The following is a 72,089-nucleotide window of genomic DNA, read 5'->3' as shown; positions in this document are numbered from 1 at the left end:
ATAAGCAGTAATGCAAACTCAGTCAGAGACATAGATTTTCTCTTGCAACTTGCTTTAACATGTTTAAAAGTGCATGAAATGTTGTCTAAAACAAAAGAATGATGCATTTTTGGGGCTGGATCTGGTTTTATCACATTCTGAATTGAACGTTGAAAATGAGCTGTTCTCAGCCAGCAGAGGTCAAAATAAGCAGTAATGCAAACTCAGTCAGAGACATAGCTTTTCACTTGCAACTTGCTTTAACATGTTTAACGGTGCATGAAATGTTGTCTAAAACAAAAAGAATGATGCATTTTTGTGGCTGGATCTGGTTTTATCACATTCTAAAGTGAACGTTGATAATGAGCTGTTCTCAGCCAGCAGAGGTCAAAATAAGCAGTAATGCAAACTCAGTCAGAGACATAGATTTTCACTTGCAACTTGCTTTAACATGTTTAACAGTGCATGAAATGTTGTCTAAAACAAAAAGAATGATGCATTTTAGTAGCTGGATCTGGTTTTATCACATTCTGCATTGGACGTTGAAAATGAGCTTTACTCAGCCAGCAGAGATCAAAACAAGCAGTAATGCAAACTCAGTCAGAGACATAGATTTTCACTTGCAACTTTCTTAAACATATTTATCAGTGCATGAAATGTTGTCTAAAACAAAAAGAATGATGCATTTTTGTGGCTGGATCTGGTTTTATCACATTCTAAAGTGAACGTTGATAATGAGCTGTTCTCAGCCAGCAGAGGTCAAAATAAGCAGTAATGCAAACTCAGTCAGAGACATTGATTTTCACTTGCAACTTGCTTTAACATGTTTAACAGTGCATGAAATGTTGTCTAAAACAAAAAGAATGATGCATTTTTGTGGCTGGATCTGGTTTTATCACATTCTGAATTGAACGTTGAAAATGAGCTGTTCTCAGCCAGCAGAGGTCAAAATAAGCAGTAATGCAAACTCAGTCAGAGACATAGATTTTCACTTGCAACTTGCTTTGACATGTTTAACAGTGCATGAAATGTTGTCTAAAACAAAAAGAATGATGCATTTTAGTAGCTGGATCTGGTTTTATCACATTCTGCATTGGACGTTGAAAATGAGCTTTACTCAGCCAGCAGAGGTCAAAATAAGCAGTAATGCAAACTCAGTCAGAGACATAGATTTTCACTTGCAACTTTCTTAAACATATTTAACAGTGCATGAAATGTTGTCTAAAACAAAAAGAAAATGCTTTTTAGTGGCTGGATCTGGTTTTATCACATTCTGCATTGGACGTTGAAAATGAGCTTTACTCAGCCAGCAGAGGTCAAAACAAGCAGTAATGCAAACTCAGTCAGAGACATAGATTTTCACTTGCAACTTTCTTAAACATATTTAACAGTGCATGAAATGTTGTCTAAAACAAAAAGAAAATGCTTTTTAGTGGCTGGATCTGGTTTTATCACATTCTGAATTGAACGTTGAAAATTAGCTTTTCAGAGCCAGCAGAGGTCAAAATAAGCAGTAATGCAAACTCAGTCATAGACATAGATTTTCACTTGCAACTTGCTTTAACATGTTTAACAGTGCATGAAATGTTGTCTAAAACAAAAAGAATGATGCATTTTTGTGGCTGGATCTGGTTTTATCACATTCTGAATTGAACGTTGAAAATGAGCTGTTCTCAGCCAGCAGAGATCAAAATAAGCAGTAATGCAAACTCAGTCAGAGACATAGATTTTCACTTGCAACTTGCTTTAACATGTTTAACAGTGCATGAAATGTTGTCTAAAACAAAAAGAATGATGCATTTTAGTAGCTGGATCTGGTTTTATCACATTCTGCTTTGGACGTTGAAAATGAGCTTTACTCAGCCAGCAGAGGTCAAAATAAGCAGTAATGCAAACTCAGTCAGAGACATAGATTTTCACTTGCAACTTTCTTAAACATATTTTACAGTGCATGAAATGTTGACTAAAAAAAAAAGAAAATGCTTTTTAGTGGCTGGATCTGGTTTTATCACATTCTGAATTGAACGTTGAAAATGAGCTTTTCAGAGCCAGCAGTGGTCAAAATAAGCAGTAATGCAAACTCAGTCAGGGACATAGATTTTCACTTGCAACTTGCTTTAACATGTTTAACAGTGCATGAAATGTTGTCTAAAACAAAAAGAATGATGCATTTTAGTAGCTGGATCTGGTTTTATCACATTCTGCATTGGACGTTGAAAATGAGCTTTACTCAGCCAGCAGAGGTCAAAATAAGCAGTAATGCAAACTCAGTCAGAGACATAGATTTTCACTTGCAACTTTCTTAAACATATTTAACAGTGCATGAAATGTTGTCTAAAACAAAAAGAAAATGCTTTGTAGTGGCTGGATCTGGTTTTATCTCATTCTTTATTGGACGTTGAAAATGAGCTTTACTCAGCCAGCAGAGGTCAAAACAAGCAGTAATGCAAACTCAGTCAGAGACATTTATTTTCACTTGCAACTTTCTTAAACATATTTAACAGTGCATGAAATGTTGTCTAAAACAAAAAGAAAATGCTTTTTAGTGGCTGGATCTGGTTTTATCACATTCTGAATTGAACGTTGAAAATTAGCTTTTCAGAGCCAGCAGAGGTCAAAATAAGCAGTAATGCAAACTCAGTCATAGACATAGATTTTCACTTGCAACTTGCTTTAACATGTTTAACAGTGCATGGAATGTTGTCTAAAACAAAAAGAATGATGCATTTTAGTGGCTGGATCTGGTTTTATCACATTCTGAATTGAACGTTGAAAATTAGCTTTTCAGAGCCAGCAGAGGTCAAAATAAGCAGTAATGCAAACTCAGTCAGAGACATAGATTTTCACTTGCAACTTGCTTTAACATGTTCAACAGTGCATGAAATGTTGTCTAAAACAAAAAGAATGATGCATTTTTGTGGCTGGATCTGGTTTTATCACATTCTGAATTGAACGTTGAAAATGAGCTGTTCTCAGCCAGCAGAGGTCAAAATAAGCAGTAATGCAAACTCAGTCAGAGACATAGATTTTCACTTGCAACTTGCTTTAACATCTTTAACAGTGCATAAAATGTTGTCTAAAACAAAAAGAATGATGCATTTTAGTAGCTGGATCTGGTTTTATCACATTCTGCATTGGACGTTGAAAATGAGCTTTACTCAGCCAGCAGAGGTCAAAATAAGCAGTAATGCAAACTCAGTCAGAGACATAGATTTTCACTTGCAACTTTCTTAAACATATTTAACAGTGCATGAAATGTTGTCTAAAACAAAAAGAAAATGCTTTTTAGTAGCTGGATCTGGTTTTATCACATTCTGAATTGAACGTTGAAAATGAGCTTTTCAGAGCCAGCAGAGGTCAAAATAAGCAGTAATGCAAACTCAGTCAGAGACATAGATTTTCACTTGCAACTTGCTTTAACATGTTTAACAGTGCATGAAATGTTGTCTAAAACAAAAAGAATGATGCATTTTAGTAGCTGGATCTGGTTTTATCACATTCTGCATTGGACGTTGAAAATGAGCTTTACTCAGCCAGCAGAGGTCAAAATAAGCAGTAATGCAAACTCAGTCAGAGACATAGATTTTCACTTGCAACTTTCTTAAACATATTTAACAGTGCATGAAATGTTGTCTAAAACAAAAAGAAAATGCTTTTTAGTGGCTGGATCTGGTTTTATCACATTCTGAATTGAACGTTGAAAATGAGCTTTTCAGAGCCAGCAGAGGTCAAAATAAGCAGTAATGCAAACTCAGTCAGAGACATAGATTTTCACTTGCAACTTGCTTTAACATGTTTAACAGTGCATGAAATGTTGTCTAAAACAAAAAGAATGATGCATTTTTGTGGCTGGATCTGGTTTTATCACATTCTGAATTGAACGTTGAAAATGAGCTTTTCTCAGCCAGCAGAGGTCAAAATAAGCAGTAATGCAAACTCAGTCAGAGACATAGATTTTCACTTGCAACTTGCTTTAAAATATTTAACAGTGCATGAAATTTTGTCTAAAACAAAAAGAAAATGCTTTTTAGTGGCTGGATCTGGTTTTATCACATTCTGAATTGAACGTTGAAAATGAGCTTTTCAGAGCCAGCAGAGGTCAAAATAAGCAGTAATGCAAACTCAGTCAGAGACATAGATTTTCACTTGCAACTTGCTTTAACATGTTTAACAGTGCATGAAATGTTGTCTAAAACAAAAAGAATGATGCATTTTTGTGGCTGGATCTGGTTTTATCACATTTTGAATTGAACGTTGAAAATGAGCTGTTCTCAGCCAGCAGAGGTCAAAATAAGCAGTAATGCAAACTCAGTCAGAGACATAGATTTTCACTTGCAACTTGCTTTGACATGTTTAACAGTGCATGAAATGTTGTCTAAAACAAAAAGAATGATGCATTTTAGTAGCTGGATCTGGTTTTTATCACATTCTGCATTGGACGCTGAAAATGAGCTTTACTCAGCCAGCAGAGGTCAAAATAAGCAGTAATGCAAACTCAGTCAGAGACATAGATTTTCACTTGCAACTTTCTTAAACATATTTAACAGTGCATGAAATGTTGTCTAAAACAAAAAGAAAATGCTTTTTAGTGGCTGGATCTGGTTTTATCACATTCTGCATTGGACGTTGAAAATGAGCTTTACTCAGCCAGCAGAGGTCAAAACAAGCAGTAATGCAAACTCAGTCAGAGACATAGATTTTCACTTGCAACTTTCTTAAACATATTTAACAGTGCATGAAATGTTGTCTAAAACAAAAAGAAAATGCTTTTTAGTGGCTGGATCTGGTTTTATCACATTCTGAATTGAACGTTGAAAATTAGCTTTTCAGAGCCAGCAGAGGTCAAAATAAGCAGTAATGCAAACTCAGTCATAGACATAGATTTTCACTTGCAACTTGCTTTAACATGTTTAACAGTGCATGAAATGTTGTCTAAAACAAAAAGAATGATGCATTTTAGTGGCTGGATCTGGTTTTATCACATTCTGAATTGAACGTTGAAAATGAGCTTTTCAGAGCCAGCAGAGGTCAAAATAAGCAGTAATGCAAACTCAGTCAGAGACATAGATTTTCACTTGCAACTTGCTTTACCATGTTTAACCGTGCATGAAATGTTGTCTAAAACAAAAAGAATGATGCATTTTTGTGGCTGGATCTGGTTTTATCACATTCTGAATTGAACGTTGAAAATGAGCTGTTCTCAGCCAGCAGAGGTCAAAATAAGCAGTAATGCAAACTCAGTCAGAGACATAGATTTTCACTTGCAACTTGCTTTACCATGTTTAACAGTGCATGAAATGTTGTCTAAAACAAAAAGAATGATGCATTTTTGTGGCTGGATCTGGTTTTATCACATTCTGAATTGAACGTTGAAAATGAGCTGTTCTCAGCCAGCAGAGGTCAAAATAAGCAGTAATGCAAACTCAGTCAGAGACATAGATTTTCACTTGCAACTTTCTTAAACATATTTAACAGTGCATGAAATGTTGTCTAAAACAAAAAGAAAATGCTTTTTAGTGGCTGGATCTGGTTTTATCACATTCTGAATTGAACGTTGAAAATGAGCTTTTCAGAGCCAGCAGAGGTCAAAATAAGCAGTAATGCAAACTCAGTCAGGGACATAGATTTTCACTTGCAACTTGCTTTAACATGTTTAACAGTGCATGAAATGTTGTCTAAAACAAAAAGAATGATGCATTTTTGGGGCTGGATCTGGTTTTATCACATTCTGAATTGAACGTTAAAAATGAGCTGTTTTCAGCCAGCAGAGGTCAAAATAAGCAGTAATGCAAACTCAGTCAGAGACATAGATTTTCACTTGCAACTTGCTTTAACATCTTTAACAGTGCATAAAATGTTGTCTAAAACAAAAAGAATGATGCATTTTAGTAGCTGGATCTGGTTTTATCACATTCTGCATTGGACGTTGAAAATGAGCTTTACTCAGCCAGCAGAGGTCAAAATAAGCAGTAATGCAAACTCAGTCAGAGACATAGATTTTCACTTGCAACTTTCTTAAACATATTTAACAGTGCATGAAATGTTGTCTAAAACAAAAAGAAAATGCTTTTTAGTAGCTGGATCTGGTTTTATCACATTCTGAATTGAACGTTGAAAATGAGCTTTTCAGAGCCAGCAGAGGTCAAAATAAGCAGTAATGCAAACTCAGTCAGAGACATAGATTTTCACTTGCAACTTGCTTTAACATGTTTAACAGTGCATGAAATGTTGTCTAAAACAAAAAGAATGATGCATTTTAGTAGCTGGATCTGGTTTTATCACATTCTGCATTGGACGTTGAAAATGAGCTTTACTCAGCCAGCAGAGGTCAAAATAAGCAGTAATGCAAACTCAGTCAGAGACATAGATTTTCACTTGCAACTTTCTTAAACATATTTAACAGTGCATGAAATGTTGTCTAAAACAAAAAGAAAATGCTTTTTAGTGGCTGGATCTGGTTTTATCACATTCTGAATTGAACGTTGAAAATGAGCTTTTCAGAGCCAGCAGAGGTCAAAATAAGCAGTAATGCAAACTCAGTCAGAGACATAGATTTTCACTTGCAACTTGCTTTAACATGTTTAACAGTGCATGAAATGTTGTCTAAAACAAAAAGAATGATGCATTTTTGTGGCTGGATCTGGTTTTATCACATTCTGAATTGAACGTTGAAAATGAGCTTTTCTCAGCCAGCAGAGGTCAAAATAAGCAGTAATGCAAACTCAGTCAGAGACATAGATTTTCACTTGCAACTTGCTTTAAAATATTTAACAGTGCATGAAATTTTGTCTAAAACAAAAAGAAAATGCTTTTTAGTGGCTGGATCTGGTTTTATCACATTCTGAATTGAACGTTGAAAATGAGCTTTTCAGAGCCAGCAGAGGTCAAAATAAGCAGTAATGCAAACTCAGTCAGAGACATAGATTTTCACTTGCAACTTGCTTTAACATGTTTAACAGTGCATGAAATGTTGTCTAAAACAAAAAGAATGATGCATTTTTGTGGCTGGATCTGGTTTTATCACATTTTGAATTGAACGTTGAAAATGAGCTGTTCTCAGCCAGCAGAGGTCAAAATAAGCAGTAATGCAAACTCAGTCAGAGACATAGATTTTCACTTGCAACTTGCTTTGACATGTTTAACAGTGCATGAAATGTTGTCTAAAACAAAAAGAATGATGCATTTTAGTAGCTGGATCTGGTTTTTATCACATTCTGCATTGGACGCTGAAAATGAGCTTTACTCAGCCAGCAGAGGTCAAAATAAGCAGGAATGCAAACTCAGTCAGAGACATAGATTTTCACTTGCAACTTTCTTAAACATATTTAACAGTGCATGAAATGTTGTCTAAAACAAAAAGAAAATGCTTTTTAGTGGCTGGATCTGGTTTTATCACATTCTGCATTGGACGTTGAAAATGAGCTTTACTCAGCCAGCAGAGGTCAAAACAAGCAGTAATGCAAACTCAGTCAGAGACATAGATTTTCACTTGCAACTTTCTTAAACATATTTAACAGTGCATGAAATGTTGTCTAAAACAAAAAGAAAATGCTTTTTAGTGGCTGGATCTGGTTTTATCACATTCTGAATTGAACGTTGAAAATTAGCTTTTCAGAGCCAGCAGAGGTCAAAATAAGCAGTAATGCAAACTCAGTCATAGACATAGATTTTCACTTGCAACTTGCTTTAACATGTTTAACAGTGCATGAAATGTTGTCTAAAACAAAAAGAATGATGCATTTTAGTGGCTGGATCTGGTTTTATCACTTTCTGAATTGAACGTTGAAAATGAGCTTTTCAGAGCCAGCAGAGGTCAAAATAAGCAGTAATGCAAACTCAGTCAGAGACATAGATTTTCACTTGCAACTTGCTTTACCATGTTTAACAGTGCATGAAATGTTGTCTAAAACAAAAAGAAAATGCTTTGTAGTGGCTGGATCTGGTTTTATCTCATTCTTTATTGGACGTTGAAAATGAGCTTTACTCAGCCAGCAGAGGTCAAAACAAGCAGTAATGCAAACTCAGTCAGAGACATAGATTTTCACTTGCAACTTTCTTAAACATATTTAACAGTGCATGAAATGTTGTCTAAAACAAAAAGAAAATGCTTTTTAGTGGCTGGATCTGGTTTTATCACATTCTGAATTGAACGTTGAAAATTAGCTTTTCAGAGCCAGCAGAGGTCAAAATAAGCAGTAATGCAAACTCAGTCATAGACATAGATTTTCACTTGCAACTTGCTTTAACATGTTTAACAGTGCATGAAATGTTGTCTAAAACAAAAAGAATGATGCATTTTAGTGGCTGGATCTGGTTTTATCACATTCTGAATTGAACGTTGAAAATGAGCTTTTCAGAGCCAGCAGAGGTCAAAATAAGCAGTAATGCAAACTCAGTCAGAGACATAGATTTTCACTTGCAACTTGCTTTACCATGTTTAACAGTGCATGAAATGTTGTCTAAAACAAAAAGAAAATGCTTTGTAGTGGCTGGATCTGGTTTTATCTCATTCTTTATTGGACGTTGAAAATGAGCTTTACTCAGCCAGCAGAGGTCAAAATAAGCAGTAATGCAAACTCAGTCAGAGACATAGATTTTCACTTGCAACTTTCTTAAACATATTTAACAGTGCATGAAATGTTGTCTAAAACAAAAAGAAAATGCTTTTTAGTGGCTGGATCTGGTTTTATCACATTCTGAATTGAACGTTGAAAATGAGCTTTTCAGAGCCAGCAGAGGTCAAAATAAGCAGTAATGCAAACTCAGTCAGGGACATAGATTTTCACTTGCAACTTGCTTTAACATGTTTAACAGTGCATGAAATGTTGTCTAAAACAAAAAGAATGATGCATTTTTGGGGCTGGATCTGGTTTTATCACATTCTGAATTGAACGTTAAAAGAGAGCTGTTTTCAGCCAGCAGAGGTCAAAATAAGCAGTAATGCAAACTCAGTCAGAGACATAGATTTTCACTTGCAACTTGCTTTAACATCTTTAACAGTGCATAAAATGTTGTCTAAAACAAAAAGAATGATGCATTTTAGTAGCTGGATCTGGTTTTATCACATTCTGCATTGGACGTTGAAAATGAGCTTTACTCAGCCAGCAGAGGTCAAAATAAGCAGTAATGCAAACTCAGTCAGAGACATAGATTTTCACTTGCAACTTTCTTAAACATATTTAACAGTGCATGAAATGTTGTCTAAAACAAAAAGAAAATGCTTTTTAGTAGCTGGATCTGGTTTTATCACATTCTGAATTGAACGTTGAAAATGAGCTTTTCAGAGCCAGCAGAGGTCAAAATAAGCAGTAATGCAAACTCAGTCAGAGACATAGATTTTCACTTGCAACTTGCTTTAACATGTTTAACAGTGCATGAAATGTTGTCTAAAACAAAAAGAATGATGCATTTTAGTAGCTGGATCTGGTTTTATCACATTCTGCATTGGACGTTGAAAATGAGCTTTACTCAGCCAGCAGAGGTCAAAATAAGCAGTAATGCAAACTCAGTCAGAGACATAGATTTTCACTTGCAACTTTCTTAAACATATTTAACAGTGCATGAAATGTTGTCTAAAACAAAAAGAAAATGCTTTTTAGTGGCTGGATCTGGTTTTATCACATTCTGAATTGAACGTTGAAAATGAGCTTTTCAGAGCCAGCAGAGGTCAAAATAAGCAGTAATGCAAACTCAGTCAGAGACATAGATTTTCACTTGCAACTTGCTTTAACATGTTTAACAGTGCATGAAATGTTGTCTAAAACAAAAAGAATGATGCATTTTTGTGGCTGGATCTGGTTTTATCACATTTTGAATTGAACGTTGAAAATGAGCTGTTCTCAGCCAGCAGAGGTCAAAATAAGCAGTAATGCAAACTCAGTCAGAGACATAGATTTTCACTTGCAACTTGCTTTGACATGTTTAACAGTGCATGAAATGTTGTCTAAAACAAAAAGAATGATGCATTTTAGTAGCTGGATCTGGTTTTTATCACATTCTGCATTGGACGCTGAAAATGAGCTTTACTCAGCCAGCAGAGGTCAAAATAAGCAGTAATGCAAACTCAGTCAGAGACATAGATTTTCACTTGCAACTTTCTTAAACATATTTAACAGTGCATGAAATGTTGTCTAAAACAAAAAGAAAATGCTTTTTAGTGGCTGGATCTGGTTTTATCACATTCTGCATTGGACGTTGAAAATGAGCTTTACTCAGCCAGCAGAGGTCAAAACAAGCAGTAATGCAAACTCAGTCAGAGACATAGATTTTCACTTGCAACTTTCTTAAACATATTTAACAGTGCATGAAATGTTGTCTAAAACAAAAAGAAAATGCTTTTTAGTGGCTGGATCTGGTTTTATCACATTCTGAATTGAACGTTGAAAATTAGCTTTTCAGAGCCAGCAGAGGTCAAAATAAGCAGTAATGCAAACTCAGTCATAGACATAGATTTTCACTTGCAACTTGCTTTAACATGTTTAACAGTGCATGAAATGTTGTCTAAAACAAAAAGAATGATGCATTTTAGTGGCTGGATCTGGTTTTATCACATTCTGAATTGAACGTTGAAAATGAGCTTTTCAGAGCCAGCAGAGGTCAAAATAAGCAGTAATGCAAACTCAGTCAGAGACATAGATTTTCACTTGCAACTTGCTTTACCATGTTTAACAGTGCATGAAATGTTGTCTAAAACAAAAAGAATGATGCATTTTTGTGGCTGGATCTGGTTTTATCACATTCTGAATTGAATGTTGAAAATGAGCTGTTCTCAGCCAGCAGAGGTCAAAATAAGCAGTAATGCAAACTCAGTCAGAGACATGGATTTTCACTTGCAACTTGCTTTAACATGTTTAACAGTACATGAAATGTTGTCTAAAACAAAAAGAATGATGCATTTTTGTGGCTGGATCTGGTTTTATCACATTCTGAATTGAACGTTGAAAATGAGCTGTTCTCAGCCAGCAGAGGTCAAAATAAGCAGTAATGCAAACTCAGTCAGAGACATAGATTTTCTCTTGCAACTTGCTTTAACATGTTTAACAGTGCATGAAATGTTGTCTAAAACAAAAAGAATGATGCATTTTTGTGGCTGGATCTGGTTTTATCACATTCTGCATTGGACGTTGAAAATGAGCTTTACTCAGCCAGCAGAGGTCAAAATAAGCAGTAATGCAAACTCAGTCAGAGACATAGATTTTCACTTGCAACTTGCTTTAACATGTTTAACAGTGCATGAAATGTTGTCTAAAACAAAAAGAAAATGCTTTTTAGTGGCTGGATCTGGTTTTATCACATTCTGAATTGAACGTTGAAAATGAGCTTTGCAGAGCCAGCAGAGGTCAAAATAAGCAGTAATGCAAACTCAGTCAGAGACATAGATTTTCACTTGCAACTTGCTTTAACTTGTTTAACAGTGCATGAAATGTTGTCTAAAACAAAAAGAATGATGCATTTTTGTGGCTGGATCTGGTTTTATCACATTCTGAATTGAACGTTGAAAATGAGCTGTTCTCAGCCAGCAGAGGTCAAAATAAGCAGTAATGCAAACTCAGTCAGAGACATAGCTTTTCACTTGCAACTTGCTTTAACATGTTTAACGGTGCATGAAATGTTGTCTAAAACAAAAAGAATGATGCATTTTTGTGGCTGGATCTGGTTTTATCACATTCTAAAGTGAACGTTGATAATGAGCTGTTCTCAGCCAGCAGAGGTCAAAATAAGCAGTAATGCAAACTCAGTCAGAGACATAGATTTTCACTTGCAACTTGCTTTAACATGTTTAACAGTGCATGAAATGTTGTCTAAAACAAAAAGAATGATGCATTTTAGTAGCTGGATCTGGTTTTATCACATTCTGCATTGGACGTTGAAAATGAGCTTTACTCAGCCAGCAGAGGTCAAAACAAGCAGTAATGCAAACTCAGTCAGAGACATAGATTTTCACTTGCAACTTTCTTAAACATATTTAACAGTGCATGAAATGTTGTCTAAAACAAAAAGAATGATGCATTTTTGTGGGTGGATCTGGTTTTATCACATTCTAAAGTGAACGTTGATAATGAGCTGTTCTCAGCCAGCAGAGGTCAAAATAAGCACTAATGCAAACTCAGTCAGAGACATTGATTTTCACTTGCAACTTGCTTTAACATGTTTAACAGTGCATGAAATGTTGTCTAAAACAAAAAGAATGATGCATTTTTGTGGCTGGATCTGGTTTTATCACATTCTGAATTGAATGTTCAAAATGAGCTGTTCTCAGCCAGCAGAGGTCAAAATAAGCAATAATGCAAACTCAGTCAGAGACATAGATTTTCACTTGCAACTTGCTTTGACATGTTTAACAGTGCATGAAATGTTGTCTAAAGCAAAAAGAATGATGCATTTTAGTAGCTGGATCTGGTTTTATCACATTCTGCATTGGACGTTGAAAATGAGCTTTACTCAGCCAGCAGAGGTCAAAATAAGCAGTAATGCAAACTCAGTCAGAGACATAGATTTTCACTTGCAACTTTCTTAAACATATTTAACAGTGCATGAAATGTTGTCTAAAACAAAAAGAAAATGCTTTTTAGTGGCTGGATCTGGTTTTATCACATTCTGCATTGGACGTTGAAAATGAGCTTTACTCAGCCAGCAGAGGTCAAAACAAGCAGTAATGCAAACTCAGTCAGAGACATAGATTTTCACTTGCAACTTTCTTAAACATATTTAACAGTGCATGAAATGTTGTCTAAAACAAAAAGAAAATGCTTTTTAGTGGCTGGATCTGGTTTTATCACATTCTGAATTGAACGTTGAAAATTAGCTTTTCAGAGCCAGCAGAGGTCAAAATAAGCAGTAATGCAAACTCAGTCATAGACATAGATTTTCACTTGCAACTTGCTTTAACATGTTTAACAGTGCATGAAATGTTGTCTAAAACAAAAAGAATGATGCATTTTAGTGGCTGGATCTGGTTTTATCACATTCTGAATTGAACGTTGAAAATGAGCTTTTCAGAGCCAGCAGAGGTCAAAATAAGCAGTAATGCAAACTCAGTCAGAGACATAGATTTTCACTTGCAACTTGCTTTAACATGTTTAACAGTGCATGAAATGTTGTCTAAAACAAAAAGAATGATGCATTTTTGTGGCTGGATCTGGTTTTATCACATTCTGAATTGAACGTTGAAAATGAGCTGTTCTCAGCCAGCAGAGGTCAAAATAAGCAGTAATGCAAACTCAGTCAGAGACATAGATTTTCACTTGCAACTTGCTTTACCATGTTTAACAGTGCATGAAATGTTGTCTAAAACAAAAAGAATGATTTATTTTTGTGGCTGGATCTGGTTTTATCACATTCTGAATTGAACGTTGAAAATGAGCTGTTCTCAGCCAGCAGAGGTCAAAATAAGCAGTAATGCAAACTCAGTCAGAGACATAGATTTTCACTTGCAACTTGCTTTAACATGTTTAACAGTGCATGAAATGTTGTCTAAAACAAAAAGAATGATGCATTTTAGTAGCTGGATCTGGTTTCATCACATTCTGCTTAGGACGTTGAAAATGAGCTTTACTCAGCCAGCAGAGGTCAAAATAAGCAGTAATGCAAACTCAGTCAGAGACATAGATTTTCACTTGCAACTTTCTTAAACATATTTAACAGTGCATGAAATGTTGTCTAAAACAAAAAGAAAATGCTTTTTAGTGGCTGGATCTGGTTTTATCACATTCTGAATTGAACGTTGAAAATGAGCTTTTCAGAGCCAGCAGAGGTCAAAATAAGCAGTAATGCAAACTCAGTAAGGGACATAGATTTTCACTTGCAACTTGCTTTAACATGTTTAACAGTGCATGAAATGTTGTCTAAAACAAAAAGAATGATGCATTTTTGTGGCTGGATCTGGTTTTATCACATTCTGAATTGAACGTTGAAAATGAGCTGTTTTCAGCCAGCAGAGGTCAAAATAAGCAGTAATGCAAACTCAGTCAGAGACATAGATTTTCACTTGCAACTTGCTTTAACATGTTTAACAGTGCATGAAATGTTGTCTAAAACAAAAAGAATGATGCATTTTAGTAGCTGGATCTGGTTTTATCACATTCTGCATTGGACGTTGAAAATGAGCTTTACTCAGCCAGCAGAGGTCAAAACAAGCAGTAATGCAAACTCAGTCAGAGACATAGATTTTCACTTGCAACTTTCTTAAACATATTTAACAGTGCATGAAATGTTGTCTAAAACAAAAAGAAAATGCTTTTTAGTGGCTGGATCTGGTTTTATCACATTCTGAATTGAACGTTGAAAATTAGCTTTTCAGAGCCAGCAGAGGTCAAAATAAGCAGTAATGCAAACTCAGTCATAGACATAGATTTTCACTTGCAACTTGCTTTAACATGTTTAACAGTGCATGAAATGTTGTCTAAAACAAAAAGAATGATGCATTTTAGTGGCTGGATCTGGTTTTATCACATTCTGAATTGAACGTTGAAAATGAGCTTTTCAGAGCCAGCAGAGGTCAAAATAAGCAGTAATGCAAACTCAGTCAGAGACATAGATTTTCACTTGCAACTTGCTTTAACATGTTTAACAGTGCATGAAATGTTGTCTAAAACAAAAAGAATGATGCATTTTTGTGGCTGGATCTGGTTTTATCACATTCTGAATTGAACGTTGAAAATGAGCTGTTCTCAGCCAGCAGAGGTCAAAATAAGCAGTAATGCAAACTCAGTCAGAGACATAGATTTTCACTTGCAACTTGCTTTACCATGTTTAACAGTGCATGAAATGTTGTCTAAAACAAAAAGAATGATTTATTTTTGTGGCTGGATCTGGTTTTATCACATTCTGAATTGAACGTTGAAAATGAGCTGTTCTCAGCCAGCAGAGGTCAAAATAAGCAGTAATGCAAACTCAGTCAGAGACATAGATTTTCACTTGCAACTTGCTTTAACATGTTTAACAGTGCATGAAATGTTGTCTAAAACAAAAAGAATGATGCATTTTTGGGGCTGGATCTGGTTTTATCACATTCTGAATTGAACGTTGAAAATGAGCTGTTCTCAGCCAGCAGAGGTCAAAATAAGCAGTAATGCAAACTCAGTCAGAGACATAGATTTTCACTTGCAACTTGCTTTAACATGTTTAACAGTGCATGAAATGTTGTCTAAAACAAAAAGAATGATGCATTTTTGTGGCTGGATCTGGTTTTATCACATTCTGAATTGAACGTTGAAAATGAGCTGTTTTCAGCCAGCAGAGGTCAAAATAAGCAGTAATGCAAACTCAGTCAGAGACATAGATTTTCACTTGCAACTTGCTTTAACATGTTTAACAGTGCATGAAATGTTGTCTAAAACAAAAAGAATGATGCATTTTAGTAGCTGGATCTGGTTTTATCACATTCTGCATTGGACGTTGAAAATGAGCTTTACTCAGCCAGCAGAGGTCAAAATAAGCAGTAATGCAAACTCAGTCAGAGACATAGATTTTCACTTGCAACTTGCTTTAACATGTTTAACAGTGCATGAAATGTTGTCTAAAACAAAAAGAAAATGCTTTTTAGTGGCTGGATCTGGTTTTATCACATTCTGAATTGAACGTTGAAAATGAGCTTTTCAGAGCCAGCAGAGGTCAAAATAAGCAGTAATGCAAACTCAGTCAGAGACATAGATTTTCACTTGCAATTTGCTTTAACTTGTTTAACAGTGCATGAAATGTTGTCTAAAACAAAAAGAATGATGCATTTTTGTGGCTGGATCTGGTTTTATCACATTCTGAATTGAACGTTGAAAATGAGCTGTTCTCAGCCAGCAGAGGTCAAAATAAGCAGTAATGCAAACTCAGTCAGAGACATAGCTTTTCACTTGCAACTTGCTTTAACATGTTTAACGGTGCATGAAATGTTGTCTAAAACAAAAAGAATGATGCATTTTTGTGGCTGGATCTGGTTTTATCACATTCTAAAGTGAACGTTGATAATGAGCTGTTCTCAGCCAGCAGAGGTCAAAATAAGCAGTAATGCAAACTCAGTCAGAGACATAGATTTTCACTTGCAACTTGCTTTAACATGTTTAACAGTGCATGAAATGTTGTCTAAAACAAAAAGAATGATGCATTTTAGTAGCTGGATCTGGTTTTATCACATTCTGCATTGGACGTTGAAAATGAGCTTTACTCAGCCAGCAGAGGTCAAAACAAGCAGTAATGCAAACTCAGTCAGAGACATAGATTTTCACTTGCAACTTTCTTAAACATATTTAACAGTGCATGAAATGTTGTCTAAAACAAAAAGAATGATGCATTTTTGTGGCTGGATCTGGTTCTATCACATTCTAAAGTGAACGTTGATAATGAGCTGTTCTCAGCCAGCAGAGGTCAAAATAAGCACTAATGCAAACTCAGTCAGAGACATTGATTTTCACTTGCAACTTGCTTTAACATGTTTAACAGTGCATGAAATGTTGTCTAAAACAAAAAGAATGATGCATTTTTGTGGCTGGATCTGGTTTTATCACATTCTGAATTGAACGTTCAAAATGAGCTGTTCTCAGCCAGCAGAGGTCAAAATAAGCAGTAATGCAAACTCAGTCAGAGACATAGATTTTCACTTGCAACTTGCTTTGACATGTTTAACAGTGCATGAAATGTTGTCTAAAACAAAAAGAATGATGCATTTTATTAGCTGGATCTGGTTTTATCACATTCTGCATTGGACGTTGAAAATGAGCTTTACTCAGCCAGCAGAGGTCAAAATAAGCAGTAATGCAAACTCAGTCAGAGACATAGATTTTCACTTGCAACTTTCTTAAACATATTTAACAGTGCATGAAATGTTGTCTAAAACAAAAAGAAAATGCTTTTTAGTGGCTGGATCTGGTTTTATCACATTCTGCATTGGACGTTGAAAATGAGCTTTACTCAGCCAGCAGAGGTCAAAACAAGCAGTAATGCAAACTCAGTCAGAGACAGATTTTCACTTGCAACTTTCTTAAACATATTTAACAGTGCATGAAATGTTGTCTAAAACAAAAAGAAAATGCTTTTTAGTGGCTGGATCTGGTTTTATCACATTCTGAATTGAACGTTGAAAATTAGCTTTTCAGAGCCAGCAGAGGTCAAAATAAGCAGTAATGCAAACTCAGTCATAGACATAGATTTTCACTTGCAACTTGCTTTAACATGTTTAACAGTGCATGAAATGTTGTCTAAAACAAAAAGAATGATGCATTTTATTGGCTGGATCTGGTTTTATCACATTCTGAATTGAACGTTGAAAATGAGCTTTTCAGAGCCAGCAGAGGTCAAAATAAGCAGTAATGCAAACTCAGTCAGAGACATAGATTTTCACTTGCAACTTGCTTTAACATGTTTAACAGTGCATGAAATGTTGTCTAAAACAAAAAGAATGATGCATTTTAGTGGCTGGATCTGGTTTTATCACATTCTGAATTGAACGTTGAAAATGAGCTTTTCAGAGCCAGCAGAGGTCAAAATAAGCAGTAATGCAAACTCAGTCAGAGACATAGATTTTCACTTGCAACTTGCTTTAACATGTTTAACAGTGCATGAAATGTTGTCTAAAACAAAAAGAATGATGCATTTTTGTGGCTGGATCTGGTTTTATCACATTCTGAATTGAACGTTGAAAATGAGCTGTTCTCAGCCAGCAGAGGTCAAAATAAGCAGTAATGCAAACTCAGTCAGAGACATAGATTTTCACTTGCAACTTGCTTTACCATGTTTAACAGTGCATGAAATGTTGTCTAAAACAAAAAGAATGATTTATTTTTGTGGCTGGATCTGGTTTTATCACATTCTGAATTGAACGTTGAAAATGAGCTGTTCTCAGCCAGCAGAGGTCAAAATAAGCAGTAATGCAAACTCAGTCAGAGACATAGATTTTCACTTGCAACTTGCTTTAACATGTTTAACAGTGCATGAAATGTTGTCTAAAACAAAAAGAAAATGCTTTTTAGTGGCTGGATCTGGTTTTATCACATTCTGAATTGAATGTTGAAAATAAGCTTTACTCAGCCAGCAGAGGTCAAAACAAGCAGTAATGCAAACTCAGTCAGAGACATAGATTTTCACTTGCAACTTTCTTAAACATATTTAACAGTGCATGAAATGTTGTCTAAAACAAAAAGAAAATGCTTTTTAGTGGCTGGATCTGGTTTTATCACATTCTGAATTGAACGTTGAAAATTAGCTTTTCAGAGCCAGCAGAGGTCAAAATAAGCAGTAATGCAAACTCAGTCATAGACATAGATTTTCACTTGCAACTTGCTTTAACATGTTTAACAGTGCATGAAATGTTGTCTAAAACAAAAAGAATGATGCATTTTTGGGGCTGGATCTGGTTTTTTCACATTCTGAATTGAACGTTGAAAATGAGCTGTTCTCAGCCAGCAGAGGTCAAAATAAGCAGTAATGCAAACTCAGTCAGAGACATAGATTTTCACTTGCAACTTGCTTTAACATGTTTAACAGTGCATGAAATGTTGTCTAAAACAAAAAGAATGATGCATTTTTGTGGCTGGATCTGGTTTTATCACATTCTGAATTGAACGTTGAAAATGAGCTGTTTTCAGCCAGCAGAGGTCAAAATAAGCAGTAATGCAAACTCAGTCAGAGACATAGATTTTCACTTGCAACTTGCTTTAACATGTTTAACAGTGCATGAAATGTTGTCTAAAACAAAAAGAATGATGCATTTTAGTAGCTGGATCTGGTTTTATCACATTCTGCATTGGACGTTGAAAATGAGCTTTACTCAGCCAGCAGAGGTCAAAATAAGCAGTAATGCAAACTCAGTCAGAGACATAGATTTTCACTTGCAACTTTCTTAAACATATTTAACAGTGCATGAAATGTTGTCTAAAACAAAAAGAAAATGCTTTTTAGTGGCTGGATCTGGTTTTATCACATTCTGAATTGAACGTTGAAAATGAGCTGTTCTCAGCCAGCAGAGGTCAAAATAAGCAGTAATGCAAACTCAGTCAGAGACATAGATTTTCACTTGCAACTTGCTTTACCATGTTTAACAGTGCATGAAATGTTGTCTAAAACAAAAAGAAAATGCTTTGTAGTGGCTGGATCTGGTTTTATCTCATTCTTTATTGGACATTGAAAATGAGCTTTACTCAGCCAGCAGAGGTCAAAATAAGCAGTAATGCAAACTCAGTCAGAGACATAGATTTTCACTTGCAACTTTCTTAAACATATTTAACAGTGCATGAAATGTTGTCTAAAACAAAAAGAAAATGCTTTTTAGTGGCTGGATCTGGTTTTATCACATTCTGAATTGAACGTTGAAAATGAGCTTTTCAGAGCCAGCAGAGGTCAAAATAAGCAGTAATGCAAACTCAGTCAGGGACATAGATTTTCACTTGCAACTTGCTTTAACATGTTTAACAGTGCATGAAATGTTGTCTAAAACAAAAAGAATGATGCATTTTTGGGGCTGGATCTGGTTTTATCACATTCTGAATTGAACGTTGAAAATGAGCTGTTTTCAGCCAGCAGATGTCAAAATAAGCAGTAATGCAAACTCAGTCAGAGACATAGATTTTCACTTGCAACTTGCTTTAACATCTTTAACAGTGCATAAAATGTTGTCTAAAACAAAAAGAATGATGCATTTTAGTAGCTGGATCTGGTTTTATCACATTCTGCATTGGACGTTGAAAATGAGCTTTACTCAGCCAGCAGAGGTCAAAATAAGCAGTAATGCAAACTCAGTCAGAGACATAGATTTTCACTTGCAACTTTCTTAAACATATTTAACAGTGCATGAAATGTTGTCTAAAACAAAAAGAAAATGCTTTTTAGTAGCTGGATCTGGTTTTATCACATTCTGAATTGAACGTTGAAAATGAGCTTTTCAGAGCCAGCAGAGGTCAAAATAAGCAGTAATGCAAACTCAGTCAGAGACATAGATTTTCACTTGCAACTTGCTTTAACATGTTTAACAGTGCATGAAATGTTGTCTAAAACAAAAAGAATGATGCATTTTAGTAGCTGGATCTGGTTTTATCACATTCTGCATTGGACGTTGAAAATGAGCTTTACTCAGCCAGCAGAGGTCAAAATAAGCAGTAATGCAAACTCAGTCAGAGACATAGATTTTCACTTGCAACTTTCTTAAACATATTTAACAGTGCATGAAATGTTGTCTAAAACAAAAAGAAAATGCTTTTTAGTGGCTGGATCTGGTTTTATCACATTCTGAATTGAACGTTGAAAATGAGCTTTTCAGAGCCAGCAGAGGTCAAAATAAGCAGTAATGCAAACTCAGTCAGAGACATAGATTTTCACTTGCAACTTGCTTTAACATGTTTAACAGTGCATGAAATGTTGTCTAAAACAAAAAGAATGATGCATTTTTGTGGCTGGATCTGGTTTTATCACATTCTGAATTGAACGTTGAAAATGAGCTTTTCTCAGCCAGCAGAGGTCAAAATAAGCAGTAATGCAAACTCAGTCAGAGACATAGATTTTCACTTGCAACTTGCTTTAAAATATTTAACAGTGCATGAAATTTTGTCTAAAACAAAAAGAAAATGCTTTTTAGTGGCTGGATCTGGTTTTATCACATTCTGAATTGAACGTTGAAAATGAGCTTTTCAGAGCCAGCAGAGGTCAAAATAAGCAGTAATGCAAACTCAGTCAGAGACATAGATTTTCACTTGCAACTTGCTTTAACATGTTTAACAGTGCATGAAATGTTGTCTAAAACAAAAAGAATGATGCATTTTTGTGGCTGGATCTGGTTTTATCACATTTTGAATTGAACGTTGAAAATGAGCTGTTCTCAGCCAGCAGAGGTCAAAATAAGCAGTAATGCAAACTCAGTCAGAGACATAGATTTTCACTTGCAACTTGCTTTGACATGTTTAACAGTGCATGAAATGTTGTCTAAAACAAAAAGAATGATGCATTTTAGTAGCTGGATCTGGTTTTTATCACATTCTGCATTGGACGCTGAAAATGAGCTTTACTCAGCCAGCAGAGGTCAAAATAAGCAGTAATGCAAACTCAGTCAGAGACATAGATTTTCACTTGCAACTTTCTTAAACATATTTAACAGTGCATGAAATGTTGTCTAAAACAAAAAGAAAATGCTTTTTAGTGGCTGGATCTGGTTTTATCACATTCTGCATTGGACGTTGAAAATGAGCTTTACTCAGCCAGCAGAGGTCAAAACAAGCAGTAATGCAAACTCAGTCAGAGACATAGATTTTCACTTGCAACTTTCTTAAACATATTTAACAGTGCATGAAATGTTGTCTAAAACAAAAAGAAAATGCTTTTTAGTGGCTGGATCTGGTTTTATCACATTCTGAATTGAACGTTGAAAATTAGCTTTTCAGAGCCAGCAGAGGTCAAAATAAGCAGTAATGCAAACTCAGTCATAGACATAGATTTTCACTTGCAACTTGCTTTAACATGTTTAACAGTGCATGAAATGTTGTCTAAAACAAAAAGAATGATGCATTTTAGTGGCTGGATCTGGTTTTATCACATTCTGAATTGAACGTTGAAAATGAGCTTTTCAGAGCCAGCAGAGGTCAAAATAAGCAGTAATGCAAACTCAGTCAGAGACATAGATTTTCACTTGCAACTTGCTTTACCATGTTTAACAGTGCATGAAATGTTGTCTAAAACAAAAAGAATGATGCATTTTTGTGGCTGGATCTGGTTTTATCACATTCTGAATTGAATGTTGAAAATGAGCTGTTCTCAGCCAGCAGAGGTCAAAATAAGCAGTAATGCAAACTCAGTCAGAGACATGGATTTTCACTTGCAACTTGCTTTAACATGTTTAACAGTACATGAAATGTTGTCTAAAACAAAAAGAATGATGCATTTTTGTGGCTGGATCTGGTTTTATCACATTCTGAATTGAACGTTGAAAATGAGCTGTTCTCAGCCAGCAGAGGTCAAAATAAGCAGTAATGCAAACTCAGTCAGAGACATAGATTTTCTCTTGCAACTTGCTTTAACATGTTTAACAGTGCATGAAATGTTGTCTAAAACAAAAAGAATGATGCATTTTTGTGGCTGGATCTGGTTTTATCACATTCTGCATTGGACGTTGAAAATGAGCTTTACTCAGCCAGCAGAGGTCAAAACAAGCAGTAATGCAAACTCAGTCAGAGACATAGATTTTCACTTGCAACTTGCTTTAACATGTTTAACAGTGCATGAAATGTTGTCTAAAACAAAAAGAAAATGCTTTTTAGTGGCTGGATCTGGTTTTATCACATTCTGAATTGAACGTTGAAAATGAGCTTTGCAGAGCCAGCAGAGGTCAAAATAAGCAGTAATGCAAAGTCAGTCAGAGACATAGATTTTCACTTGCAACTTGCTTTAACTTGTTTAACAGTGCATGAAATGTTGTCTAAAACAAAAAGAATGATGCATTTTTGTGGCTGGATCTGGTTTTATCACATTCTGAATTGAACGTTGAAAATGAGCTGTTCTCAGCCAGCAGAGGTCAAAATAAGCAGTAATGCAAACTCAGTCAGAGACATAGCTTTTCACTTGCAACTTGCTTTAACATGTTTAACGGTGCATGAAATGTTGTCTAAAACAAAAAGAATGATGCATTTTTGTGGCTGGATCTGGTTTTATCACATTCTAAAGTGAACGTTGATAATGAGCTGTTCTCAGCCAGCAGAGGTCAAAATAAGCAGTAATGCAAACTCAGTCAGAGACATAGATTTTCACTTGCAACTTGCTTTAACATGTTTAACAGTGCATGAAATGTTGTCTAAAACAAAAAGAATGATGCATTTTAGTAGCTGGATCTGGTTTTATCACATTCTGCATTGGACGTTGAAAATGAGCTTTACTCAGCCAGCAGAGGTCAAAACAAGCAGTAATGCAAACTCAGTCAGAGACATAGATTTTCACTTGCAACTTTCTTAAACATATTTAACAGTGCATGAAATGTTGTCTAAAACAAAAAGAATGATGCATTTTTGTGGCTGGATCTGGTTTTATCACATTCTAAAGTGAACGTTGATAATGAGCTGTTCTCAGCCAGCAGAGGTCAAAATAAGCACTAATGCAAACTCAGTCAGAGACATTGATTTTCACTTGCAACTTGCTTTAACATGTTTAACAGTGCATGAAATGTTGTCTAAAACAAAAAGAATGATGCATTTTTGTGGCTGGATCTGGTTTTATCACATTCTGAATTGAATGTTCAAAATGAGCTGTTCTCAGCCAGCAGAGGTCAAAATAAGCAATAATGCAAACTCAGTCAGAGACATAGATTTTCACTTGCAACTTGCTTTGACATGTTTAACAGTGCATGAAATGTTGTCTAAAGCAAAAAGAATGATGCATTTTAGTAGCTGGATCTGGTTTTATCACATTCTGCATTGGACGTTGAAAATGAGCTTTACTCAGCCAGCAGAGGTCAAAATAAGCAGTAATGCAAACTCAGTCAGAGACATAGATTTTCACTTGCAACTTTCTTAAACATATTTAACAGTGCATGAAATGTTGTCTAAAACAAAAAGAAAATGCTTTTTAGTGGCTGGATCTGGTTTTATCACATTCTGCATTGGACGTTGAAAATGAGCTTTACTCAGCCAGCAGAGGTCAAAACAAGCAGTAATGCAAACTCAGTCAGAGACATAGATTTTCACTTGCAACTTTCTTAAACATATTTAACAGTGCATGAAATGTTGTCTAAAACAAAAAGAAAATGCTTTTTAGTGGCTGGATCTGGTTTTATCACATTCTGAATTGAACGTTGAAAATTAGCTTTTCAGAGCCAGCAGAGGTCAAAATAAGCAGTAATGCAAACTCAGTCATAGACATAGATTTTCACTTGCAACTTGCTTTAACATGTTTAACAGTGCATGAAATGTTGTCTAAAACAAAAAGAATGATGCATTTTAGTGGCTGGATCTGGTTTTATCACATTCTGAATTGAACGTTGAAAATGAGCTTTTCAGAGCCAGCAGAGGTCAAAATAAGCAGTAATGCAAACTCAGTCAGAGACATAGATTTTCACTTGCAACTTGCTTTAACATGTTTAACAGTGCATGAAATGTTGTCTAAAACAAAAAGAATGATGCATTTTTGTGGCTGGATCTGGTTTTATCACATTCTGAATTGAACGTTGAAAATGAGCTGTTCTCAGCCAGCAGAGGTCAAAATAAGCAGTAATGCAAACTCAGTCAGAGACATAGATTTTCACTTGCAACTTGCTTTACCATGTTTAACAGTGCATGAAATGTTGTCTAAAACAAAAAGAATGATTTATTTTTGTGGCTGGATCTGGTTTTATCACATTCTGAATTGAACGTTGAAAATGAGCTGTTCTCAGCCAGCAGAGGTCAAAATAAGCAGTAATGCAAACTCAGTCAGAGACATAGATTTTCACTTGCAACTTGCTTTAACATGTTTAACAGTGCATGAAATGTTGTCTAAAACAAAAAGAATGATGCATTTTAGTAGCTGGATCTGGTTTCATCACATTCTGCTTAGGACGTTGAAAATGAGCTTTACTCAGCCAGCAGAGGTCAAAATAAGCAGTAATGCAAACTCAGTCAGAGACATAGATTTTCACTTGCAACTTTCTTAAACATATTTAACAGTGCATGAAATGTTGTCTAAAACAAAAAGAAAATGCTTTTTAGTGGCTGGATCTGGTTTTATCACATTCTGAATTGAACGTTGAAAATGAGCTTTTCAGAGCCAGCAGAGGTCAAAATAAGCAGTAATGCAAACTCAGTAAGGGACATAGATTTTCACTTGCAACTTGCTTTAACATGTTTAACAGTGCATGAAATGTTGTCTAAAACAAAAAGAATGATGCATTTTTGTGGCTGGATCTGGTTTTATCACATTCTGAATTGAACGTTGAAAATGAGCTGTTTTCAGCCAGCAGAGGTCAAAATAAGCAGTAATGCAAACTCAGTCAGAGACATAGATTTTCACTTGCAACTTGCTTTAACATGTTTAACAGTGCATGAAATGTTGTCTAAAACAAAAAGAATGATGCATTTTAGTAGCTGGATCTGGTTTTATCACATTCTGCATTGGACGTTGAAAATGAGCTTTACTCAGCCAGCAGAGGTCAAAACAAGCAGTAATGCAAACTCAGTCAGAGACATAGATTTTCACTTGCAACTTTCTTAAACATATTTAACAGTGCATGAAATGTTGTCTAAAACAAAAAGAAAATGCTTTTTAGTGGCTGGATCTGGTTTTATCACATTCTGAATTGAACGTTGAAAATTAGCTTTTCAGAGCCAGCAGAGGTCAAAATAAGCAGTAATGCAAACTCAGTCATAGACATAGATTTTCACTTGCAACTTGCTTTAACATGTTTAACAGTGCATGAAATGTTGTCTAAAACAAAAAGAATGATGCATTTTAGTGGCTGGATCTGGTTTTATCACATTCTGAATTGAACGTTGAAAATGAGCTTTTCAGAGCCAGCAGAGGTCAAAATAAGCAGTAATGCAAACTCAGTCAGAGACATAGATTTTCACTTGCAACTTGCTTTAACATGTTTAACAGTGCATGAAATGTTGTCTAAAACAAAAAGAATGATGCATTTTTGTGGCTGGATCTGGTTTTATCACATTCTGAATTGAACGTTGAAAATGAGCTGTTCTCAGCCAGCAGAGGTCAAAATAAGCAGTAATGCAAACTCAGTCAGAGACATAGATTTTCACTTGCAACTTGCTTTACCATGTTTAACAGTGCATGAAATGTTGTCTAAAACAAAAAGAATGATTTATTTTTGTGGCTGGATCTGGTTTTATCACATTCTGAATTGAACGTTGAAAATGAGCTGTTCTCAGCCAGCAGAGGTCAAAATAAGCAGTAATGCAAACTCAGTCAGAGACATAGATTTTCACTTGCAACTTGCTTTAACATGTTTAACAGTGCATGAAATGTTGTCTAAAACAAAAAGAATGATGCATTTTTGGGGCTGGATCTGGTTTTATCACATTCTGAATTGAACGTTGAAAATGAGCTGTTCTCAGCCAGCAGAGGTCAAAATAAGCAGTAATGCAAACTCAGTCAGAGACATAGATTTTCACTTGCAACTTGCTTTAACATGTTTAACAGTGCATGAAATGTTGTCTAAAACAAAAAGAATGATGCATTTTTGTGGCTGGATCTGGTTTTATCACATTCTGAATTGAACGTTGAAAATGAGCTGTTTTCAGCCAGCAGAGGTCAAAATAAGCAGTAATGCAAACTCAGTCAGAGACATAGATTTTCACTTGCAACTTGCTTTAACATGTTTAACAGTGCATGAAATGTTGTCTAAAACAAAAAGAATGATGCATTTTAGTAGCTGGATCTGGTTTTATCACATTCTGCATTGGACGTTGAAAATGAGCTTTACTCAGCCAGCAGAGGTCAAAATAAGCAGTAATGCAAACTCAGTCAGAGACATAGATTTTCACTTGCAACTTGCTTTAACATGTTTAACAGTGCATGAAATGTTGTCTAAAACAAAAAGAAAATGCTTTTTAGTGGCTGGATCTGGTTTTATCACATTCTGAATTGAACGTTGAAAATGAGCTTTTCAGAGCCAGCAGAGGTCAAAATAAGCAGTAATGCAAACTCAGTCAGAGACATAGATTTTCACTTGCAATTTGCTTTAACTTGTTTAACAGTGCATGAAATGTTGTCTAAAACAAAAAGAATGATGCATTTTTGTGGCTGGATCTGGTTTTATCACATTCTGAATTGAACGTTGAAAATGAGCTGTTCTCAGCCAGCAGAGGTCAAAATAAGCACTAATGCAAACTCAGTCAGAGACATTGATTTTCACTTGCAACTTGCTTTAACATGTTTAACAGTGCATGAAATGTTGTCTAAAACAAAAAGAATGATGCATTTTTGTGGCTGGATCTGGTTTTATCACATTCTGAATTGAATGTTCAAAATGAGCTGTTCTCAGCCAGCAGAGGTCAAAATAAGCAATAATGCAAACTCAGTCAGAGACATAGATTTTCACTTGCAACTTGCTTTGACATGTTTAACAGTGCATGAAATGTTGTCTAAAGCAAAAAGAATGATGCATTTTAGTAGCTGGATCTGGTTTTATCACATTCTGCATTGGACGTTGAAAATGAGCTTTACTCAGCCAGCAGAGGTCAAAATAAGCAGTAATGCAAACTCAGTCAGAGACATAGATTTTCACTTGCAACTTTCTTAAACATATTTAACAGTGCATGAAATGTTGTCTAAAACAAAAAGAAAATGCTTTTTAGTGGCTGGATCTGGTTTTATCACATTCTGCATTGGACGTTGAAAATGAGCTTTACTCAGCCAGCAGAGGTCAAAACAAGCAGTAATGCAAACTCAGTCAGAGACATAGATTTTCACTTGCAACTTTCTTAAACATATTTAACAGTGCATGAAATGTTGTCTAAAACAAAAAGAAAATGCTTTTTAGTGGCTGGATCTGGTTTTATCACATTCTGAATTGAACGTTGAAAATTAGCTTTTCAGAGCCAGCAGAGGTCAAAATAAGCAGTAATGCAAACTCAGTCATAGACATAGATTTTCACTTGCAACTTGCTTTAACATGTTTAACAGTGCATGAAATGTTGTCTAAAACAAAAAGAATGATGCATTTTAGTGGCTGGATCTGGTTTTATCACATTCTGAATTGAACGTTGAAAATGAGCTTTTCAGAGCCAGCAGAGGTCAAAATAAGCAGTAATGCAAACTCAGTCAGAGACATAGATTTTCACTTGCAACTTGCTTTAACATGTTTAACAGTGCATGAAATGTTGTCTAAAACAAAAAGAATGATGCATTTTTGTGGCTGGATCTGGTTTTATCACATTCTGAATTGAACGTTGAAAATGAGCTGTTCTCAGCCAGCAGAGGTCAAAATAAGCAGTAATGCAAACTCAGTCAGAGACATAGATTTTCACTTGCAACTTGCTTTACCATGTTTAACAGTGCATGAAATGTTGTCTAAAACAAAAAGAATGATTTATTTTTGTGGCTGGATCTGGTTTTATCACATTCTGAATTGAACGTTGAAAATGAGCTGTTCTCAGCCAGCAGAGGTCAAAATAAGCAGTAATGCAAACTCAGTCAGAGACATAGATTTTCACTTGCAACTTGCTTTAACATGTTTAACAGTGCATGAAATGTTGTCTAAAACAAAAAGAATGATGCATTTTAGTAGCTGGATCTGGTTTCATCACATTCTGCTTAGGACGTTGAAAATGAGCTTTACTCAGCCAGCAGAGGTCAAAATAAGCAGTAATGCAAACTCAGTCAGAGACATAGATTTTCACTTGCAACTTTCTTAAACATATTTAACAGTGCATGAAATGTTGTCTAAAACAAAAAGAAAATGCTTTTTAGTGGCTGGATCTGGTTTTATCACATTCTGAATTGAACGTTGAAAATGAGCTTTTCAGAGCCAGCAGAGGTCAAAATAAGCAGTAATGCAAACTCAGTAAGGGACATAGATTTTCACTTGCAACTTGCTTTAACATGTTTAACAGTGCATGAAATGTTGTCTAAAACAAAAAGAATGATGCATTTTTGTGGCTGGATCTGGTTTTATCACATTCTGAATTGAACGTTGAAAATGAGCTGTTTTCAGCCAGCAGAGGTCAAAATAAGCAGTAATGCAAACTCAGTCAGAGACATAGATTTTCACTTGCAACTTGCTTTAACATGTTTAACAGTGCATGAAATGTTGTCTAAAACAAAAAGAATGATGCATTTTAGTAGCTGGATCTGGTTTTATCACATTCTGCATTGGACGTTGAAAATGAGCTTTACTCAGCCAGCAGAGGTCAAAACAAGCAGTAATGCAAACTCAGTCAGAGACATAGATTTTCACTTGCAACTTTCTTAAACATATTTAACAGTGCATGAAATGTTGTCTAAAACAAAAAGAAAATGCTTTTTAGTGGCTGGATCTGGTTTTATCACATTCTGAATTGAACGTTGAAAATTAGCTTTTCAGAGCCAGCAGAGGTCAAAATAAGCAGTAATGCAAACTCAGTCATAGACATAGATTTTCACTTGCAACTTGCTTTAACATGTTTAACAGTGCATGAAATGTTGTCTAAAACAAAAAGAATGATGCATTTTAGTGGCTGGATCTGGTTTTATCACATTCTGAATTGAACGTTGAAAATGAGCTTTTCAGAGCCAGCAGAGGTCAAAATAAGCAGTAATGCAAACTCAGTCAGAGACATAGATTTTCACTTGCAACTTGCTTTAACATGTTTAACAGTGCATGAAATGTTGTCTAAAACAAAAAGAATGATGCATTTTTGTGGCTGGATCTGGTTTTATCACATTCTGAATTGAACGTTGAAAATGAGCTGTTCTCAGCCAGCAGAGGTCAAAATAAGCAGTAATGCAAACTCAGTCAGAGACATAGATTTTCACTTGCAACTTGCTTTACCATGTTTAACAGTGCATGAAATGTTGTCTAAAACAAAAAGAATGATTTATTTTTGTGGCTGGATCTGGTTTTATCACATTCTGAATTGAACGTTGAAAATGAGCTGTTCTCAGCCAGCAGAGGTCAAAATAAGCAGTAATGCAAACTCAGTCAGAGACATAGATTTTCACTTGCAACTTGCTTTAACATGTTTAACAGTGCATGAAATGTTGTCTAAAACAAAAAGAATGATGCATTTTTGGGGCTGGATCTGGTTTTATCACATTCTGAATTGAACGTTGAAAATGAGCTGTTCTCAGCCAGCAGAGGTCAAAATAAGCAGTAATGCAAACTCAGTCAGAGACATAGATTTTCACTTGCAACTTGCTTTAACATGTTTAACAGTGCATGAAATGTTGTCTAAAACAAAAAGAATGATGCATTTTTGTGGCTGGATCTGGTTTTATCACATTCTGAATTGAACGTTGAAAATGAGCTGTTTTCAGCCAGCAGAGGTCAAAATAAGCAGTAATGCAAACTCAGTCAGAGACATAGATTTTCACTTGCAACTTGCTTTAACATGTTTAACAGTGCATGAAATGTTGTCTAAAACAAAAAGAATGATGCATTTTAGTAGCTGGATCTGGTTTTATCACATTCTGCATTGGACGTTGAAAATGAGCTTTACTCAGCCAGCAGAGGTCAAAATAAGCAGTAATGCAAACTCAGTCAGAGACATAGATTTTCACTTGCAACTTGCTTTAACATGTTTAACAGTGCATGAAATGTTGTCTAAAACAAAAAGAAAATGCTTTTTAGTGGCTGGATCTGGTTTTATCACATTCTGAATTGAACGTTGAAAATGAGCTTTTCAGAGCCAGCAGAGGTCAAAATAAGCAGTAATGCAAACTCAGTCAGAGACATAGATTTTCACTTGCAATTTGCTTTAACTTGTTTAACAGTGCATGAAATGTTGTCTAAAACAAAAAGAATGATGCATTTTTGTGGCTGGATCTGGTTTTATCACATTCTGAATTGAACGTTGAAAATGAGCTGTTCTCAGCCAGCAGAGGTCAAAATAAGCAGTAATGCAAACTCAGTCAGAGACATAGCTTTTCACTTGCAACTTGCTTTAACATGTTTAACGGTGCATGAAATGTTGTCTAAAACAAAAAGAATGATGCATTTTTGTGGCTGGATCTGGTTTTATCACATTCTAAAGTGAACGTTGATAATGAGCTGTTCTCAGCCAGCAGAGGTCAAAATAAGCAGTAATGCAAACTCAGTCAGAGACATAGATTTTCACTTGCAACTTGCTTTAACATGTTTAACAGTGCATGAAATGTTGTCTAAAACAAAAAGAATGATGCATTTTAGTAGCTGGATCTGGTTTTATCACATTCTGCATTGGACGTTGAAAATGAGCTTTACTCAGCCAGCAGAGGTCAAAACAAGCAGTAATGCAAACTCAGTCAGAGACATAGATTTTCACTTGCAACTTTCTTAAACATATTTAACAGTGCATGAAATGTTGTCTAAAACAAAAAGAATGATGCATTTTTGTGGCTGGATCTGGTTTTATCACATTCTAAAGTGAACGTTGATAATGAGCTGTTCTCAGCCAGCAGAGGTCAAAATAAGCACTAATGCAAACTCAGTCAGAGACATTGATTTTCACTTGCAACTTGCTTTAACATGTTTAACAGTGCATGAAATGTTGTCTAAAACAAAAAGAATGATGCATTTTTGTGGCTGGATCTGGTTTTATCACATTCTGAATTGAACGTTCAAAATGAGCTGTTCTCAGCCAGCAGAGGTCAAAATAAGCAGTAATGCAAACTCAGTCAGAGACATAGATTTTCACTTGCAACTTGCTTTGACATGTTTAACAGTGCATGAAATGTTGTCTAAAACAAAAAGAATGATGCATTTTATTAGCTGGATCTGGTTTTATCACATTCTGCATTGGACGTTGAAAATGAGCTTTACTCAGCCAGCAGAGGTCAAAATAAGCAGTAATGCAAACTCAGTCAGAGACATAGATTTTCACTTGCAACTTTCTTAAACATATTTAACAGTGCATGAAATGTTGTCTAAAACAAAAAGAAAATGCTTTTTAGTGGCTGGATCTGGTTTTATCACATTCTGCATTGGACGTTGAAAATGAGCTTTACTCAGCCAGCAGAGGTCAAAACAAGCAGTAATGCAAACTCAGTCAGAGACATAGATTTTCACTTGCAACTTTCTTAAACATATTTAACAGTGCATGAAATGTTGTCTAAAACAAAAAGAAAATGCTTTTTAGTGGCTGGATCTGGTTTTATCACATTCTGAATTGAACGTTGAAAATTAGCTTTTCAGAGCCAGCAGAGGTCAAAATAAGCAGTAATGCAAACTCAGTCATAGACATAGATTTTCACTTGCAACTTGCTTTAACATGTTTAACAGTGCATGAAATGTTGTCTAAAACAAAAAGAATGATGCATTTTATTGGCTGGATCTGGTTTTATCACATTCTGAATTGAACGTTGAAAATGAGCTTTTCAGAGCCAGCAGAGGTCAAAATAAGCAGTAATGCAAACTCAGTCAGAGACATAGATTTTCACTTGCAACTTGCTTTAACATGTTTAACAGTGCATGAAATGTTGTCTAAAACAAAAAGAATGATGCATTTTAGTGGCTGGATCTGGTTTTATCACATTCTGAATTGAACGTTGAAAATGAGCTTTTCAGAGCCAGCAGAGGTCAAAATAAGCAGTAATGCAAACTCAGTCAGAGACATAGATTTTCACTTGCAACTTGCTTTAACATGTTTAACAGTGCATGAAATGTTGTCTAAAACAAAAAGAATGATGCATTTTATTGGCTGGATCTGGTTTTATCACATTCTGAATTGAACGTTGAAAATGAGCTTTTCAGAGCCAGCAGAGGTCAAAATAAGCAGTAATGCAAACTCAGTCAGAGACATAGATTTTCACTTGCAACTTGCTTTAACATGTTTAACAGTGCATGAAATGTTGTCTAAAACAAAAAGAATGATGCATTTTAGTGGCTGGATCTGGTTTTATCACATTCTGAATTGAACGTTGAAAATGAGCTTTTCAGAGCAAGCAGAGGTCAAAATAAGCAGTAATGCAAACTCAGTCAGAGACATAGATTTTCACTTGCAACTTGCTTTAACATGTTTAACAGTGCATGAAATGTTGTCTAAAACAAAAAGAATGATGCATTTTTGTGGCTGGATCTGGTTTTATCACATTCTGAATTGAACGTTGAAAATGAGCTGTTCTCAGCCAGCAGAGGTCAAAATAAGCAGTAATGCAAACTCAGTCAGAGACATAGATTTTCACTTGCAACTTGCTTTACCATGTTTAACAGTGCATGAAATGTTGTCTAAAACAAAAAGAATGATTTATTTTTGTGGCTGGATCTGGTTTTATCACATTCTGAATTGAACGTTGAAAATGAGCTGTTCTCAGCCAGCAGAGGTCAAAATAAGCAGTAATGCAAACTCAGTCAGAGACATAGATTTTCACTTGCAACTTGCTTTAACATGTTTAACAGTGCATGAAATGTTGTCTAAAACAAAAAGAAAATGCTTTTTAGTGGCTGGATCTGGTTTTATCACATTCTGAATTGAATGTTGAAAATAAGCTTTACTCAGCCAGCAGAGGTCAAAACAAGCAGTAATGCAAACTCAGTCAGAGACATAGATTTTCACTTGCAACTTTCTTAAACATATTTAACAGTGCATGAAATGTTGTCTAAAACAAAAAGAAAATGCTTTTTAGTGGCTGGATCTGGTTTTATCACATTCTGAATTGAACGTTGAAAATTAGCTTTTCAGAGCCAGCAGAGGTCAAAATAAGCAGTAATGCAAACTCAGTCATAGACATAGATTTTCACTTGCAACTTGCTTTAACATGTTTAACAGTGCATGAAATGTTGTCTAAAACAAAAAGAATGATGCATTTTTGGGGCTGGATCTGGTTTTTTCACATTCTGAATTGAACGTTGAAAATGAGCTGTTCTCAGCCAGCAGAGGTCAAAATAAGCAGTAATGCAAACTCAGTCAGAGACATAGATTTTCACTTGCAACTTGCTTTAACATGTTTAACAGTGCATGAAATGTTGTCTAAAACAAAAAGAATGATGCATTTTTGTGGCTGGATCTGGTTTTATCACATTCTGAATTGAACGTTGAAAATGAGCTGTTTTCAGCCAGCAGAGGTCAAAATAAGCAGTAATGCAAACTCAGTCAGAGACATAGATTTTCACTTGCAACTTGCTTTAACATGTTTAACAGTGCATGAAATGTTGTCTAAAACAAAAAGAATGATGCATTTTAGTAGCTGGATCTGGTTTTATCACATTCTGCATTGGACGTTGAAAATGAGCTTTACTCAGCCAGCAGAGGTCAAAATAAGCAGTAATGCAAACTCAGTCAGAGACATAGATTTTCACTTGCAACTTTCTTAAACATATTTAACAGTGCATGAAATGTTGTCTAAAACAAAAAGAAAATGCTTTTTAGTGGCTGGATCTGGTTTTATCACATTCTGAATTGAACGTTGAAAATGAGCTTTTCAGAGCCAGCAGAGGTCAAAATAAGCAGTAATGCAAACTCAGTCAGAGACATAGATTTTCACTTGCAACTTGCTTTAACATGTTTAACAGTGCATGAAATGTTGTCTAAAACAAAAAGAATGATGCATTTTAGTAGCTGGATCTGGTTTTATCACATTCTGCATTGGACGTTGAAAATGAGCTTTACTCAGCCAGCAGAGGTCAAAATAAGCAGTAATGCAAACTCAGTCAGAGACATAGATTTTCACTTGCAACTGTCTTAAACATATTTAACAGTGCATGAAATGTTGTCTAAAACAAAAAAAAAATGCTTTGTAGTGGCTGGATCTGGTTTTATCACATTCTGCATTGGACGTTGAAAATGAGCTTTACTCAGCCAGCAGAGGTCAAAACAAGCAGTAATGCAAACTCAGTCAGAGACATAGATTTTCACTTGCAACTTTCTTAAACATATTTAACAGTGCATGAAATGTTGTCTAAAACAAAAAGAAAATGCTTTTTAGTGGCTGGATCTGGTTTTATCACATTCTGAATTGAACGTTGAAAATTAGCTTTTCACAGCCAGCAGAGGTCAAAATAAGCAGTAATGCAAACTCAGTCATAGACATAGATTTTCACTTGCAACTTGCTTTAACATGTTTAACAGTGCATGAAATGTTGTCTAAAACAAAAAGAATGATGCATTTTAGTGGCTGGATCTGGTTTTATCACATTCTGAATTGAACGTTGAAAATGAGCTTTTCAGAGCCAGCAGAGGTCAAAATAAGCAGTAATGCAAACTCAGTCAGAGACATAGATTTTCACTTGCAACTTGCTTTAACATGTTTAACAGTGCATGAAATGTTGTCTAAAACAAAAAGAATGATGCATTTTTGTGGCTGGATCTGGTTTTATCACATTCTGAATTGAACGTTGAAAATGAGCTGTTCTCAGCCAGCAGAGGTCAAAATAAGGAGTAATGCAAACTCAGTCAGAGACATAGATTTTCACTTGCAACTTGCTTTACCATGTTTAACAGTGCATGAATTGTTGTCTAAAACAAAAAGAATGATGCATTTTAGTAGCTGGATCTGGTTTTATCACATTCTGCTTTGGACGTTGAAAATGAGCTTTACTCAGCCAGCAGAGGTCAAAATAAGCAGTAATGCAAACTCAGTCAGAGACATAGATTTTCACTTGTAACTTTCTTAAACATATTTAACAGTGCATGAAATGTTGTCTAAAACAAAAAGAATGATGCATTTTTGTGGCTGGATCTGGTTTTATCACATTCTGAATTGAACGTTGAAAATGAGCTGTTCTCAGCCAGCAGAGGTCAAAATAAGGAGTAATGCAAACTCAGTCAGAGACATAGATTTTCACTTGCAACTTGCTTTACCATGTTTAACAGTGCATGAAATGTTGTCTAAAACAAAAAGAATGATGCATTTTAGTAGCTGGATCTGGTTTTATCACATTCTGCTTTGGACGTTGAAAATGAGCTGTTCTCAGCCAGCAGAGGTCAAAATAAGGAGTAATGCAAACTCAGTCAGAGACATAGATTTTCACTTGTAACTTTCTTAAACATGTTTAACAGTGCATGAAATGTTGTCTAAAACAAAAAGAATGATGCATTTTTGGGGCTGGATCTGGTTTTTTCACATTCTGAATTGAACGTTGAAAATGAGCTGTTCTCAGCCAGCAGAGGTCAAAATAAGCAGTAATGCAAACTCAGTCAGAGACATAGATTTTCACTTGCAACTTGCTTTAACATGTTTAACAGTGCATGAAATGTTGTGTAGCGAGGCAGAGGGAAAACACAAACACAATAGATGATGTTACAAACAATGCCCCGGAGGGTGCTTTTATTTACAAGTGGTAATGGGGTGAATGAGTGCTCTTCTTAAAGGTGCGTGCTCAAGTGCTCCGGGGAGATGGTGAAGACTGGTGAGAGGTATGGTGTTGGATCGGTCACGAGCTGGATTCGGCTGTGGGAGAGACAGAGAGAGACAAGCATTAGCGCAGGGAGTCATGTGAAATGAAGCTCAGTTTCCTCCTGTGTGTGGCTGGCTTATATCTCTCCCTGGCTGATGAGGTCCAGCTGTGAGCGATCCGGGGTTGATGAGTGATCCAGCTGGTGTGGATTTGTGCCCAGGGCGACGTGGTACTAGCCGACTCGCTACAGTTGTCTAAAACAAAAAGAATGATGCATTTTAGTAGCTGGATCTGGTTTTATCACATTCTGCATTGGACGTTGAAAATGAGCTTTACTCAGCCAGCAGAGGTCAAAATAAGCAGTAATGCAAACTCAGTCAGAGACATAGATTTTCACTTGCAACTTTCTTAAACATATTTAACAGTGCATGAAATGTTGTCTAAAACAAAAAGAAAATGCTTTTTAGTGGCTGGATCTGGTTTTATCACATTCTGAATTGAATGTTGAAAATGAGCTTTTCAGAGCCAGCAGAGGTCAAAATAAGCAGTAATGCAAACTCAGTTAGAGACAGAGATTTTCACTTGCAACTTGCTTTAACATGTTTAACAGTGCATGAAATGTTGTCTAAAACAAAAAGAATGATGCATTTTTGTGGCTGGATCTGGTTTTATCACATTCTGAATTGAACGTTGAAAATGAGCTGTTCTCAGCCAGCAGAGGTCAAAATAAGCAGTAATGCAAACTCAGTCAGAGACATAGATTTTCACTTGCAACTTGCTTTGACATGTTTAACAGTGCATGAAATATTGTCTAAAACAAAAAGAATGATGCATTTTAGTAGCTGGATCTGGTTTTATCACATTCTGCATTGGACGTTGAAAATGAGCTTTACTCAGCCAGCAGAGGTCAAAATAAGCAGTAATGCAAACTCAGTCAGAGACATAGATTTTCACTTGTGAAGGATTCGGATTTCTGCTTTCCAATCCGTCTCAACATGGACCAACGTTTATCCTTTTCATCATCCTGTTTCTCAGTATTTAACTGTGAATTGATTTTAACTAATGAATAAGTTAAAACTGCTTACTGTAAGAATGTTCTGTGTCCTTGTTTCTCTTTTTGCCTGTCTATTTTAACTTTGTTTCTGGAGACACACAAACCAGGTCATAGGTCATGGAGATCTCTCTCTCTCTCCCCATACAGAGGAGAAGAAGACACCTGTTCTAGTTGTCCTGATATTGCCTATAATATTATAGCTGTTTGATTGATCTATTTTTGAATATAATAAATTTTAATGTAATTCCTTTTCGTGTGGAGATAGACTGTGTGTAGCCAAGATATTGTTGCAGACTGTTGATGGAAACAGTCTTGAACCAGCCTGATAACACAGCTGAACGTACAAGAAACATCCTTGAGTCTTTAGCACAGATGGTCTTTTGTGTCTATTGTTTTCCTGGTTTAGCTTTCTACAGGTCGGAGATCAGCTCGTAATAACTTAGGGCGACCTCACCTCTAGGCATCAGGTCGCCATCCATATCTGGTGACAGATACGATGCTTTCTTTGACGCACACATTAAGGCCATCCATATCTGGAAGTAGATACTATGTTTCTTTGACGCATGTATTTAGAATTGTCTATTTCTGTTGTAACCAATGAGAACTGTTTACCTGGATCCCACCCTTTCTGGACTTGTGTAAAGAGTATAATTGTTTGATTGTTGAAACTGTAAGCAGAGCGGCCTAGGAACTCATTGTGAGTGTTGAAGCTGGCTTCTGCGGATGAAACTGCAAACTATCTTCAGTAAACTTGATTTATTTATTTAAATCTCTGACTCCGGCTCTTCTTCATCTACCAGACTGGTCATTCTTTGGGTTAAACTGTAAACTATCCCTACAATGCAGTTAGTCACGAAAAATTATCGAAACTCGACTGTTTACTATTCTCTTTAAATTATCCAAGAGAAATATATTAGTGTGCACTTTAATTCATATGTGTTAGCCTATGTGAATCAATTATATTTTTTGTTCAAGCTGTAATGGTCAGTTAATGTAAAACTGAACGTCTTAAAGCAGATTTTGATGTTTTTTTTTGTTTGTTTTTTATGTTATTGACAGTGATAAATTCTGATTTAAATGAATGGGTAACAATATTTCGGTGTAACTGTTCATGAATCTGCTGTATTAGTGGTAAAAATTACTCATGTACGTTAGTTATAGAGGTAAGGTTGGCTTTATATTCACACATTCGTTCAGTGACACACTCCCTATTTCAGACATCCCAAGTCTCCCGGAAGTTGCGGGACTATCCCTCAAATGCATAGAGACTCCCGCATGCCCGCAAATGAATGATAATCTCGCGGAAATAGCGCGTCTCCCGCCCGGTCCTTGCGCACCCCTCGCCATACTCCACCGCATCCCTCCTAGCTCTTCAGGTACGTCGCCCTCAACTCGCTGCCACCGCTCTTCAGGTACGTCTCGCGCGCACACGCCCCTACTCAGATACGTCACTCACTAAACCCCGATACCCCCATACAAAACCAACTTTACCTGTATCAGGTAGTTAACGTATGCTTGTTTACATTAGCTTCTTGCAAAGTGCATTGTCCCGAAAGACTCTTAAGCCGTTTCCAATGCATTGTTTCATTTGTGACGATTTGGCATAATGTTAACTTAACAATAGCGGCCACAATGAGCATATTGTTTAGCTGTGTATTTGCTCAATGAGCACTGCGCTACGTCCAATCTTGCCCCACTGTATTTTTTTATATAATCAATTTCAGTTCTGTTCTTAAGTGACTCAATTAATTTGAAATATAAAATGTCCTTGTTTTTATTGTGTAATTATTTTTATGATAGTTTTACATTCTTTATGTAAAGCACTTTGAATTAGCATTGTGTATAAAATATGCTACAGTATAAATAAACTTGCCTTGCAGTGTCATAGACTAGATAAAATGATTGAGGTAAAGTTGGTTTTATATTCACACATACGTTCAGTGACAGCTCCATACATTGTTTACTATAGTACTTTGAATATTCGGACTGAAATCCCATGGAAGTATGACTTAAAAACAGCATTAATAATATGAATAATAACAATAAATTTTAATTGTGTAGCACTTCCCTACATGCATGCAACTCAAAGCGCTTCACAAACAACAAACAAGCATTGTAAAATAAACCAAATAAAAAATTTTTATTGACAAATAAAGCAAAATAAACAACAAATATATACTCAGATAAAAGCATACATGTACACGCATGCATATATCTACACAATCACACACAATAGTCCTTACATGCATGCACACACTGTACATATATATACATAAACCTAAACAATTTACATAAATTGCATACATTTCTCAAACTGTGAACAATGCTGTACTTTGATGGTTGTTGGTGTAGTGGTTTTCTTGGTTCTTCTCTTACTAAATCAAACTCAGTCTGGAGGTTATGAATATCAGAAGAATATACTTTATTGTCGACAACAAAGGAGAACTTTCAGGAGACGCCCAGTAGCATCTCTGTCTGAAAAATTCTGCCTCACTCCTGTTCTGGCCTTATTTAAATACCCTTTTACATCCGTTGTTTTCCTTTGTTCTCCATATATTACACAAGATCCCTCCTAGTTTAACCCCTGACCCCAAATACCACCTCTGACATCTGTTTCCTGAGACACCTCAGGCTCTTTTACCACTCTCTTTTCATCCCTTCTTTTATGACCCCTAGTTGTTTCCTCAGGCCATTTCCCCTTTCCAATTGTTTTAATGGTATGCAAGTCTACAAGCAGATTATACAATATAACCTGAATATATAGATTAACTTCACACTCCAAAGAGCACAAAATCCACCTCATATAATCCCTCCTCTTAAGACTTTAAGTCTTAATATTCTTGCTTTTGGCCCATAGTGCAACTCCATGATCTAGCCCTCAGCCATATTACCTAATGACAAATATATGTCACAGTATTATTACAAATGACCAAATCATGTAATTGCACTTTGTAATAGAATCACGCCAAACCTCTGTGTCCTGTTCTGACGAGGACACAGTAAAAGACTTGATTCTATTTTGTTGATATTATAAAAAGTAGTATTTTAAGCATACAATTAGTTATCTATTTGCTTCTGGGGGTCATGATTATTTAACATACAGTAAAGAATAAAACTAAAACAAAAAATGAACATGCACAATCTCCCAATCTAGGGTCACAACACAATATTCTAATCTAACACCCACAAAACATAATCCGTAGAGTACGTTGATCTTCAGCTCAGATACTTTGCGTATCGTAGAGAGCCGCCGTTTTGGGGTAGAGGTTACTAGCACTTAACACCCAAGGCATGGATCCTCTTCATCATCCTCTTCTTTATCTAAACTATAAAAATTTTTAGCACTAGTTCATCTTTTTGACCCTAAATCTGGCACATACTTGCGAGCATTCTTTGTTTCGTTCTAGCCTTAAAAAGTGTTGCTAAAGACTTTATGTTGAGAGTCTATAACCTGAAGTTGTGGTGATTATCATCACTTGAATTTGTGGCACCTTCTGTATTTCTCACTCAGGTATATAATCAGAATTACTCTTTTAACTGTTCTGATGAACTGCTTCTGCCACACTTTGCAATTCGTTGGTTTGAGCTTTGGGATTTTCTGCCTCCTCTGTTTCCCGTTAACTTTCTCTTGTTGGAGCTTTTTCCTTTGGCTGTCTTGTGCTGTGGTCCCGATGGTACACAGTTGATGGCATCCCCCTTGGCAATGTTGGCATAAGGTCCTTTTCTCCTGACTTCCCTCCACTTTCTCCAAAGCACCTCAGATATACTCGATCACCGGATTAATCTCCTGCTTCTGCTCCTTTCTGGTTTCCTGTACAGATATCACTTTGCACATGGCAGTTAGTTTCCTCATAAAAGACCAAACTTCTTTCCAATGCATTAGAAATGTTCTCCAAACATTCCACAAGGTTAAATAGGAGATTACATGCAAGGGTCTACCCAATAGTACTTCATGCAATGTTAGTTGCTTGTTTCTGTCAGTTTTCATGCAATCATTAATGAAAAAGGTATATTATTTTAACACATCTTGTTAAACTAGGCCTTGATGAATCATCTTTAGCTCTTTCAATAATTCCTTACAATTATGTGTAATTTCTCAATTTTCTTTATTTCCAATACTTTATCAATTCATTTATTTATCTATTCACTGAATTATATATCCACTTATTTATCTACTTAATTACCTTTATTCACTTTAATTGACTTTACTTACTTTAATTTATTTTTAAATGCGGACACATTATTTGAACTTTCTTCAGAGGTTATTCCAAATCTGAGACTTCTCTTGTCTTAAATGTAATAACTGTTCCTTCTTCCCTGTTCTGCTGATGGAATTACCTTCACTCATCTACCAAAACTGTCATGCCCAAAAGTTTGTATCTCTTGCCCTAAGCTAATTTTATCATTTCACAACATCCACAATCAAGTTCTTGAATATCCCCTTAAGCCTATTGCTGATCTTTTACTCACATTCTACTTTGCACAAATGTCACATGTGGACAACAATTCACTAATCACTGCATTCAAAAAGGCGATCATTTTTTCAAATCATTTTGCTTGCTGCTTAATTTTCCTTATCATTTCACTCTTGGTTCAATCCATGTACATCACCAATGACAATATCTAGAAATGCTGTTGTATCAACAATCTGTACTTCCTATTACAAAAATCATACCTATCTTTTTTTGCTTCCCTTTGATGCTACACATGTTCATAAAGACTAGTACTTTGTTTATCTGTACTATAATCTAATTAAGGTTGTGACTCTATACTATTGTTAGACCTGCTACCCTATTTTCTTTAATGAAAAATCAATTTTCTTATTTATCATCTTATCAGTTATTATTGCATCTGGAGTAGATACAGAATCTTGTTAACACTAAACCAATCATCCCTAAAAAAAATTATTTCTGTCTTTTACTTAGCTTGAGCTAGATGTACCTGCAGATAACTAAATCCTACACGTTACAATATCCATCATGAAATATTTTAAATTCTTTTATGCATTCTAACGTATGTAACTATGTAAATCAGCCTATTTACTTTAAGTGTAACCAAGTGTCTACCCTCCTCTGTTAATAACCTAAACAGAAATCAATTAATTACTTTAACATAGTTGGCATCCAAACTAAAAAATTTAAGTACAGTGCGTGTTAGGAACCTCAGCTAAGAAATTCTCTATTACTGACTGTTCTTAAATCATAAATTTTACAACATTTACTTTTGCCTGTTTTGACTAATGCCATAATCAAAATTAAATTCAAATCAAATTCAAATAGAATCCATTTCATCAGTCACCTACACCATCACAACCGAATTGAAATTGACTTTACTTAGAAATGCCATAACATATCTAAATGTTTCTATTATTGCTATGTTCTCAAAAGTTTCAATAATGCCTATTCCAGCATATAACAGACCTGCATCTGGTTTAATTTTAATTAATCCTCCCTATGCTGGTTAATTTTGTTTTCCCTTAATGTCCTGAACTCATAATAATTGTTAAAACTTGACACCTAAGTAATTTCTTATTTCTGAGCTATTTCTTATTTTGCATTTTCTATTAATTAACATTTTTCACTTTTCAGCATTTTCAGCTCCTAATTCCTTCCTGTTCTCACATCAAACTGGTTATTCATAAACTTTTGTTGTAATTTTCTACAAGTTGACTGAAAAATCACTGGATTTCTTTATAGGTTCCTCTCTATCTGATCTGATTATTCATCTTTAGTCCTTTTTGTCTTTAGTCTTTTTTGCTTTTAATTTTTCCTTCACATATGTAAAACAACCTGTTTTCTGTTTTTAAACACTTTTCTCTTTCAAATATATTTTTTAGTACATTTAGAATTGTTACTTTTTGACCTATTCAGTACTGTGAGTTCATTTCATTTTTTTTTCATTCTCTTCAAGTATAAATCACTTTTCTGTCTTAATCTCTGACATAATTTTTCTCCCTTATCTTGGTTTAGTTTACTCAAAATAAGTTTTCCCCAATTTTAACTTAAATTTTTAACTCCATCAACTTCTAACCCAAATTATTTTTTTTTTTTCAGTTATCAAAAAATGTCTTTATTATCTTTTTTTATCACCACCATGCATCATAATTTATCCTCCTATGTTCAATAATCTCTATGAGTTAACCTATGAAAATGAACCAAAATAATCTAACATTCTTCATAATTTATCATTTCAACCTTACACATTTAAAGTTTCATTGTACATTATCATCTAAGACTTTTCTTGCAGTTTACATGATACTTTTCTATTTATTAAATTGACAGGAGTCTGATTTGATACAAGAATGGGTAGCTACACTTTTGCTCTTATTTTTGCCCTCTGAGTGGTCACATTGTACTCAATTTGGACTATAGGTCGACTGCTTTGAGATGGACTGCCAGACTCCCCCTCCTCACACCCTGAGAAGACAACTGGTTCATAGATTGGTGCAGTCATTTCTGTGGTGTCCATATCAGGGCACAGTGTTTCCCCCTTCTCTCTTAGTGCTGGCTTCTTTTCTTTTGTTGAGCTGATGTAAAGTTCTGGTGGAGCGCTTTTTCTCTTTGATCAGTTCATCGTTAGCTTGTTTGCCTCTTTTTAGTGTCTCTGAACATAAGTAGCCTTTCCAGTCCTCAGTAATTCCTGGGTATGCAGTGCCTGCCTCACTGCTTTCACAAATGTCCACAGCCAACAGTTTGTCCATTGTGTTTTTCAAACACCTTATCCATTTGCTAGTGCACTCAGAGATGTCTAGTAGGTAAGAGACCACAGTCCCCCAAAGTCCATCCCTATGTCCTCTTAAGTAATATATGGAATTTAGCTCATAAAAGTCTTTCCTTCTTTCCCATTTTTTTTTCATCAAATGAAGACTCCTCTCATCTATTTTCTCCTCTTTACGGTTTAACAGTTTATTTTTCTCTAATTCACAATCATTTTATCATATGTAAATGTTTGATTTTCTATTTCTTCAGTGTTCTTCTAAATAATTTCTTTAGCTTCAGATTATGCTTTACTTTACATTTCTCCTCATCTATGCTATTGTTCCTTGACTAGCCACTCATTTTTACATCAAATTTTAATTTCCCTAACATTTTCTATACTCAGTTTCTATTTTCTCACTGCTTGCATCTGTAAAAGGGGGCACTCAGGGGTAGACCCTCGACCCCTAAGACTAACCCAAAGATGGTCTTCCCAATGGTAAGTATCCAAGTTAATGGACAGTGACAAGCAGAGTAATCACGGTTCAAGCAAATCCCAATTTTATTTCTTACATTTACTATTTAAAACATTGAGCTCAACATCACAATAAAAATGTTGCCTTAATTACACAGTGTTCCTAGTAACAAAAACACCAATTAAGGACACCGTCCTAACTCTGAATTCATAAGCGCTTAAAGCATCATCCCCACAAATGGACAGGTAGATGGATCAATGTGTACCCGATATCACTCTAGAACACCATACATTTAGCCAAAAAAAAAAGGAAATAGACGCAACAAAAAATCATAATAGACAAAATCAATACAATACCTCAAAAAAATCCATACAACCATAAACCCACCCACAAATGGCATAAACCGAATCAATAAAGCTAGTTGGGTGGTGATTCTAGAACACAACCAAAAAAAAATACATAGCAATAAAAAAAACATTAAACAATATCAATACAAATACCAGAAAGACTATACCAATATAAATCCCACCCGCAATCAACAAAAATGAAATTGGTAATCAGTTGTTATTTCTTGGTTATTCAATGTGTCCCACTCCAGCATATAATAAAACCCAAATAGGAACCACTATGTAGGACCCCTAGATGTTGAAAACAAAATCATACACCTCAAACAAAACAAAAAATCAAAATATAGTAAATCATATACACCACAAACCACACAATTCAAAATATCACCGTCACACCAACCTTGGTTCCGATTGGGCAATACTAAGCAAATAAGTTAGTGTCACATCATCACTACAATCATAACAACGACACCAACTTCTAAAAATAATAATCATAAACTAATAATAATGACAACAGCAACCAAAGCAACCCATACAAAGAAAAAAGAGAAAAACGAAATGGAATAACACTTCGTACAAACTCACATCACTCAAAGCAAATAACAAACACACTAGGCTAAGATGGTTTCTGACGGCAACACTCGTAGATGGTTTGAGGACCTGTATAAATCATACAGCGAGCGCGCATGAATGAGGCAGCGCACATGAATTGGCCAAGGAGGATGGAGTCCGAAGCGCTTGCGTCTGATGTCCACACACGCACGCGTAGGAATGCCGTTCAGAATAGGGCCAGATGCCACTTAAATTACAGCAAAGCAGCAGCTAGCAGACTCTGCAAAACAACAACATTCCTTAAAACTCTTTTCCCTTTTTTTTTTTTCTACGTTTACTCTAACACACAAAACTTACCTTTGGAATAAACTCTACATTACGCCCATAAATTGGCCGCACATAATCAGGTTAATTTCAGACTGCCACCACTATCCTAAAAAGAAAAATACACTCATGTAAACTTAATAATCCATTCCATCTTACTCACGGTTTCTAACATGCTCTACTCACTGGAGGGCTAGTGGAGAGACTCCCATCAACCGGTCCAAACAACAAAATGCCAACCCGAGACGGAGCGCGCACCTGCTCATATAAAGCCTTGACGTGATTGGCACGCAACGCACGCACCTAAAGGGTCCGCCTACCACAATCTACCCCCAGCTTTTCAAACATTGTCCCAATGATTTAGCTATAACCAAGGGCGAAAAGTCCTACCATACTCTTGCTCCGAGGGATTCCCAGCCTGTACCAATAAACTAGCCGATACATTACCAGTCACTGCTTTGGGCAAATGATAACGATTAGAATGCTTCCCTGCAGTCACTCTATTTGATCTCCGTAAACTCCCCATCCCTTCAACAGAGGGCCCCCCAACTGGTACGTTATGTACTGGGGCCAAGGAGGAAACCTCACTAGATGTTTTATCTTGGCCTATTAGCAACAAATCATCTTCCGAAGAAGTAGGTCCCAGAGTTTTAACTACAACCACTACAGAATCGTCAGCACACTCGCATTGTCCAGAATCCTGATCTAGTAACCCTAAATCAATGTGGTTAGTCGGTTGTACAGTGGTAGGTGCCAACTTTAATAAGGACCTATGTACATGTTTAATCCGGGAAGGCTCTTCTAAAGGAGAAATGCTGTACACCTGCCCCCCATCCCGCGGGGCCCTCACTATCTTATACAATGTGGTCGACCAGTTTATTTGAATTTTATTTCGACCCCGAACTCCACTTTCACGCAACTGCACAATATAGTTCTCCATCAAAGGTTGACCCTTCACTGTCTGATCGTACAACGTCTTCCTATAATCTGCTGCTGCGTCCAGCAGTCTTTCACTCTTCCATATGTGTCTCTTAACCCTTCTTGATGCTTTGCCACCCAATCTTCCACACTACCCATAACCGGTTCTTCAACCGCAGCAAGCAGAAAATCTACCGGCAACCGAGGGTTCTGACCAAACATTAAAAAATGAGGAGACTCCCCAGTTGAATGGTGGCAAGTGGTATTATAAGTAAACACCACCTGTGCCAAGTGCGAGGTCCAAGAACGTTTCTGTTCAGGTGGAAGGGAACGGAGCAGATCATGCAGCGTGCGATTAAACCGTTCACACTGTCCATTCCCTTGTGGATGATATGGGGTCGTGTGCGTCTTCTGGATTCCATAAAGTTGACATAATTGAGCAATCACCGCACTTTCAAAATTCCGCCCCTGGTCAGAGTGAATCCTAGCCGGCACACCCAGTTTATAAAACCATTCTTGGACCAAAACACTAGCCACCGTGGTCGCCCGCTGATCCCTTGTTGGCACCGCTAAAGTGTATTTAGAAAATACATCCGTCATAATTAGAACATGCTCACGCCCATCACTAGATGGTTCTAATAACGTGAAATCAACCGCCAATATCTGATTGGGCTTGGATGCCAACAAATGGCCCATGGGGGCACGTGCTGGTGGCTTGCTAGACTTCGAAATGGCACACTGCCAACAATTCTGGCAGCGTTCCTGCACATATGCACTCATACTTGGCCAATAACACCTCCTGCGAATCAAGTCATAAGTTCGATCTCTGCCCTGATGACCATGCCCATCATGCAGCTGCTGAAATACCTCATCCCACAGCACCTCTGGTAGTACTAATTGATCTATCTCCTCCCCCCCGTCAGGGAGCTTCAGTTGCCGATACAACAATCCTCCCTTTAAAGCCAATCTTCCCCATTGTCGTAAAAGCTCCAACCCAAACTTTGACATTAACTGTCGCTCCGCCTTTGAGGGATACTTCTTCATAGAAAAGAACCTGAGAAATGGCCCCACTGTTGGATCACCTGCCTGCATTTGCTGTAGTTGTTCTCTGGAATACAGTGGGAAGACAGTAATAGCATGTTGCTCTGCTCCTACCAAATCACCTTTTTCCCTCTGACAATTGTCAGCTGTGCGAAGCCTCTCAGGTAGTGGTGTACCCGACAATGGTTTCGACCTCCCAGAGGAATACTGTCTTGACAAGGAATCAGCATTTCCATTTACACGGCCAGGGCGATACTTTATCTCATAATCAAAAATCTCCAACTGGGACACCCAACGTTGTTCGGTTGCACCTAACTTGGCGGTACTCAAATAGCTCAATGGATTATTATCAGTATAAACTGTGCAGTGATGGCCCAAGAGATAATCCTTGAACTTTTCTGCCATTGCCCATTTTAGGGCAAGAAGTTCTAACTTCATAGAGCTATAGTTCTCCATATTCCTTTCTGTTGGCCTAAGCCCTCGACTAGCATAGGCCACTGGCCGCAACTTACCACCCTGCTCCTGGCTAAGCACTGCACCTAACCCTAAATGGCTAGCATCCACATCAAGCAAGAATGGCTTAGAAAAATCAGCATATGCCAAGACAGGGGCAGTTACCAACTTATTTTTAAGATACTGGAACCCCTCTTCACACTCTGGGGTCCAGCAACTTTCCATTGGTTTACCTGACCCCCTTCTTTTCTTTGTGCCAATCAATTCTGCTACCAAGCGATGGAGAGGGGCAGCCAACTTTGCAAACCCCTCTACGAATCGACGATAGTAGCTTGCAAACCCTAGAAATGATCTTAGATCTGCAACATTGTTCGGCCACTTCCATTCTGCCACTGTGCTTATTTTACCCGGGTCAGTAGAGACACCCTCCCTCGAAACAACATGCCCCAAGTAATGTACTTCTTGACGGAAAAAACAGCACTTATCCAATTTTGCTTTTAAGCCCTCTTGTTGCAGACAGCCAAACACCAACTCCAGCCGTTCCAGGTGTTGGGATACGGTGGACGAAAAAATAATAATATCGTCCAGGTACAACAACAATGTTTGGAACCGTTGATCCCCAAACATCCGCTCCATCAACCTTTGGAACGTGCTTGGGGCATTGCACAGCCCGAAGGGCATCCGATTAAATTCAGACAGCCCAAAGGGTGTGCAAAAGGCCGTCTTGCTCTTATCCTGCTCTGCCACTGGAACTTGATTGTATCCACTTACCAAGTCTAAAGTAGAGAACCACTGTGCTCCCGAAAGGGCGTCCAGAGTCTCTTCTATGCGAGGTAAGGGGAATGCATCCTTTCTTGTTTTCTGATTTAACTGACGATAGTCCACACACAATCGTATCTTACCATCTTTTTTCTTGACCACCACTATTGGGGAAGCAAATGGACTACTACTTTCCCGAACCACTTGACTTGCAAGCAGTTGTTGAACATGCTCTTTAACAGCAGCATAATCAGATGGTGGAATACGGCGATACCTCTGCCGTACGGGGGCAGGATCTATTAATGGGATCTCGTGTGTGATTAAGCTAGTACAACCTAAATCACACTCGTTACTTGAAAAGACAGATCTAAACCTAGTCAACAGATCCCTTACCTGTCTCCTTTCCTCTAGGGAAAGATGCTCTAATTCTAATCCCTTAATTGCCTTACTCACCTCATCAATTTCCCCAACTTGTGACGAGACTGTGGCGCACAATTCCGGAGCTGAACCTGGACAAGAAACAATAATATTCCCTGGCCAATTAACCGGCTGAGCTGGACACAACCTTCCCACCACTACTCGTGGTTGCAACAGAACATCATGCTCACTAATATTGACCAGAGGAATTCTTGCAATGCTCGCTTGCACTGAAACCAGTGATATGGAGGCCAATACACCCGATGGAAGTGGGTTCCCCTCATCCAAAGGCTCATAAAGGGCCATAGACAAGGCTCCACAGTGTGCAGTACATGTAACCGAAACAAACTGTAAGGAATTGGCTGGAATACGAACAGCTCGCCTCCCCCTCACACGAACCAGTCCACCGGTAAATTCTGGCCTCCCCGAACCATCAGCTTGGCAGTACTGCATTGCCATCTGCCATGCTGGGGCTTCCTTAACTATGGGGAGATCAAACAACTCTGTCCCACGTTGATTAAACAGCTCTCGGAAGCACTCTCCTATCACATTCATTCCCAATAAGCCTGGCAGCCCTGAAGTTGTGAGGCCCTGAACAGGGTCCTTCACGATCAAGACCCCTTTCTTATGAATGACTCTACCCAATATAACAAAATCCAACTCCAGATATCCTACAAACGGAATAACTGAACCGTTAGCAGCACGAAGCTGCAACCACCCACAATTATTTAACCTTTCCTTACCCCAAGGCTCAAAATGTGCTAGAAAGAAACTCTCCGTGATCGTTGTTACCATAGAGCCAGTGTCCAATAAACATGGGACATTAACCCCACCCATGTTAACCATAACCGAAGGGCACTTACCCAGAAGGGTAGAAGGCGATTCATTAAGGGGGGCAAGAACTGCAGAGCCTGGTACTACCCCTTCTGAACTGCGGCTCGTCAGTGCAGAGGGTTGTAGTTTTCCGCCTGTCCATCACGTGCAAGTACATTACTACATACGCGGGCCTGTTGGTCTTTGGAGTAAGGCTGCGCTGACGTACAATTCCGAGCAATATGCCCAGGCTGATTACAACGCCTACAAATAATAGGTCCTTGCCGTCTAGCATAACCGCCTCCCTGTTGGGACTGGAGTTGCTGTAAACTTTGAGTAAGTAAATTAAGCTGTTCTTGCTGGGCTCTCATCATTTTCTTTATCTCCATTAACTCTGAGGTGTTAACATTAAGTGACTCAGAGGAAACCATCTGTCCCTGTACCCTATACTGAAGCGCAGAGGAAACTGGGACAGAATTACTTCTCTCCCTCATCTCATAGTGAAATCCCTCTTCCACCCACCTAATGGCTTCTTTTCGAATATCCAAAAGAGTGGACGTAGGATTTAATCTAACATGCCGTTTAAGTTCCCGTCTCAACCCACTATCAAGCACATGTTCTACAAACTGGTCTCGAAGTAGGACGTCCGAATTAGGTATACCCCCTGGAGCCTGTTGGACTACCTTCTCCATTAGGGCAAACAGAGCATGTGAATACTCCTGTAGGGATTCCCCCTCTAGCTGTCTCCGAGCAAAAAAACTTTGCTGTAAAGCAATATAGGACTGTGGGTATCCATAAAGTTCTTGTAAAATCAAAAAGATTTGCTCTGGGGTTTCCCTATCCTTCTGGGCTCTATACTTAATTTCATTCTTAGCAGGACCCCCCAAATGATCAATCACAAACAAAACCTGCTCAGCTGAAGGCAAATGTCGACCCTTTAAGCAAGCCTGGATCTCCTCCACCCATTCAAATACACTGTCTTCACCCCTTCCACTAAAAACACGACACTTCCGTTCCCTAGGAACGTAGACTATCCGTTCAACTATGGGACTAGGGGCAGGAATGCTACTCACAGTCGATGAAGCTGTGGCTGCTGCAGCTTGACTCGACTGTTGTTGATGCAACCGCTCATTCTCTCCCCTCAGTGACTCCACCTGCTGTCGCAACTCCTCCAATTCCTTCTCCATACTTAGCTCTTACCACCAGGTAAAGGAAGAGGAAAACAGAAAACACAAACCCCTACAAATCACACGACTGAACTCACCAACTGCCAACTGCTGCTTTGCTGTAAAAAAACGAGATCAGAAAATAAGATACAACGCACAATAACAATACCACACACCGAACAATATGCAACAAAACTGGTAGGCGAGAAAGAGAAAAAAAAACAAAATCTAACCCACAATATGATATTCTCTGCTTGTCACAATGTCCTGCCGACTACGCCAATTGTAAAAGGGGGCACTCAGGGGTAGACCCTCGACCCCTAAGACTAACCCAAAGATGGTCTTCCCAATGGTAAGTATCCAAGTTAATGGACAGTGACAAGCAGAGTAATCACGGTTCAAGAAAATCCCAATTTTATTTCTTACATTTACTATTTAAAACATTGAGCTCAACATCACAATAAAAATGTTGCCTTAATTACACAGTGTTCCTAGTAACAAAAACACCAATTAAGGACACCGTCCTAACTTTAAATTCATAAGCGCTTAAAGCATCATCCCCACAAATGGACAGGTAGATGGATCAATGTGTACCCGATATCACTCTAGAACACCATACATTTAGCCAAAAAAAAAAGGAAATAGACGCAACAAAAAATCATAATAGACAAAATCAATACAATACCCCAAAAAAATCCATACAACCATAAACCCACCCACAAATGGCATAAACCGAATCAATAAAGCTAGTTGGGTGGTGATTCTAGAACAACCAAAAAAAAAATACATAGCAATAAAAAAAAACATTAAACAATATCAATACAAATACCAGAAAGACTATACCAATATAAATCCCACCCGCAATCAACAAAAATGAAATTGGTAATCAGTTGTTATTTCTTGGTTATTCAATGTGTCCCACTCCAGCATATAATAAAACCCAAATAGGAACCACTATGTAGGACCCCTAGATGTTGAAAACAAAATCATACACCTCAAACAAAACAAAAAATCAAAATATAGTAAATCATATACACCACAAACCACACAATTCAAAATATCACCGTCACACCAACCTTGGTTCCGATTGGGCAATACTAAGCAAATAAGTTAGTGTCACATCATCACTACAATCATAACAACGACACCAACTTCTAAAAATAATAATCATAAACTAATAATAATGACAACAGCAACCAAAGCAACCCATACAAAGAAAAAAGAGAAAAACGAAATGGAATAACACTTCGTACAAACTCACATCACTCAAAGCAAATAACAAACACACTAGGCTAAGATGGTTTCCGACGGTAACACTCGTAGATGGTTTGAGGACCTGTATAAATCATACAGCGAGCGCGCATGAATGAGGCAGCGCACATGAATTGGCCAAGGAGGATGGAGTCCGAAGCGCTTGCGTCTGATGTCCACACACGCACGCGTAGGAATGCCGTTCAGAATAGGGCCAGATGCCACTTAAATTACAGCAAAGCAGCAGCTAGCAGACTCTGCAAAACAACAACATTCCTTAAAACTCTTTTCCCTTTTTTTTTTTCTACGTTTACTCTAACACACAAAACTTACCTTTGGAATAAACTCTACATTACGCCCATAAATTGGCCGCACATAATCAGGTTAATTTCAGACTGCCACCACTATCCTTAAAAGAAAAATACACTCATGTAAACTTAATAATCCATTCCATCTTACTCACGGTTTCTAACATGCTCTACTCACTGGAGGGCTAGTGGAGAGACTCCCATCAACCGGTCCAAACAACAAAATGCCAACCCGAGACGGAGCGCGCACCTGCTCATATAAAGCCTTGACGTGATTGGCACGCAACGCACGCACCTAAAGGGTCCGCCTACCACACATCAAATGTTTCCTCTGTTTGCCATTTGTCATTATCTTATCTTTTATTTTCTCTGTCACGTATTTTAGTATTGCATTTCTTTTTTTTTTTCATATCTGTTTTTCCCTACTTGATTTAATTCAACAATACTACATGGTGGCCCAATATCTGGTATAACTGTTCAAAATCATTACTGCTATAGCTCATAGTTAATATTATTAATTAAATTCACATATTTATTTACTAAAAGCATTTTTCATTTTTGGAAGTGCAATGCATACTTATCAATTTAGCTTCTTACTGCATAAACTTTAAAATTTATTTTCAACTCACTCTAACGCATTCTTTAACATTTACCTAGCTTCTATGATTTTCATCTAAATCCCTTTACTTTACTACAAATAGATGATGGCTTAGATCTTATGTAGCTGACTTTGAGAAAGATGAAACAAACATTTGTATTGCCCTTAAATACAAACAAATTCTCTAAAGTCAATTATTTCTTCAAATTGTTACTGCTTTTTACTTTTTATCTTATCTGTTCAATGTGCCTATACTGTAAGCATATTTTAAACATCTACTTTTATCTATGAAACAGTGAACTTATTTTTTCTATTTATATTTTATTCTTTTTCCTTTCCGTAATTTGAGTTTTTAGCTCTTAGGTTTTCTTATACATTTTAAAGCTTATTTTGTTACACATTTTATCACTAAATCTTCAATTAATCAATATTCATTTTTCAAGTTTTCTTTTTCTATTTTATTCTCAATCAAAACCTAACTTATATGTTATTCATTCATATTTATTTAGTAAATCTATTTGTTTATTAATACATTCTTTTACTCCATACTTCCTTTATCTCCATATATATTGATCACTATGGCTTCATTTATTCTTTTTCATTAGTAGAGTTTCAAACTCTTTTCTATATAATATAACTCTATTATTAGTATTTCCTCATTTCATTTTTCTTACTATACTACTTTATAATATATCTATTCATTAATAACTTATATTCTATCCAAATTATGTTAAAGTCTATGTCATTATTTTATCTATAGTTTGATCTCCTCTCTTTTAACTCTCCTCTTCTCTGTTTCCCTAGTGCTGTAAATAGACAATCTATTTATTGTTCACACATGGACACCATAAATCTCTCCCTTACCCCCCTCCTGGAGCAGACTGTCTTTCACCTGTTGCTATGTAAAGAATTTAAGTCCACTCTGCCTATTGTTCTTTTTTAACATATTCAAACTTAAAACACAAAGATAATTTCAGAAAAATGTTTATTCTTCTGCTTTTTACTCTGTGTCTTTCAAATGCACATGTTCCATTAGTTTTAATTTAGGAGACTCCTTTCTTTCTATCATAATCTCTTCTCTTAAACTGCATCAATCACTTTTCTTCTTGCTCTTTAAATCACACCACACATATGCAGCCCTCCTTTTATATTATAATATACTCTAATCATTATTTTAACCTACTCTTTTTTTGAAAACAAACTTAACACATTCACACTTCTAATCTTATTACTTTTCCTCTTCTCATTCACTCCTTTCCTCCACTCAGTGTAACAGGAGCTGCATCCCCCCATCCTCATTTCATTCAAGGAGGAGGAAGGCAGTCTTCTCTGCACACCAATGTGGACTATTTTGCCACAACCTGAAGCAGCAAATACACAAACACTTCAATTAAATAAATACTCTACACTACACTCCTCTTGAGTGACCTGTCCGAGCAGCCTCTAACCTTAGAGCGGTAACCACAGGTTTTCTTGCCTACCCATGCAGCCCTTTGTTTATCTCATTTAACAAAGCGGTATCGTAGGTCTTAGCGCGCATCTCTCTACTTTAATCTGCTTTAATCTCTTAACTGTTACCACACATTAAGGACTCTCTCTTAAAACTTATAAATGCTCTATGCATATCTTACATCATTAATAATTTCCCAAATCTGGGTAACAGTTACTAGTTAATGTTTATCCTATCCATCAAGGCCCACTTAGGAAAACACAGATCATTTGCATACCTTACTCTGCTTTAATCTCTTAACTGTCACCACACATTGAAGACTCTCTCTTAAAACCTATAAATGCTCTATGCATATCTTATATCATTAATAATTTCCCAAATCTGAGTAACAGTTACTAGTTAATGTTTATCCTATCCATCAAGGCCCTCTTAGGAAAACACAGATCATTTGCATGCAAATTACTCTTTTTCTTCTGTTATTCAAAACCCCTTTTTTCTGTAATATCTTTTTTACATTTACTTTTAATTCTTTAAAGCTGGAGAAACAGTTCAAGTGTATTTACCTGTACAAGCAGGTCCTGGCAGAAAAAACACAAACTAATAAGCAAAATATCGCTTACCGTTTTTTATTGTGGCCACATATTTGTGTTTTCTCTCCAGTCCAGCATGCACAGTAACACCAGTCCTGCTCCTTTCCAGCCCACCCAGGGATGCCAAATGTAGTGGTTTTCTTGGTTCTTCTCTTACTAAATCAAACTCAGTCTGGAGGTTATGAATATCAGAAGAATATACTTTATTGTCGACAACAAAGGAGAACTTTCAGGAGACTCCCAGTAGCATCTCTGTCTGAAAAATTCTGCCTCACTCCTGTTCTGGCCTTATTTAAATACCCTTTTACAGCCGTTGTTTTCCTTTGTTCTCCATATATTACACAAGATCCCTCCTAGTTTAACCCCTGACCCCAAATACCACCTCTGACATCTGTTTCCTGAGACACCTCAGGCTCTTTTACCACTCTCTTTTCATCCCTTCTTTTATGACCCCTAGTTGTTTTCTCAGGCCATTTCCCCTTTCCAATTGTTTTAATGGTATGCAAGTTTACAAGCAGATTATACAATATAACCTGAATATATAGATTAACTTCACACTCCAAAGAGCACAAAATCCACCTCATTGGCTGGTAATATGATTTTACCATTACCATTTTTACCAATACTTTACTGAAACTATATTATTAATGAGAAAGACCAACTTTACCTCAATGATAAAATGACAGAGAAAATGGATATAATATCATTTTTCAGTGCACTAAACGCACAAGTACAAAAAGTTCATATATTAAGGCAATTTGGCTTTAAGAATGAGTTTTTTTTTAATGAAAATACTAATGTCACAATATCAGTCACAGGAGAAGGAGAAAGAAATGATTAAGGAACAGGCAGAGCAGGGTCAGTCAGATGTGCAGTGTCAGGTAAGGGTGTTGTGCTTTTATTGAAGGGATAATGACAATTCTTTTGCAAAATTGCTTTGTCATTGAATTTGTTTTACTTTAAAAATGAAATAGCTTTTCACAGTAGCAAAGCTATTTTATTAGTGAAGTAGCACAGTAATCCACACACAAGCTTCATTTACCGATCACAGATCAATAGTGTTTTAAAGGTGCAGCACCTGGTTTTATTTGATGTTTTTTTGTTTTTGCTGTTATGTGCTATAATTTATTCCTGTTTGGTACATCATATTATTTACAGTAAATAATGGAAATGAACAGTTCTGCCTCATATGTTTCATTGGCCACTACATTGTTTTATTGGTCACTAAGATATTATTAACTTGTATTTAAATGGCTTTGATTTAAAAATGAAAATTGCAAAAATAGCTTGGATGTATTTTTTATTGTAAATGCCACAAAAATCACCCAAACAACTAGCTAACATCTTGGTTTTGTAACAACAATAAACACTTTGTTGTGATAAGTTCTGGTTGTGTGGTGGCTGTACTTTACAATTAAATTAATATAATCTTAATTAAAGTGATGAAAGATTTTGAGATTCTAACAGTAATTAGAGCTACTGTAAGCTCACACCTACTTGGTTATTAATGCTTGAAAATGATTTAGTTGATAATATCTGTTAGCAATTAAAAGTAATCAAAAAAGTAATCAGATGCAATTAGTTACTTTACTTTTATAAAGTAATCGAAAATTACTGTAAATTGTTACATTTTAAATAGAGTAATTTGTAATCTGTAATCTATTACATTTCCAAAGTAACCTTCCCAACACTGCTCATGACTATCCATACTGACTTAAACTCCTACTGAACTATAATGGAATAACATTATCACAAACTGCATTTCTCTTACTGACAGAAAACAATCGTAAAGACCAGTAATAAAAAAAGCAACTATCTCTATATTAGTACTGTCAATCAGTTTCATTTTCGTTTCTTTTTTGTTTTTAGATGTCTATGGAACAAAATCAATGCCAAAAGTCTTGAATTAAAATGCTTGTTGAATAGCACAAACTGAACAAAATAATACACCGTATTAACAAGTTCTTGCATTTTAATGACTTGAATTTCAGGGTTTGTATTTTTAGGTCCTGAAATTTAACATAGCTGTTTATTTAAGCTGTGAATATTTCAATGAAAAAATATTTCAAACACGTTTTCATACTTAAAACTTCAATAATTCATATTCAATTTTCAGATTTCACTTACAAAATATTCGATACCCTTTAAAATACAATGTAAAATATTCAAAAGGTAATTTTCAGTTCATTTTATTTCAGTTCAAATATTTGCTTCCATAAATTCAGTGGTTCAAATGCAACTGTTAAAATTCAACATTACATCCGGGAACTGCAGGGGAAGCAATAGATTGCAGATTGAAGATCGCCAGCTGCTCTAGCTTTCACCAGCAGGTGGAGATGGAATAATGTAAGATTTTTAACCCAGTAAACAGGCGAGAAAAAAGCTAATAAAGGCACAAAAGTAGAATTTAATATTAGCTGGTAATAGCTGGTAATCGCGTAAATCTTACTCCTCGGATCCAGCGACAGACGTTGTTCTGCAATCTTTAGCAGCCTTGGAGCATTTGACTCCCATGCCGGCTCGCTCCCTGCTCGGACCAGTGCGGTTACTTGCACAAACCGTCTTTTGATGAATATGATGTTACACATTGTCTATCTTTATTAACTCATTCTTCCATAGACGTGAAATATTATATTGACAGCTAAAGAATATAAACGTAAGAGAAACAGGTGAGGAAATATTATAATAATAATACAAAATAGATAAACATTGCCAGGGCTAAGAACAATTACGAACAAAGATATTCAAAACCAGAGAGATTTTATGAGAATGTCACACAAAACAGTTTACTTGGAACTGTTAAACAGAGAGTTTAGGTATGATTTAAGGTTGGTTATGGATGGGACGTGTAATTTAAAATTATTTAACATAACAAGCGAATGCATTAAAGGAGCGTCTTCAGTTATTATTTAAACACAGCTATGTCAGGATTGGGATAGGTTATATAATTTCATTATTTAAATTATTATAATGATTGTTATAATAATAACAGTAAATTTTTTAAAAAGGTTTCAAATTGCTTGATTGACTATGTCCTTGACATAGTAAATGATTCATTAATGACAGGTATTTTTCCTAATGCTTTTAAAAAAGCTGTGGTAAAGCCACTTTTATAAAAAACAAATTTGGACTCCACAGTTTTAAATAATTACTGACCAATTTCTAATGTTACATTTTTTTAGTAAGATTTTAGAAAAAGTTGTATTGCTACAGCTCAATCAATTTTTAGATGAGCATAAAATTTGGGTAAATATCAGTCAGGTTTTAGAAAAGGTCATAGTACAGAAACAGCATTATTGAAAGTAGTTAATGATATGCGCTTAAACATAGATAAAGGTAATGCATCAGTTTTAATTCTTCTAGATTTAAGTGCAGCATTCGACACGGTTGATCATTGCATTTTGATTAACAGACTGGAAAAACTTGTAGGTCTCTCTGGGATAGTTTTAAATTTGTTCAATACATATGTCACAGAAAGGACATTCTTAGTAAATATAGATGAATATACATCGCAAGAACACAATATATTATATGGTGTTCCTCAGGGATCTATCCTAGGCCTAAGTCTATTTTTATTATATATACTTCCTTTAGGTAGTATAATTCAGAAATATGGCATGAATTATTATCTTTATGCTGATGACATACAATTATATATTTCTGTTGAGCCAAGAGACAACTGCATTGGAAAATTTGTTCATTTGCATGTCCAATATTGTGCAATGGAAGACTGCAATTTTTTTAAAGTTGAATAAAGATAAAACAGAAATTCTAATTGTGGGCAAAAAACCTGAGCGAGAGAGGATTAAAGCAGAACTGTGTTCTTTAGGTTTACAATCAAAAAAAGAATTAAAGAACCTGGGTGTTTCGATTGTGATCTTAATTTTAAATCTCATATTAATCAAGTTACAAAAACATGTTTTTATCATTTACGAAATGTTGCCAAAATTCGTTCTTTCCTATCTTTTGATGATGCCAAGAAATTAATTCATGCTTTTATTTTCTCTCGGCTTGATTATTGCAATGCTATCTATACTGGTCTACCTAAGGGTTCTACAATGAAGTTGCAATTGATACAAAATGCAGCAGCCAGAGTTTTAATGAAATTAAAGAAACGAGAACACATTACACCAGTATTAATAGAATTACACTGATTGCCTGTGCACCAAAGGATAGATTTTAAGATTCTTTTATTAGTTTTTAAAGCACTACACAATATGACACCTTCCTACATTTCCGACTGTTTAACAAAATATAATCCAAACCGTTTACTACGCTCTTCTAGTGCTGGACTTTTAGAATTTTATCCTGTAAATCTGATGCGATCTGGCGGCACTTCTTTTAGCCATTATGCTCCAAAAATTTGGAACTGTCTCCCCCTTGAAGTGAAAGAATCACCAAGTATTCATGTTTTTAAAAAGCGTGTTAAGACACATCTTTTTAAAATTGCGTATGATTAAACAAGTTTGTTAGGTGTACGCATTTTATCTATTTTGTTGTAGGTTTATGTATGTAATGTATGGTGTGTGCCTGCATATGTAAGGACTATTGTGTGTGTGATCATGTGAATATATACTTACATTTTGTGTACATGAATGTTTTTATTTCAGTACATGTGATAAGTTTTTGTGGTCTATTTTAATGCTTTTGTTGTTGTTTGTGAGGCACTTTGAGTTGCATGTATGCTGGAAAAGTGCTATACAAATAAAGTTTATTATTATTATTATTATTATTATTATTATTATTATTGTTAATATTATTATTTTTTTACATTTATTTGGGCTATTGCGCTTAAATAAGTCATCTGTGATTCTAAATTAATATTTCTATTTATCCTCTTTAGCTATCACTTTGCTATCGTCTTTCTCTTCTTTTTTCTAATTTTTGGGGTTCTGCCACGGTTAAACGTTTGCAAAATGTCTTAGTTTATCCAGAATAATTGTTTTTCCTCTAAAACAGAGACTAAGCGGAAGGAAAACGAATGAATTGACAAATGAATGAAATGATTGACGTTTTTATGCTTGTGCTGTGCGGCTTGCACGCAACAAAATCGAACGAGTGGCCGCGAGCTCTGATGGCCGGTCAGAGCCAGCGCCCCACAGCAAACTGATTAAGAGATGCTGGATGGCTGCCAATATATGATAGGAATTCTTCCAAAGTTTCAGATGATATCTGGGCTTGTGCATAATAATATAAAGTGAAAGTCATGACATTTGGCCAAGCATAAGAATAGCCTACAAGAGTGTTTCCATTATTATATTAGTCATGCCATATGTCATGCTTGGGCTTACATGAATAAAACCTCGCTGTTTACCATTTCCGAAAGTGGAGCTGGCGTCGGCGCAAAATGTTGCTTGTATAATTGTAAAAAGTGTGATGAATATTAAAGGCTTTCTTATATCTGTCATTTCTGATAATATAATGGATTTAACTAGTGTGAGCTTATGAGTATCCAACACTCATTTAGCAAAAATGCATCCAAAATCCTAAACCATTAACTTTAAGCAAAAATTATGATTTTATAGGCTACTGATTTTTTTAAAGCGAAAAAAAGGAACTATTAGCTACCCTAGCAATTGTTTATTTAAAACGATCATCTCAAAATATAAAATAAAAACATAATGGTTTGACTTTGCAGAAAAGAGTTAATGGAATAAATGAGCAAATACATTCTCTCCAGTAGATAGCGATTAAAGCTTAGTAATAACCCCATGATAATGAACTCTGAGCTGCTTTGCAGGAACCACTCAACCATGCATGTCAAACCACACATTCTAAAGATTAATCTTACAAAACTAGCTGAAGTGACAACTATATTAAATTTAAACCATTTTAATTAAGTTTATATGTTTAATAACTGCAAAAAAGATCAACATTGCTAATCATAAAATACAAACGGTCGCTGAAACGTTATTAGACTACAAAAAAACTGTTTTAAATAACGGTTTTCTCATTTAAAAAGTTATAACTGCCTATTATCAAACCACAGGCGACTCATTTTATTACTTATCATTGGCTGCTACATTGCCACTTTTGCGTTAATACCTTTTTCTCATCTATGGGCTACATAACAATAAAACAGTAATCCGGATAAACTAAGACATTTTGCAAACGTTTAACCATGGCAGAACCCCAAAACTTTGAAAAAAGAAGAGAAAGACAAGCAGAGTGATAAAAAGGATAAATAGAAATTTTAATTTAGAACCACGGATGACTTATTTAAGCGCAATAGCCCAAATAAATGTCATACAATAAGAATATTAACAATCATAATAATAATTAAAATGATCCATCATCCGGAGCCAGGAAACCCCTGCAACCAGAAACGCACAGTCGGAGCGCCATCCTGAAAAGGACGTGCTGCACGACTGTTGCTCTTTTAGGAAACTTTGCAACAATACGCACTGCTCTGGAGGACCGGACCCAAAGGGACGCCAGGCAAGGGAGAAACCCAGCTCGACCGTCTGCCGCTGAGTGGACTCGCTCTGGACCGGGAGACACTCGTTTGCTCGATGTGGCTGTAGCTCAGCAAGAGGAACCCTCATGAACTCGATCAGAAAAGTCTCTGAAGCGAAAAGGATGGCGTTTGCTGGTGCCAGGTGTGCTTATATGCTCAGTTAATTGGCAATGCAGCACACCTGCACAAGCTTACGCTGCCAATTTATTGCTTTCATTGGCCCGTTCAATACTCTTTTAGACAAGCGGCTTCTGAACCGAATCCTCCCATACGTGGATTTTAACATCAAATCCCCTTATAGCACTGGAGTTCCCCAACCGAAGGGGAATTAAAGACGCTCCTTTAATGCATTCGCATGTTATGTTAAATTATTTTAAATTACACGTCCCATCCAAAACCAACCTTAAATCATACCTGAACTCTCTGTTTAACAGTTCCAAGTAAACTGTTTTGTGTGACATTCTCATAAAATCTCTCTGGTTTTGAATATCTTTATTCATAATTGTTCTTAGCCCTGGCAATGTTTATCTATTTTTTATTATTATTATAATATTTCCTCTCCTGTTTCTCTTATGTTTATATTCTTTAGCTGTCAATATAATACTTCAAGTTTATAGAAGAATGAGTTAATAAAGATAGACAATGTGTAACATCATATTCATCAAAAGAATGTTTATGTATGGCAAGCCTTTTAAGCATTTAAACATTTGTTTTGATATCCATAAATATATTTAGAGAGATCTCTAATTATATTTTGACTAGTCATAATTATAATTCGACTAGTCAGTATGACAATTAGAGAAATCTGCAATTACAATTGTACTAGTACGAAATCAGATTGGAGATATCTGCAAATATATTATGACTAGTCATATTCCTCTATTGACTTCCATTGCAAAGTATTTGCAGATATCTCTAAATAAGTTTTGACTAGTCACAATTGTAATTAGAGATATCTCTAAATGAATTTCGACTAGTCACAATTATAATTAGAGATATCTCTAAATGAATTTCGACTAGTAACAATTGTGATTAGAGATATCTCTAACTGAGTTTTTACTAGTCATAATACATTTATAGATATCTTTAATTCATCATATTTAGTGATATCTACAAATAGGCTATATATTTTTGACTAGTCAAAATTCATTTAGAGATATCTTTAATTACAATTGTGACTAGTCAAAACTCATTTAGAGATATCCGCAAATATTTTTCAATGGAAGTCAATAGAGGAATATGACTAGTCATAATATAGCCTATTTGCAGATATCTCCAATCTGATTTCATACTAGTACAATTGTAATTGCAGATATCTCTAATTGTCATTCTGACTAGTCGAATTATAATTATGACTAGTCTAAATATAATTAGAGGTATCTCTAAATATATTCATGGATAGTCAAAAAAAGGTTTAAATGCTTAAACGGCTTGTCATAGTTTATGTGCAAGTAACCGCACCGGTCCGAGCAGGGAACGAGCCGGCATGGGAGGATCCGAGGATGCTTAAGATTGCAGAACAATGTCTGTCGCTGGATCCGAGAAGATTTACGAGATCACCAGCTGGCTTCCGTTACATAAGGGCAAATATAGATGACTAAAACCTCATTTAATCATTTTACCTTAATTTTACCTTTAATCATTGATATTAATATTAAATTGTACTTTTGTGCTTCTATTAGCTGTTTTCTCCCCTGTTTGCTGGGTTAAAAATCTTACATTATTCCATCTCCACCTGCTGGTGAAAGCTAGAGCAGCTGGCGATCTTCAATCTGCAATCTATTGCTTCTCCTGCAGTTCCCGGATGTAATGTTGAATTTTAATTGTCAAATTTGAACCACTGAATTTATGGAAGTGAATATTTGAACTGAAATAAAATGAACTGAAAATTACCTTTTGAATATTATACATCATATTTTAAAGGGTATTGAATATTTTGAGTGAAATCTGAATTGAAATATTCACAGCTTAAATAAACAGCTATGTTAAATTTCAGGACCTAAAAATACAAACCCTGGAATTCAAGTCATTAAAATGCAAGAACTTGTTAATACGGTGTATTATTTTGTTCAGTTTGTGCTATTCAACAAGCTTTTTAATTCAAGACTTTTGGCATTGATTTTGTTCCATAGATGTCTTTCGACACAGTCATTGAAAGGAAATCAGATTAAGTCCAAACACAGAAATAGCCCCAAAAATCGACGTTTAACTCACCAAGCATTAGTTAGCAATTTACTGAAGTTGCAGCGTTTGCAACACCTTAGGGTTTCAGGGTGTCTCTCACAAAGTCCAAAGCTTGCTTTGCATCTTTGAAGCTCCGCCTCACTCCGTCTTTCGCGGTGATTCTCAACTCGGCAGAATAGAATAGACCATAACGTACACCTTCACAGCTTCTGAGTATGTCACGAACCTCATTGAAAGCTGACCGCTGTTTCATGACTTTTTGAGTATAGTCGGGCTGAAGATGTATCTTGTCCACGTCGGACGTGACAATCTCCCTTCTCTACACGGCTTTCTTAAGCAGTAATTCTCTCTCCTGGAAATAGTGACACTTTACTACAAATGCCCTTGCTGGATGTCCATCTTCTGGTCGCGCTATCAGAGTTCTGTGTGCCTGATCTAATACAGGGGCCTTATCCAGCTGCAGCGAGTCCTTAAGCAGTTCAGATATGAAATCAGGGATATGCTTCCCTTCTTCCTGTCTCTCTTTTATACTCGTGATGCGTAAATTACAGCGATGAGATCTAGCTTCCAAATGCTCGATTTTTGCTTCTAGTATACAACGTCTTTTTTAAGTTTTGCAACTTCTCCATAAAGTTAACCTCCACTCCACAGCTGCCCTGTCCTGACCTATTCATGCATCTCAAAGGACCGAGCTGTCCCGGGAGAAGCTTTCTAATATACAGAATTGGACTCAAGGCCTTCTGGGTGTTCAAAGCATTTGCAGACCTAGACAGATTTGTCCAGCCCATCACCTCCTTGTGCTGCAAAAGGGATTAATTCTCCCTATGAGCTATCATTCAAGGCTGAACCTGGACGGGGGCGTCCCGCGAGTCACTTTTAACACACAAGGCAGGGATAGTTTGTCCCAATTGGAACGTAGCCAAGGCAGAACCTGGAAGAGGGCATCCCACGTGACACTTTTAACACACAAGTTAGGGATAATCTGTCCCAATCGGAACGTAGCCAAGGCAGAACCTGGACGCAGCAGGCATACAGCGTTGAACTAAGAAGACAGGGCTCATTTTTGTCCCTACTGAATCTACTTTTACCACACAGGTAATAAATAAAAGGAATAATGAAGACACTGAACACCATTTGACCGTTAAGTTGTACAATATTTATTCAGGACGATTCAGAGTCTTCTGTTTGTTCGAGCGGGCGAGCGCCCTGGCTTTTCCCCCTGGCAGGGCGCCATGGCAGCGTCCTCCTGCTGGTTCCCTCCTGGAAAAGAGACACATAAAGGGCAGTTAGCCAATGCCACACGTTCTGCTGTCCACGCCAAAGAGAATCTGATTTTTACCAGGGGAGAGACGGGAGTCTCTGTCCTCTTGCGCCCTTTCCGCGGGGGGCTTTCAGTGCCCGCTGCCTCAACATCCTCCTCCTCCTCCTCCACCAGGGCCCTTTCAAACAGAGCGGCGCTCGCGTGCTTGGAGAGGTCCGAGGTGAAGTGCGTAGAACTTATCTGAGGTTGAAGTGTCATGGCACATGAATTGCGCCACCTTGCGGCGATCCTCTGAGGAGTGTGCATTCTTTGCCTGCGTCGGAGAGAGACAGAAGCTTGATTAGGATCGAAGCCGCCGCTGGTAGTTACAGGGGCGTCACAATGCCTACTCACATGGGTCGCGATCGCAGTCCGTACGTCAGTAAAGGTGGGTTTGCCTGGAAGGCCCATACTGACCCAAGCAGACTGAAAGTACTTGTTCAGGGTCCGACAAGGACTGGCTCTGGAAGTGAAAAAGAAATAGGTAGCCTGGCTCCCTCCGGGGAGACCAGCCCGCAGTGCCAAAAACCTGCGGAACCAGCTGTATTCCTCCCTGTTTAGGGACAGCTGCGCCGCCCCAAAGGCTCTGTTTGTTTTGTGAGTGGTAATCTGCCGTCAGAGAACAAGCAGTGAGTGAGAGAGCATGCTACTGGTGACCCCCACCTTACTTGCGCCATACTCACATTAATGACATAAGCAGACTCGTCGGGGCTTCTGGAGGCCTCTTCAACCTCCTGGATTGTGAGATTCTGGAAGACTCCACAGCGGTGCCCAGAGATGGAGGTTAGGTAGCCAGTCAGAAAGCCAGAGGAGCGCCACTGTTGCCTAGTGCTTGGGTTGGATTCGAGGCTATCTGGTGAAGGACATTAGACAGATTAGACCACCAACGGTTTTATTTCCTCTCTGGGTCACCAACAGCTCTTGACTGCTGGTGACCTGTTCACCGGGGCGCCAGCAGCTCAACCAAAAGCTGCTGGTGGCCCGGAGAGGAAATGTTCGTTTCTTCTTCAGGGTCACCAGCAGTTCTTGGTTCACCCAGCCACGTCTGTCTGCCCTTCTCCCCCGTGAATGGGACTCATTCGGGGGGAAGGGGGGCAGACAGACGTGGCTGGATGAACCAAGAACTGCTGGTGACCCAGAGAGGAAATTAAACCAAGGCCACCTGCAGCCGTTGGTTCATCCAGCCACGTCTGTCTGCCCCCCTTTCCCCCGAATGACTCCCATTCGAGAGCTCCGCGTGCTGCCTCAAGTGCCTGTCCAGGCGGGCTGGCGTCCTGCGACAGCCCGGGACCGGGCACGGCGACTTCCGCGTGACCACGCGGCCGGCGGCCAGTGTGAGCAGCAGCCGCTTCTCGTCCGCTTGTTCACCTTGTAAACGGCCGTCAGGTGAGGCGCGAGCCGGCTGTAGACGTTGAAGCATAGGATACATTCAGCCATGACCGTGCTGGAGCCAATGCAGAGGGGGAAAGGGGCCCACACGCCACGTGCGGCGGTTGATAGGCGGGCGGAGGCGGCGTCCACTTCCGCGTCATCACGTTGGTGGACCCGTATTTCTTAAAGGGGAAGGACACCCCCCCGCACCAGGGGGTGTAAGCCGATGCCCTACGGAGATCCATTCGGTTCAAGCCTTCTTTTGTTACGACTCTCAAGTAGGGGGGAGAGGGGTGTCCACCTCACTCCCTTCCCCCCTTTTCAAAGGAACCAGAGGGGGGGTGTCCCGTTAAACAATGCACCCCACCGCTCCTTCATCGTTGCCCCGGTCAGCAGTTCGACACCTCTCTCTTGTTACGACTTGAGTTGGGGAAGGGGTGTCCCACCTCACTCCCTATCCCACCTTCATTGCTGTTCTGGCCAGCGGGAGCTTTTCCACAGCCTTTCTCGTTCACTTTTTCCACCCCAAAATGGGGATTGTTTGAGCCCCATCGAACATGCGCCGTTTTTTGGGGGGGGGGAACAGCTCCACACGCACCAGCCGCGGGAGCTTTTGTGACCTGCTACAACCAACATGGATACGCACCAACCATCGAAAAGGGGGTCCAGACAGCCCGTAACCCCTGGCACGTTTAACCTCGCCGGAGTCCACTAGCTTCCCCCCCAACCAACCACCCTCACTCCCCCCGGGAGCAGGGTAGGCGGGGTGGGGGTCAGCCGGGAGCCAGCAAGGATAAACCCAGGGGGTGGGCGGCGTTGCGGGCGGACGGACGGGATGCAGACGCACACACTCGGGCGGGGGTAGAATCGAAGCCTACACCAGCTCGTTCCCTATGCTGCCCCTGGGGGCTCGATTCACCACGCCGGGTGACTCGACCGAACCCACCGAACATCCCCCAGCCCTCGCAGGGCGTGGGGCGGGGGCACGGGCCGAGTATCGGCGCGGGGGAAACGGACTCCAGGGGGGCGGGCTGGCGGGCGGGCTGAGCAGCAGACAAGCTCTGGGTCATTTAGCCAGACAGGCCATCTGGGTCCTTACCCACAGATCGGGGCGGGAAGGGGGGGCGCTGTGTGCTGAGGGACACCCCCACGCCTCCCTGATAGAGCGCCCAGGACGGGGAGGATCTGCCACACCCAAAGAGGCCGACCCCATTGGTGCTTTGGGGGGCCTGGGTGGGGGCCTAGCCCCTGGGGCGCCACACTAGCTCCTATCGATCAGTCACAACTGGCGACTGGACTGTCAGAGACTAAGTCCGTAAATTGTCGCCTTCCCCGAAACCCTGATGGCAGGTCAGAGATTGTGGGTGTCGGGCAAAAACCTCCAGGCGCGGGACGTCCCGACAAGTAGGCCGGGAAGGGTGGTCTCCCGTCGGGCATGGTTTGGTGGGCTCGGGCCTGGGTCTAACCAACGCCCCGGTGAGCGCCAGGCATAATGTTTTCCTGCTGGACCTTGGCGCTAGATGCATAACGTTTTCCTGCTGGACCTTGGCGCTAGATGCATAAAGATGTGCCGCTGGTGAACCATTGATGGAGCCGCTGGTGAACTATTGATGGAGACTCTGGCCTCCAGCGGTGGGGGCCCTGTGCCCGGCGTGCAATGCCCGAGGTACACACACTCTCCGGGGATGGCAAGCCCAGCCCAGCTCCCCTCCCTGGCCCGGAGACTCTGACATCCAGCGGTGGGGGCCCCGTGCCCGGCGCGCAATGCCCGAGGTACACACACCCTCCGGGGATGGCAAGCCCAGCCCAGCTCCCCTCCCTGGCCCGGAGACTCTGACATCCAGCGGTGGGGGCCCTGTGCCCGGCGCGCAATGCCCGAGGTACACACACTCTCCGGGAGCAAGCGCTGGTTCCAAAGGACCCTCCAGATTTGCACCTAATCACCAGCAGTGCCCGGGCACCCCACTATTAAGCCCGGGGACACTAACTCCTCTAAACCGCACGGACAAGACAGACGTGCTGCTGGTGACCCAACTGGCCAAGACGTACCGCTGGTGGCCCAATCGGTCTTTGGGTTTGTGAATGGGTCACCACCGGCCTTGGGCTCGTGTATGGGGCACCAGCCGCACGTTGTTCTAACCTCCGTGAGCGATAAGGTCTCATGTTTGCTGCGGGGTGACGGACGCTGGGAGACGGGTTAGCAGCTCAGCCATGGACCCCTGACTCCCATGGTGTTCAGCCCACTGGCCTTGCCCGTGTTTGAACGCTTGTTTTGGGGCAGCTTTGCTGGCCAATGAGGCCTGGGTCCTTCGTAGGACCAGGGCAGCAGCGCGCACTTGGTTTGCCCGGGTTTGAACGCTTGTTTTGGGGCAGCTTTGCTGGCCATTGAGGCCTGGGTCCTTTGTAGGACCAGGGCAGCAGCGCGCACTTGGTTTGCCCGGGTTTGAACGCTTGTTTTGGGGCAGCTTTGCTGGCCATTGAGGCCTGGGTCCTTCGTAGGACCAGGGCAGCAGCGCGCACTTGGTTTGCCCGGGTTTGAACGCTTGTTTAGGGGCAGCTTTGCTGGCCATTGAGGCCTGGGTCCTTCGTAGGACCAGGGCAGCAGCGCGCACTTGGTTTGCCCGGGTTTGAATGCTTGTTTTGGGACAGCTTTGCTGGCCAATGAGGCCTGGGTCCTTCGTAGGACCAGGGCAGCAGCGCCCACTTGGTTTGCCCGGGTTTGAACGCTTGTTTTGGGGCAGCTTTGCTGGCCATTGAGGCCTGGGTCCTTCGTAGGACCAGGGCGGCAGCGCCCACTTGGTTTGCCCGGGTTTGAACGCTTGTTTTGGGGCAGCTTTGCTGGCCATTGAGGCCTGGGTCCTTCGTAGGACCAGGGCAGCAGGGCGCACTTGGTTTGCCCGGGTTTGAACGCTTGTTTTGGGGCAGCTTTGCTGGCCATTGAGGCCTGGGTCCTTCGTAGGACCAGGGCAGCAGCGCGCACTTGGTTTGCCCGGGTTTGAACGCTTGTTTTGGGGCAGCTTTGCTGGCCAATGAGGCCTGGGTCCTTCGTAGGACCAGGGCAGCAGCGCCCACTTGGTTTGCCCGGGTTTGAACGCTTGTTTTGGGGCAGCTTTGCTGGCCATTGAGGCCTGGGTCCTTCGTAGGACCAGGGCAGCAGCGCGCACTTGGTTTGCCCGGGTTTGAACGCTTGTTTTGGGGCAACGGGCCCCTCTTTAGACCCCTGGTTCGTTCAACCGCTAAATCGAAAATTGCACTAAGTCCTTCATATCTGTCTGTTATCGAAAACTCGACGGCAGGTCAGCGAAACCCAGGGACGCGCTACCCCCCCTCCAGGCGCGGGTCATGCCGGGGAGAGTGGTCTCTATCCGGGCATGGCTTGGTGGGCTCTCCCCCTGGTCTAACCAACGCCCCCGATGAGCTCATCCATAGCGTTTGCCAGCGGTCGTTTCAAAGACCCCCCCTGCTAGAGACCCACCATCCCCCAAATGAGTGTTAGTTGTTTCAAACAGCAAAAAAATAAAATCAATGCATTTTGTTTTCAAAATGAATTTTTTTTACTTTCTCATTGTAGTGTACTCACTGCATCTAACTGCCCGTTCGCAGCTTCATCCAGTGGAAGCACCTGCGTCTCGATTGTCGATTCTCGATTGTGATTAATTTTAGTGGCCTGAGCTTCGGCTTTTTGTCCATTTTCATGAGTAGCTCCAATTTAAGTACTCTTATTTCCCGGAGGACGAGCTCTTGGTTAGTTTCCATTCTGCTTTCCACTGTTCCCCCTTTCACGTGTTCCGCCATCTTATCAGTTTTGTTGCGCTTGCCAGGCATAGTCAATTAGGCTCGAGAAAGTCCAGAAGCAGAAAAATAATTAACTATAAATCGCCTTTAAATAGACTCTGGTGTTTTAATTACTTGATTTCGGCATAATTTGGTCAAGAATGCGTTTGTGGTTAAAAATATGTGTAGTTCAGTATGGAGGACCGTCAAACACGTCTTCACATGTTGTCAACCAAACCGGAAGCCCCCCGAGTCCTATTTACAGTTGTTTCGACCCTGTTTACAGACGCTTTTCATGAACAAAAGAAAAACCACATATTTAAAAAAAAACTGCGATAATAGGAGTAAACCAGGTTCAAAATATTGTGTTGACATCTATTGGTAACTATACGAGCCGTTCAGCATGTTCAGCATGTTAAAACATGCTTAAAATGCATGCATTAGTTGTTTAAAACAAAAAGCATGATGAGTTCAATTGGTTTAGTCAGTTTTTATCCCTTTGTGATTTTTACCTGCAAAGCTCTTATTACAGGGAAAGAGACAACCATGAATACAGCTCCAGAGCTCAAATCTAACCATTATTCTATCTTCCTTAAAATAGCTGTCTATTCACTTGAAAATTGTTAAAACATTTATAAAACGCTTGCAATAGTTGTTTAAAACAAAAAGCATGATGATTTTAATTGGTTTAGTCAGTTGTTCTCACTTTGTGATTTTGGCCTGCAAAGCTCTTATCACAGCGAGACAAGCAGGAATACAGCTCCAGAGCTCAAACCTAACCTATATTCTGTCTTCCTTAAAAAAGCATTCTATTCACATGAAAATTGTTAAAATATGCTTAAAATGCATGCAATTGTTGTTTAAAACATAAAGCAAAATGAGTTTCATTGGTTTAGTCAGTTGTTCTCACTTTGTGATTTTGGCCTGCAAAGCTTATATCAAAGCGAGACAAGCATGAATACAGCTCCAGCACTCTAATCTAACCATTATTCTGTCTTCCTCAAAATAGCTTTCTATTTACCTGAAAATTGTTAAAACATGCTTAAAATACTTGCAATTGTGGTTTAAAACAAAAAGCACAACGAGTTTCATTGGTTTAGTCAGTTTTTATCACTTTGTGATTTTGACCTGCAAAGCTTATATCACACCGAGACAAGCATGAATACAGCTCCAGAGCTCAAATACAACCATTTTTCTATCTTCTTTAAAATAGCTTTCTATTCACTTGAAAATTGTTAAAACATGCTTAATGCATGCATTAGTTGTTTAAAACAAAAAGCATGATGAGTTTCATTGGTTTAGTCAGTTGTTCTCACTTTGTGATTTTGGCCTGCAAAGCTCATATCACAGCGAGACAAGCATGAATACAGCTCAAATCTAACCATTATTCTGTCTTCCTTAAAATAGCTTTCTATTCACTTGAAAAATGTTAAAACATGCTTAATGCATGCATTAGTTGTTTAAAACAAAAAGCAAGATGTGTTGCATTGGTTTATTCAGGTTTTTATCACTTTGTGATTTTGGCCTGCAAAGCTCATTTTACATTGTGAGAAGCAACAATACAGCTCCAGAGCTCAAATCCAACCATTGTTTCTGTCTTCCTCAAAAAAGCTTTCTGTTCACTTGAAAACTGTTTTAACATGCTTAAAATGCATGCAATTGTTGTTTAAAACAAAATGCATGATGAGATTCATTGGTTTAGTCAGTTTTTATCACTTTGTGATTTTGGCCTGCAAAGCTGATAGTGATGTTTGTAAACAAATTTCGGGAGGAGCATGCGCAGAAGTTTCAGTATCGAATACGTAATTGACAATCATCCCATTATCAAATCAGTTCTTGAAAAAACCCCTATATATACCAAAGCTGTCTTACCTGCAGCATCTCACGACTTTAGCATTCAACCTTCAACGCTGAAT

At 37.9% G+C, this 72,089-nt stretch overlaps 1 long non-coding RNA gene across 1 annotated transcript; it reads right to left on the bottom strand.

The window, feature by feature from the left end:
• Positions 1 to 39,045: 39,045 nt before the first annotated feature.
• LOC141381363 (uncharacterized) lies at positions 39,046 to 54,335 on the bottom strand. The gene is made up of 3 exons (XR_012401372.1): positions 52,628 to 54,335; positions 52,475 to 52,550; positions 39,046 to 52,398 (listed from the first exon to the last, which is right to left on the bottom strand). It is a non-coding gene; the product is annotated as an uncharacterized lncRNA (long non-coding RNA).
• Positions 54,336 to 72,089: the final 17,754 nt, after the last annotated feature.

The sequence above is a fragment of the Danio rerio genome, chromosome 3, assembly GCF_049306965.1.
Source record: "Danio rerio strain Tuebingen ecotype United States chromosome 3, GRCz12tu, whole genome shotgun sequence".
In the NCBI taxonomy this organism is placed as follows: Eukaryota; Metazoa; Chordata; class Actinopteri; order Cypriniformes; family Danionidae; genus Danio; species Danio rerio.
This window is presented reverse-complemented; position numbering and strand designations above follow the sequence as displayed.